At 38.5% G+C, this 64,601-nt stretch overlaps 2 protein-coding genes across 4 annotated transcripts in view; both read left to right on the top strand.

Moving 5' to 3' along the window:
- The first annotated feature begins 12,758 nt into the window (after positions 1-12,758).
- Positions 12,759-44,265, top strand: Znf507 (zinc finger protein 507). 3 transcript variants are annotated; one of them, XM_015496936.2, is made up of 7 exons: positions 12,759-12,794; positions 14,225-14,318; positions 19,758-21,895; positions 23,302-23,419; positions 27,092-27,206; positions 42,379-42,513; positions 42,634-44,265. In XM_015496936.2, the coding sequence occupies exons 3-7, from the start codon at positions 19,760-19,762 to the stop codon at positions 42,998-43,000; spliced, it is 2,871 nt and encodes a 956-aa protein (XP_015352422.1). In that variant the 5' UTR covers positions 12,759-12,794; positions 14,225-14,318; positions 19,758-19,759; the 3' UTR covers positions 43,001-44,265. The 3 variants fall into 3 exon arrangements, with proteins under 3 accessions (XP_015352422.1, XP_015352423.1, XP_048646958.1); XM_015496937.2 differs by lacking the exon at positions 14,225-14,318 and having other exon boundaries at positions 12,766-12,794; XM_048791001.1 differs by lacking the exon at positions 12,759-12,794 and having other exon boundaries at positions 12,896-14,318.
- Positions 44,266-59,919: 15,654 nt separating this feature from the next.
- Positions 59,920-64,601, top strand: part of Dpy19l3 (dpy-19 like C-mannosyltransferase 3) — an 81,012-nt gene continuing 76,330 nt past the window's right edge. The window contains exons 1-2 of the mRNA XM_048791265.1: positions 59,920-60,059; positions 61,812-61,953. Coding sequence (XP_048647222.1) covers positions 61,833-61,953 — 121 coding nt within the window. The 5' untranslated portion in view covers positions 59,920-60,059; positions 61,812-61,832. The remainder of the gene's footprint in view (positions 60,060-61,811; positions 61,954-64,601) is intronic.

Raw genomic sequence — 64,601 nt, 5'->3', positions numbered from 1 at the left:
GGGGGGGGTAGGTAAAGGCCAGGCTGCCATTGGGGGCTTGCTGGAGGCCCTGCCTTCCTCTTGAGGGTTCCTCTGCTCTAATCCAGCCTGAACCCACATCTCTCCCCTGGGCTTCTCATTTTCTCTATTCTCTGACTTTGCACTCATTCTTCTTTCATTTCTATCCATTCTCCTCCTAGTCATCAATTCTCATTTCAATTTCTCTGATCCCTTGTGTTCTGCCTGCCTCTAAGTCCCCTACATGAGGAGGCCCAGAGCCAGCCCTCCAGTTCCTGGTGCCAGTATGTGGCCGGGCTTGCCAGGTACGTGCATGCTGTGTGCACCCCGGATGTACAGAGTGTGAAGAAGCAGCATTGCGGTTAACAGCCCCATCTGCCATCCGCCCTCTACTAGAACTCAGAGGATTCGTCAGAGTTGTCTGTGTTTTGCTTCTTTTTTAAGCCCAAATACCACAATGATGAACAAATTATCTGCCCATGGAACAGCACTGGCTAGCATGCAGAAGAAATGAGGTTTAAAAATCTGGAGATATGCCTTGAATTAGGAAGAAGGCAATGGGTGGGGAGTCCACCAAAAATCTCTCAGAAATGGAACCAGGGTCAGGCAGAAGAAATTGGATATCTGTGTCGAATATCACCCAGAGAAGATGAGGAGCATCAAACACAGAGGAGGAGGCTGGGCATGGTGGAACACGACTATAATCCCAGCAGCTCCGGAGGCTGAGGCGGGAGGATCGCAGGTTCAAACCCAGCCTCAGCAACTTCTCGAGGTTCTAAGCAACCTAGTGAGATCCTATCTCAAAATAGAAAATAAGAAAAGGGCTGGGGATGTGGCCCAGTGGTTAAGTACCCTTGGATTCAATCCCTAGTACCACCACCACCACTACCAACAACAACAACAACCACAAAAAAATACAAAAAACAAAACAAAAAACAGTGGAAAGGAGAGGGAGGCTAAGAAAAGAAGTGAGTATATCTATTGCTTGGCTTAATGTGTTTGTTAGGTTTAATTTGCCTTTCCCATTTTTCTTTTATTAAAACAAATCTCTTGCTATCTTTACAACTCCTTTCAATGACACATCCTTAACAGTGAAGCCCAAATTCTATTTGACAATGCTTAAGAACCTAAATTCTGTCAAACATCTTTCAAAATACTTGTTTACAAGTCACCAATGTGCAGTATTTTATAAGCATACACATTTCCCCTCTCCAAACCCTCCAAGACGGGTTGGTTTTCTCTTGGTATTATTTTGAAATGCTACGGTCCAAAAAAGTAGGAGTATTTCCACACCAAATCAGGGAGTTTTATAAACTTTGTCCACTTTGAAAATAGACACATCATTTTGATTATATGTAGAAGTTATTGAAAAGCTTAAAAATAAACCCATGAACAGTTTATTTGGACTTAAAAGATGCCTTGGCAGATTTCTGGGATGTAGAAATCTTTCTCTGCTTTTCTTTCAGAGACTCTCAAAGAAAAGGCAAAACTGCTAAGCTCTGCCACCACCTGTGAGAGACATTTCCAGAAAAGAAGGTGATATAGAAACTGGGCCTCCCATCTCCAAGCTCAAGCCTCTTCTCTGTGCAGGGGACCCCAGCCATACCTCCTCACTGCTCTGCCCATCTCTGAGAACCTTCCAGCTCTAAAATCCTACTACACTAATTCTGAGACAAACAATGAAAGAACGGGAAAGCAAACATGAAGGACAATGAAAAGAAGAGTTCAGAAAGCTTAAGTCAAGCCTGGGGCCCAGTCAGAGACAGAAAATGATCACACGCCCCCCCCCCTTTTTTTTTCAGGGATTTTACATAGGTAGGAATTAAGAGAGACCTGCCTCAGGTCCCTTCTTCCACCTTCTGTGTTAATCACCTGCAATCATCTCCCACATATAAATAGACACATTTAAAAATACCCCCACCTCATCAGATGATTCAAACTCTGTTTTGAGATGGCATTCTGGAAATCTGAGAGCACCTGAGATGAGAAAGGGGGAAAGGGGACAGATGAGGTCCCTAAATCATGACTGCAGCTGCAAGGAATTGATGTGGCTGCAGAATGATGGCCCATGGGACAGCCAAAAGGTAGGACTAAAGAGACAGAAGAGTTCCTTCGGACAGTACTTGTGGGTCAGGGAAGGAATTCTCTAGAAGGTAAGAACCGAAGAAAACAACTTTTTGATGAGGCATTGGCCTCCTCAGCCTAGACTCAGAGATGAGGCCTGCAGTGATTAACACCCGCAGTCGCCAATCCTAGGTGAGTGTCCCCTGTTGACTACATCCCAGCAGGCTACAAAGGTGGGTTGGGCTGAATTACTACAACCATGGATGCTACTGGGTTTTCAAAGATTTTTATTCCACATTTAAGAGATTTACAGGAAATCTCCAGGCAGTTAAGCTGAGGGGCTGAGCCTGTCTTTCAGCTGGCTGGAAGCCAATCACGTGGAGGGTAGCTTTAATTCCTGGGATATGGAGTCATATAGTCAGGAAGCAGCCCTGACCCCAGTAAGGTCAGTGTCATGGCCAACTACCCTGGGCTCAATTTAGAGACATAACTATGGCAACGACTGTGCCCAATCGGTTATTAGAGGAGATTTATTGACGGATATGCTTGAATAGCAGAGCCATTAATTGCAATCACCAGACAGGACACTTTGTTCATCTCGGGGAACTGAATGCCAAAATGCCCTAACAACTTTAAAATCCCATTTGCTCTTGGGCTTTCTGCTGGCCTCACTGCACCTGCTTCAGCTTCCCAGTCCTGGGAGGGAGAGGAGAAGGGGCTGAGCTTGACATGGCACCAGCTGGAGAAAATGGTAAGGGCTGGGCACTGGGGCACAAGTTATAGGAACCCCATGCAACTCCCATAAGACCCCTCACAAAGGCAAGGGAGACACAAGCAGTCCCAATCCCCCCTGCCCTTTCCGTGGGTTCCATCAACAGAGTAGCAAAACACCTCCTGCCTTCAATCTGCCAGTCCACGCTGGTAACTTTCTCCAAGACGTTCTGGGTCCCCACTTAGCCATCCTGTGCTGGATGTTGCTCACTGCAGATTCTGTTCACTTTATGGTCCCACAAGCCCAGCAAAAGCATCCCTGAATTTCATCCTCCTGGTCTTTCTCAGGGCACATTCCCCTGATCACCCCATTTCTTTAAAACAGAAATTCCCATTTCTTCCCTGCACCTTCGATTCCCTCACTCTGTTCTCATTTCTTCCTAGGAGAGGAATTGCACCATGTATGGTCGGTCTGTTTACCTGCTTGTCTGTCTGTCTGTCTCTCTCTCTCTCTCACTAAATTCTGAGGTCCACAAGAGCCAATTTGGCCTGCCCTTTTTCCCAGTGTATTCCTGGTGCCTGGTATAGCACCCAGCACACAATAAGTACTCAAGAAATATTTGTGTAATGAATGAGTGACTTCAGTTCACTCTGCAGTTATTGCTTACCCAAAACTAAATCATAAATGTCCCCAAAGCAGGGATTCTTCCTACCCTTGTTTTTATCATCAGTACTGCACATACCTTCTGTGCTTTAAGACTTAAACAAGTAAATGAGAAAGATCATGAACTGAAAACCTATTCAGACCTCTGAATAAGTAAAAGGACATATCACACCACTTTTCAAGGAACAGTAACACCTAACACTTCAATTTTGGTTTCTATAGGGGCACTGAACACGTGCTCTCCAGGGTATTCATTCCTAAAACTGACATGACACCCTGTGAGGTGGGGATGTTATTCTCTGTAAGTTAGAGGTGAGCATTTTGGGTTACACAGCTAGAAGTGACAGTGACAGAGCCACAAAACACAACCAGGCAGTCTAGATCCAGAATCTGTGCCTCTGTGCTATACTAGTGCTCTTTACTTTGAAAACTAGGATAACTATAAAAACAATTAGCTACCCCAAAGAGAGTACTTTGAGTATTATGCTCCCTTGAGTTTATTTTTTTTTTAATATTTTTTTTGTTGTTGTAGAGGGACACAATACATTTATTTATTTATTTATTTGGTGCTGAGGATTGAACCCAGTGCCTCACACATGCTGGGCAAGCGCTCTACCACTGAGTCACAACCCCAGCCTTTTGAATTTACTTTTTATCTTTTCACTTAAAGTAGATACAAATTACAAATCTTTGATCCAAATTAAGATGAGCTGAGTACCTGGTGCACAATAATAACAATAGTAATCCCAGTTACTCAGGAAGCTGAGGCAGGAAGATCACAAGTTTGAAATCAGCCTGGGCAATATAGCAAGATCCTATCTCCAAATACATAATTTCAGTGTTAATAGACAGGAAGACTTTTGATTAATGACCTAACTCAAGTAACTGAAATTTTTCATACACAACACTAATGCCCACTTGTGCTAAATATTAATTTAAGGAACAATTTCCTCAGTGGGCCCTAAAACCCACATAAATATAACCCATATTGCCTACCATTGGTTCTATAATTTACATAATTAAATGGAGTGATTTTGCCAGCACAATGATGCATGCCTGTAATTCTAGAGGTTCAGGAAGTGGAGACAGGAGGATCTCAACTTCAAGACCAGCCTCAGCAACTTAGGAAGGCCCTAAGCAACTTAGTGAGGCCCTGTCTCAAAATAAAAAACAAAAGGGCCAGGAAGTAGCTCATTTGTAAAGCACCCAGAATTAAATCTCCAGAACCAAAAACAAAAAGATTGATTTGGCATTGGGTTGATTACTCTGAAGCACTGCAAGAATCTCAGTCACTTATGACAAATTTTATTATAGTGTCATTTATTCATTCATTACTGTTTGTTTATTGATCGGCATCTATTAGTTCTAGACACTATGGTGGCAAAATATAGTGGATGAACTCCCAAAATTCACAGATGCAGTGCAGGGAGGAGATTGACCTTGACCCAATAAGAACAAAGATAAACTACAAAGGGCAAGGCATTAGGAGGTAAAGGGATTTAACCTGGCCACAGAGGTCAGGGAAGGCTATCCTGAGAAAACAGTTAAGACCTGAAGAAAGATAAAGAAATGACCATGTGAAGGGGAGTGGGAAGAGGTGGCATTTAGTGCAGCTGCAAAACCAAAATACACTTTAGGGAAGATGGGCAGGTGTGATGGGGATGAGGCTGGAGCAGCAGCCCAGGACATCAGGATGATCTTGAAGGATGGATAAAGGATGGTCTCTTTTAGAAGCCATTGGAAGATTTATAGGCTCCTTCAGAAAAGGAAAGCTTCAAAGACTATTGCTGTGGTTGGGATAAGTGCCCCCCAAATGGCCCATGTGTTAAAGGCTTGGTCACCCTATGACACTCCGGGGAGGTGGTGGAACCTTTACAAGGTGGGGTCTAGAGGAAGGTAGTCATGTCTTTCGGGTGTGGCCTTGACGGTAATATTGAGACTCCAGTCCCTACTGTCTCTCCCCGCTTCTTGGGTAACCATGGAGTGAACAAGCCTCCTCCAGCACACCTATGCCACCACAGGCACAAAGCAACAGGGCCCAGCAATCGTAGACTGAACCTCTGAGACACTAAGCCCAGATTCACCTTTCTTCTTTTCCAAGCTAATCTCATATGTCCCTGATAATAACAGAAAGCAAAAAGCACAGGGGTCTAACACAACTATTTAGCAGGTGAAATTAGCAGCCTTGTATATTTCAGTTCTGTGCGCTCTACTTGCCTTAGCAGGAAATTGGAAAAATGAACTAAAGAGAGAAAGGGAGGTCAACAGCAGGGGTTGAAATGCAAAGGATTTCCCAGCCCATCTTAAGATAATCAGAAATTTAGATGACAAGGGTGTGCATCCTGCAAGCCATACAGTCAGGCCAGGCTTCACTACCCTCAGCTAACTCTGCACAGTTCTGCAAATGGCCCGGAAACAAACCTCTGAGTTTAATAGCACCAAGGGTCAACTCACAGCCACCCATGGAGATGGGTTCTATTTTACATTGCCTTTACTAAAACAGTTAAAAAAAAACAAACCTATAAGGTAGCTATTATTCTTGTGCTGACACCAACATTATTATGCATCAGTATAGCAGGGTACTAATTTTAATCTGCACAAAAATCACAGAATTTTCATGCTGAGAGGAAACCTTAAACATCATCTGAATATTTGTGCATTTTTTGCAGTATGTTCATAGATGCTTTCATGAATAGTTTATTTCTCGTTAATATGCATGTTGGGAAAGCTCTAAATAAACTGTGTGTTTTTCATGGGCTACACCCACGTGCATTATCTTTCAAGTCCTCATTATTACCACCAAAACCCCAGCAGGACACACACACACACACAAAAAAAAAAACTGTACCCGGATGATGCTGATTGACTTTCAGACGGTAGATAACGGCTGCCTCTGAGTCTGATGGTCAGAACCATAAAGCTGAGAGATTGATTTCATGGAATGTGCTAAAAACATAGGGTAAAGATGAAGTACAATGCCAAAATTTAGTCCACTGATCCCCAAAAGAATTGTGGGGAATAAAAACCAGAAGGAGGGCTGGAGATATAGCTCAGTTTGGTAGAGTGCTTGCCTTACATGCACAAGGCTCTGGGTTCAATCACCAGCACCACACACCAAAAAGAGAAAAAATGTAAGGAGCTAGAACCTGATACTGAGCCCATCTGCATGCTGGCAAGGCAGACCTGCCATCCAGGGACCAAAAGAACTAGGGTCAAATGGGAAAGTCAAGAAGGATATCACATGGCTGGCTGAAAGGTCAGGAGAAAATGAGTGGATTAAGCAAACTGCAAGGTGTTGCCATGTCAGAAGGAAAGTAAAAGATGATAGCTAGAGCCACTTCCAGCTCCTTCCTTCCTTTGATCCATCAGTGTTGCCCTGGCCACCCACCAAGTTCACATGGTCCAAACAGACATTCTGGAATGCATCAGCCTGTTAGCACTCTTATTTCTCAAAATGCAGAGGATATATATCTAAGATTAAACCTGTAGAAACCAACCCCTAGATGTCATTGTTGCTGCTGAAATATCAAATCCTGAGTCTTTGAATTTTTAAATCTGAAGAGATAGCAGTGTTAATCTGAATAAGCCATTTAAATAATGCAAATTTGATTCACTTTCAATGTTTCAAAGCCAAGTCCAAAGTCTTCTGGACTTCTTAACCAAAATGTAACTAAATCTTAGGGTGTTAGCATACATTCAGTTGCCAACAAAATCCGCATTTAAGAAAAATAGGCTGAAAACCCACGTAGTCATATGTGACATTACTAACAAGCTCACATCAAATTCCACGACTCCTAAGCTGATTATAGAGTAGCTTCGTGATGCTGTCCCTCTTCTCCTTTTCTGTGTGTCCTCTGACTTCTGTGCTGGCCTCTGTCATTGGTGCATCGATGTCTGGATCCTTGCAAATGACAGCTTCAGTCAAGGTCGTGCTGAATGAGCCGAGGTGCTTACTGGCCCTCGACTTCACACCCTATTTCCAAATGCTCCATATTCTTTGTTCCAGTGTCCCTCATCTCCATCTTTTCCTTCTACTCCACATCACACCTGTCTCAATCTTTGCAAATATAATAGTATTGCAATATATATAATCACATTGTATACTCTGAGTCAGGTACCCCAGTGCTTCATGTACATGGCATCCTTTAAACTTTCAACAGCCTTTAAGAGTATCACTATTCCCATTTTACGGATGAAGTGAGGCACAGAGAGGTTAAGTAACTCATCCTAAGTCGAACAGCTAGTGAGTGCTAATAGATTTTGAAGTTCAGAGTGAACCAGTCAACAGGCTGGATTCTTGGGCCCTCTCTCAGGCCAACTCCCTGGTCCCTAACAGGCTGTCATTTTTTATTCTTTTTCCCAAGCCCCCAGGCCTCCATGTGATACTCTATCTTTCCAAAAGGAGGCTCTTGAGTGGATTCCCCAATTAAATACCTACCTGGGAGCTTGTCTGCTAAATGAAATCACTTTTTCATTCACTCACCAAGTATTTACTGAATGTAGCTGCATTCTGGACCCTGTTCTAGGCCAAGGGGAATATCAATGAGTAAGACTGACAAGCTCCCTGGGCCTACTGGGAAGATGTTAATGCAGTGATTGCACTGGTAATTAATGACAGCAGAGCTAAGTGCACCAAGATGTGTGAAATAATGCACGTAGGGCCCCTAGCACAGGGCCCTCCACGGAGCTCACTGCCTGTCTCTGCCTGGTCCAGTCCCAGCCTACATGCCCTTCTGGCTGTAGCTCTCTCTGCTCCCCACTCCAAGCCCTCCAGAAGGGTCTCCACTGTCCAGATAGATGCCCTATGTCTACTCTCACTTCACACCTCCATTCTTATTGGTCCGTTTTCTTCCAAGCTGACCCATTCTTGAGCTTTTCTTGGGCTTCTTCCTACCACTGGCTGACCATAGGTGTCTCCCTGCATGTGACCCAAAGGTGTGAGATGAAAGAGAAGGGTGCAAGTGGGGTAGATGACACAGGAGCCTAGTCACCTGTCCATAAACTTCCTTGCACCCCACAGCCCTACTCATACCTGACACTGAAATGCCACTTCCAGCAGGGTCCTCTGGCCTTGTAGCTTGATGGAGCTTATAATGAGGTCCCAAAGGGCATGAATATTGCAGCGAGGACTTTCTGTAGGTACTACATGCATCTCACCTTCTTTTTCTCTTTCTCATTCATGTTTCTTTATCAGTAAAAAAAAAAAAAATCCCAAGAGGTCAAGAACTATACAATGTTCCCTGTGCTTGGTCTCCCACGGTATCTGAGAAACTCAAAGCTGGAAGACCATAGAAGGTCCTCTACCTTCTAAGACTATTTGCTATCTCTTGTTATCTATCCATTTCCTGATACCTTTAAAAGCAAGAAGTGGTACTCTAGTCCCACTGAATGGCTCCTCCTAGTCTATCACCTAAAGACAAGATGTCAAAATAACAAATGACATATTTTTAAGCCACGTGGTTACCCTTTAGGTAGGCTCTCTGGGTTTGATTAGCAGTTACTTCTGCTCTTAGTGTCTTTCTTCATCATCTTCTTCTTCTTTTCATTTTCTTCCTTGGAACTTCTCATCAATAAAGATCACTGCTTTAAGGAAACTGCTTCTTCTCTGGGGAGAATTTAACAGTATCCTATTACAATCAGATTGTCTTTTTCAGAAGCAGGGGGTATTACCTGTCAACAGGGTTTGGGGCATAGCAAATAGCTACCACCCATCTCAGCTGAGCTACTACCTGGATCCTGGGCAGATAAAGTGGCAAAAGAAAAGAGCCCTTTGGAGGCCTCTGAATCTCATTTTCATTCCCCTTGCAGAGAAGAGACTGGTTTTATTGACAAAGACGACTGAAAATTGCCTGAGCGTTCCAATAACCAGTCTGCGTTGAAGCAGAGAGACAGTCTGGCGGAGGCAAGCTCCCTGCTCCATCGCGCAGCTCCGCTGAGCCACGCTTGCTGCAGCACAAGTCTGTGGCATATGCAGACTAGACTGAAAGGAGCCTCCTGTCGTCCCCAAAAGCAGCCCTTCTCCACTTCCACTCCCAGCCTGCTGCTGCATTTCCTGGATCTCAACCATAAATCAACATGCATTCAGGGAATCTCTGCCAGAAACCAAACTCAGACTGATTCAGGGACCTTGGGGTCAAGCCTGGGTTAGCTGGACAAGGCAAATGTCCCACTTCCCACTGGAGTGCTTTGCGGTTTGACTGCACATTCCAGATATGCCACTAGATGTCACCACCATTGATTCTTGTCCTCATGCCCAGGTCCTGAGCATAAGGCAGAGCCCCAAGGCTAGGAGAATTTCAGACTGAATTCTATCGTGACCTTGATTGCAGGGCTATCCAAGCTCCTTTGTGGGCCTTTTCCAAACCAGTTAGTATCTCAGACCCAAAACAACAGGGCTGAAATTTACACAAGACTGATATCTGTTAGAGCAAACCCCACTTCTCACAATCGAGTTTTCTGCTCTTTCTCCTCTTATTCCTTGTCATAGATGGTTGCTGTGTTGCTGTGTATTCTTCTGGTTTATCCGGGCCTTCAATAATAAATAAATTTGTATGTGTGCCTCGTAGCACTAGGGATTTTAGATGTCAATATGCTGCTACAATAACGTAGGTCTGTGGCTTTTAGCAGGGAATGAATGACAGATGGATAATTTATGATGATTCTTGAGACCTGAACTATAATTATGAAGTATTTCTAGGTGTATATTCAGGATGCAAAGTGTACAGAATCCAGAGTTAATGTTAATTTATTGCTGACAGCTGTATATATAATAATATATCATGTCTTTTAATCTTACATTCCTTCTGACTTATATCAAGCAATCTTTTCATTCATTAATAAAATCAGGTCTTGCTATTATTTTTAATAACGAAGTCCCATTTTGAACCCAGAAAACTCCTATAATTAAACTCTGTACTTCTATATATAAGATAGTTGATGCTTTAAAAAAAAGGATAAATGGTATTTCTTGTTTTACAAGCAAGGTGAAAACATCAGAAAGATGGAATCCACCTGCTCACAGTCCCCATGGGAGCTAAATAGCAAAGTCTGGAATAATTTTTGAGTTTATTTTTGCAGCTCACACTACTATGTCCTTTTCTCTTTTAGCAGCCTACCTGTCTCCTCTAACCCTTCCTCCATCTTTCCTTTTTTTTTTTTTAAAGGCAGTATATTTTTTAAAGGTCATGATAAAAATTACTGCTAAAAGAAATACAGGCTACATGTCTCATCCAATTTTCTGTGCTATGCCAAAGACTTACATGATTAATCTTTTCAAAGAAATCTCATCTAATCTTCTTACACTGAAGACAAGGTGTCCTTCATAAGTATGAGGGCTGGAAACAGGTAGCTCTCCCTTAAATTTCAACTGGTTTAGTGACCCATTCAGTTTATGGCGAGTTACCACCTTGCAACTTACTTACTGTGCTATCCTTTGTGTTCCCAAAATTTAAACAGAGCTCTGGTTTAAGTTGTAAAGCAATATGTATTATCAGACTGCCTGGCTACTTTAGGAGATACAGACCCATGATACTTGTAGAAGAAGTGAAACCTTTAACCTTATCAACTAATTAATGGCCCCAAAGTAGAATAATGAGGTGTGTGGAGACAGGGATTCAGTTATCTGGGTCATCTCTCATCTGGAAACAGAATCAGATTCCACTGAATAGGTACAAGATAACCGAGTAAGCAAGTTTCCTATCTGTAACATTAAATCTTACTATGATTGGTTAATTAAATCATGATAAATAATGTTCTGTGGCAGGTGGAAGGTGCTGAGAAGAGTTTAGATGAGACATCCACAAGTTCAATTGAACTACACCTGAATGTCTCTTCATTCCTCTGACTTAAAATTGTTTACTGTGATTTTTTTTTTTTTTTGGAGAGTGCTTTTGCAGGGAAAAAAAAATACTGAGGCTTTTAAAAATTGCCTAGGTTTTTCTATCAGATTCTGCTTCTTATACCTTGCTCCTAATTCTTTTGTTAACATTCCTTTCTGCCTGTAACACTCTGCCTTTTCCAGTTACTTCCCTGGAGTGGAGAATGCCAGCAATAGCTGTACCATGCTGCTGTAACAAATAGCTCCAAAACCTCAGTGACTTGCTTACCCAAGGTTCTTATCATTGATCAGCTATGAGTTCAGCTCATCACCATCACTCTAAGATACAGTCTGACAGAGTGACATTGTCAATTTCCAAACCAGACAGAAAGGAGTACACGGATAATTAAAAGCTCCAGTATAGGGGTGATGCCCCTCACTTCCACATACAGTTCATTAGCCCATACCAGACATAGGTCACACCTTCAAAACAGAAGAGGAACAGCAAGTTCATCTCAGCATGTGCTGGAAGAGAAACAAAGGAAAATAGCCAGTAAATACCAGAAATGATCCCTGGAACTTCAGACAAAGACATATTTACTTTCTTTCATTTGTGGGTTTCCCAACACCCAAATTCAGGTGTATTTGTATCCTGAGATTCAGTAAGTTAAATTATTGACCTATGTAAACAATGACTATAAATTTTATTATTTTGTGTATTTGGGGTCTTCTCCCTATGTACTCACTTGACAGCCCATCCTGCTCATAAAGGCCTCTAAATATATCAGGAAGTATCCAAAAGACATCTCACCAAACAAGTCCAGTCCATTGCTGTGAGCAGAATCTTCGGTTTTACTTCGCCCCCTGTGTCTGTGGCCCATCTGCTGACTCTAGACCCAAGAATTCAGCCTGCATAATTCCTAATCCACCAAAACTGCCTAGTACCCTTGGTGAAGTTGTTATCATGTGAGCAGGGGGACCCCAACAACGCTGTTTACACCATGGTTTTTCTTGAAACAGATCTAAATGACAAATGGTATCATGCCCTCAGAGAGCTAAGGTTGTGTTACTAGGTCAGAGTTTATCAACTGCGATCCTACAACCCTGGAACATTCTCTGAAGCAAATAGATTTCCCCAGGATTGTCCCTCAGCAGGCACACCTGAATTAAAGTCACAGACCTAGCCAGGACCTCTATATTTTAGCCAAGAAGTATAGCCCAACCAGAAGAAACAACACAAATCCACGGTCACAGGGGTGAAAAGAATGTCAATGCCCATGGTGGAATGCGAATTAAGGGGAGGGTGGGGTGATAAAGTTAGCCCACAGTAGATCTAGGCCACGTGGGAAGGCTCCGAAGAGAACACGCGTCGACTTCTAGACCTAGAGAGCTTCTGATAGAGCAGGGCAGGGGACCTGAGAACCGGACCACGCCGGCAGAACCCGCCGCCGTTTCAGAGGCCGCAGCGAACCAGGCGATACCCTCTTTGCGCCCGGATAACCTGGTTGGCNCGCGGAAGCAGCAGCCGCCGCCCGACCGCAGGTACGGCGCCCCGGGGCCGCCCCTCCGCTCGCTGTTAGCGCCGCCGCCGGCCATGTGCATCCTCCCCTCAGGCCTCTACCGGCGTCCGCTTCCTCCTCAGCCGGCTGACACCCTCCCGGTGCTTGCCCCATGGCCCAAATTCCATGTCCCCTTTCTGCCCTCTGTGCCGTCCACAGGAAGGCCTGTGGAGACCCCGGCCTTGCCCTGCAGCTGGGGGTGGGGGAACCTGCCGCTGCCCGCATACGGTCTCCAGCTTGGCGCCCCCAGGCAGGCCTGTCTGAGGCGTTGCTTCCTTCCCTATGCAAATGTAATATCGCTTAAGCCAGCCAGGATGGAGCTAACTACTGTTCTTGCCGCATCTATTGATTACTTTTCTCAACCCCAATCGCCTCAGCCCTTTGGGCACTGCATGGTGTAATAACAGCCCAGTACAGAAACAGCAGTTCTGTCCTTTCGCACTTATCATCCCAATGGAAGGATCTCTCCAGATCATTGGGGAAAGTGTCCACCTTTTAAGACCTGGGGGCATTCGGAGTGCATGGTTTGTGTGGAAGGCCTGGACGATTAATTGGGCAGAGTCTACCCTCCCAACCCGAAGGCTGTCTTTTTAGTTCCTGCTGTGGGCTGTAAATTCGCTATTCATCTACAATGCTCTTATCAGGCAATTACCAGATTTATCACCTCCTTGAGTTTGTACTTTCTTAAGTACTCCACTCTGACTCAGTGAATGGGTTGTGTCATTGATTAAAGGAGAAAGTCTGGCCCTTCATTTTTTTATCACAGTAACTCGTTAAAAATTAACTTAAGAGGAGGCCTGAAAACATGTTTTCTCCCCCAGCAGTGAACTATTTTATTTAAGTATAATCAATAAATTAGTCGCTTTCTAGATGAAACCCATAATCATTCTTTGACTCTTAGGTTCATACCAGCTAGCATAAGAAACAATAGCAAAGAAATGTAGGACCAGGGCAGGAAATGACATTAGAAAGACCTATATAGGTCAAGCCGTTGTGTCATATCTTTTCATGCTGCCATTCTGCCCGCTGTGCTTGTAAAATTTGCGTACTCATCCTTTAGATTGTATTTTTGGTTAAGGTTAAAATAGCAATATGAAACTTATTATTCCATATTGATGTCAGTAAGACCAGCAGTGTGTTGAGTCAGTTACATACAGTCTGAGGTAAAAGGAAATATACAATTAATTGGGAGAAGTTTCCAGAGCTATTTTTTTTCTAACTTCTGAAAATCCTCAAGTCTACTTGTTGAATTATGTAAATTTGCATCACATAATCAGATTGCATGAATATTATTCTAAATTTCTTTTTTGACATGGAGTATTGGAAAATTTTTCACTGCCCAAATTAATCATTACTTTGTTTCACAAAAAAAGAGAAATGTTTGATACTGTATACTTTCATTCTTGGCCACAGCTGGATTTTGAAGATTGATCCAAGGGACTGTATTAATTTCAGAAATTGATTTGAAAGACACTGGCTCTGCCACTTAACAACCATGTAACCTTGGGTAAGTCACTTAAACCTCACTGAGTTTCCATATTTATAAAATTGTATAACACCACCTAGCCTGTCCCAAAGAGTTACGAGGATCAAATACATTAACATGTTTGCAGCCTAGCTGTGAGAGGCTGTTCCTCTTCAGTATGAATAACTTTATGCATTTATGTTCTCACTGAAAGTTGAGAGGAAACTTGTATTAGGGAAAGCATGGTTTTAGAATAAGATTGTCCTGCCTGGATTCCAGATCTTTCTTTCTTTTTCTTTCTCTTTTTTTGGGGGGGGAGAAGGAGTGGTACCAGGGATTGAACCCAGATGTACTTAACCACTGAGCCACATCCTCAGCTCTTTTTTTTAAAATACATATGCTTTTTATTTTGAGATAGGGTCTTGTTAAGTTGCTAAGACTGACTTTGAACTTGCAATCCTCCTGCCTCAGCCTCCCTTGCTGTTGGAATTACAGGCATGTACTGCCATACTCAGCTGTATTCCAGTTCTTCCACTTCTTAAACCATTCGTTACTTTATATCTGTGAGCCTCAGATGTATTACTTTATATCTTTGAAGTTCTTCATCTGCAAAAAAAAAAAAAAAAAGGCTAGTATTACCAGGAAATACATGAGCATCACAAAAAAATCTACATAGGCACTACTCCTTGGACTTGTACCTCAAGGACAAGAATTTCCTCTTAATCATTTTTATAGTCTCCAGCACTATGCTTGGCACATTATAGGTACTCAACAAATCATAGTAAATCTGAATGTTGGTTAATATTAGTTAGACCTTATGTCTTAATTGCAGCTGCCAAATTAGAATATTCTCTCAGGCTAGCTGCCAGCTAAGAATTCTAGACTATGAAATTCATGTACTTGTGATATTTGTACTCAGTTTTTTTTTCAAAGTGGCAATTAATAATTACATTGTGTGAGGAGATTTTAAGTCATATAAATTATAGCTGACATTAGTAAGGTAAACCTATAAAGTTTAAGCAGTTTCCCAGTAACTCTTTATAAGCAGTTTATAGTTCAGGGACATAAAGTCTTTCCAGTTCCACCCTCTTGTTTTATATCTGAATAATCTAAAACCCACAGAGATAGTGACTTGCCTAAAGTCACACAGCTAACTAAGGGCACTATAGAGAAGGGACACATGAGCTTTTGTCCCCTACTTCCTTTTGTCTGGAGCAAAACAAATGTTTTATATTTTTAAATTATGAGACTGAAAAAAATGGGGAATTGGCTTTTATTTCTGTTGCACAATGTTTTTTCTAGTTGGAAAAGGCAAATTCTGAGTGTGAAAGAGAAGACTCTTTATATCATATTGTACTGTTTTTATATATACACAGAAAATTACAGCCTTTTCTCCAGGCCCACATTGTTCAACTTGATTTGACTTGTGATAACTGTACTACTATAACTAAAAGGAACTAATTAGAAACACAAATAAACCAAACAGCAAATTATAAGGAAATAATTTAGCTCTTAACTTTTCTTGGGTAAGACATTAATTCTAAGCTTCTGCCTGAGAATTACTATTGTCAAAGAAAGATTTAAGAGACTCTGTGGAAAAGGTTATAGAACTTTTCTGGTGTGGGATGCAATTTTTGTTTATTTGTAACAGTTTGATATATTTGATCTATTATCATTTCTAATGATTTCAAACAAGCAATGGGTTTTGCTTACGCCTCTAGTATTCTGTCCTCAGAGTGAACCTTCCTATCCAGCCATTTTGATCTTTTTGCTAACCCTTAGATAGCATGCTTATTCTCACTTCTAAAAATATAATAATGTTATGGCTGCCTTTCTTGTCAATCTTATCCTTGTATCAGAAGTATTCCAAGGAAGAAAATGGCAAATTCAAATTAGATTAATGCAAGAAGGGTATATTTACAAAGATACTATTAATAAAAGTGTTGGAATTATGTAGGCAGAGCACAGGGATAGAACAGTTATTGGGAGCCTAGCTGCATCAGAAGGGAGAGGCCCCAGAACCAGAAGCAGAATCTTAAGAGCAGCCTATCTGGAGAGAAGTGGCTATTTTGAGGAACACAGTCCGTCAGGGCAACTTAGAGGCAGGGATCTAGGACAGTGAATATCCTGTTCTCATTCTCCTGTATCCCTTAGATCTGTAAGACTCTCCATTGGCAGAATTCAACCAGAAACTAGAGGTCAGGGAAGACTAATGATTTAATCTCTCCTGGGCGGAATGCAGATTGGAGAGGGGGATACAGGGCAAATGGATGATGTCTTGCACAGTGTCCATCCTTTGGGATCCAGTGTACGTCTTACCTCTTCAAAAAGCCTTTTGCATACCTTCCTAGCCCAGGGGAGCTCTTCTGTCTCTCTTAGGATTTGGCTATTAACTGTTGCCCTCTGTCAGTTTTACTCTGTGTATTATTACTTCATTCAAAAGCTGTTACTTAATTCTTTTCAGCTTTTCAGTGTCTTATGCACTCAGTTTGGTTTAAAACTGTGAGTACTATGAATTTCAAATGTTTCCATTTTTCCTGCTACTTTGTGTTGGGCTTTGCACATAACTTTTTTTTTTTTTTTTTATAACTTTATATTATGAAAAATGTAGACATTCACCCAAGTGGAAAGAATAATATATTGAACTTCTGGGCACTCATCACACAACTTCACTTACAGATGTTATTTTTATTTTGTCTCCACCTTCCCCACCCCTCCACTATCCAGGTAATTTTTTTAGGTTGTGTTTAGTCCATCTCTTAGAGTTCACGGATAGTATTCAAGTGATCCATATTATAGTCATTGTTTTCACTGGGATTGTACATATACTCCTTATTTTCATCTCTCTTATTCCAATAAACTTTACTTTGTTTGATGTGTTCTATATATAGATGGGTAGATATAGATGTGATTGCATGAGTAGTCTAAGTAAAATTTTTGTCAAAATTTGGAGGGTCAGCTTTAAGGTAATGTCCCTTCTGTGTATACTTTATTATGAGCTGTTTTGCCTTTTTTTTTTTTTTTTTAAACAACTTTTGTCTTGATGAGTTTTGACTTGTGTATTAATTTTGCATGTGGACCCAAACTTGTTTCTCAGGTGTTTCCTGATGTATTTTATGTTGTCATATCTGTTTTATAGCTGCCATTACTGTACTTTTCCCCAAATGTATGCAGCATCTAAAATGAGATACTTACATAAATGTTCAGGGAAAATTGGAGCATCTGCTGCAAATTTCCATTAGCTCCTAATGCCTGAGCAGACATAGCTTTAAGTGTTTTGTCAGATTGTTTTGAATTAGACTTGAGATTAGATGAACTCCTCCTTCTCTTTATTTTCCTTTTTTTTTTTTTTCCCCCAAGGATCACACTGAAATATCCATGGGGAACAATTTGCAGTGCTCTGTATCCTTCCTATTATGTTATTAAGTAGAAGTACGGTAACTGAGTCACCTTTGTAACTGTAGGTGTGCGAAGTCTATTGAGCAAACATTCACTTTTAACTTCCAATTATCAATTAGCCTCTGTGGATGTTACATTTCAAGGGAGGAGACCTTTGGTCTACAGTGGTGAGTCATATCTTGTCCAAGATACTGAATGTTTGGGGATTCCTATTATTAAACATATTGTGTAACTGCATGAAACCATTGAACTGAAAAAAATATAGCCTTAAGTTAATGGTCCAAAAAATAAATCAGTGGTCACATGAAGAGCCAAAATTCCCCTTGGCCTAAAAATGTGCATTTCTAAGGCAGTAAAGTGATTTAAGAAGTGGCAAAGGGTTTTTCCAAAGAAACTTTTGTTCCCCCATTGGTCTCCTCTTCAGTGACTTAAGGTTGAGTAGAAATCTAAAAAGACTTGTTTTTTCTACCTGAGAAAGATGAAAAGAAACTTATTCTTTTGAGAGTTGGTTTGGGGAGAGAGTAGCTGAAGGCCCATTGGCCTTTGGGAAGGGGATCACTGTCAGTGTTGTACCCTTGGTGAAATGCACTCCCTGCTGTGAGGCAGATTAGAAGCAATCCCTGAAAAGAAGAAAGCTGATTTCATAGGGCAGAGTATTAGCAAGGAGGGAAGAAGGAATACTAAAGAAGCCAAGAGTAAAATGTTTGCATTTTTGCCTGATGTGGACCTAGATATAGAAAACTGGTATGCCAGAAAGAACAGAAAATAAGAGGGAAAGCTGCAATTGCTGCCAAAGTGGATATGGGCAAACTAGTACTGAAGCTGGTTAGAGGTCTAGAAGGATGGGTTAGGTATGATTCTGGCAAGGGGCTGAAAGACCTTTATATGTTGATTCAGCCATGTGGGGAAGAAGAGCCATGATTCACTAACTAAAATAAGAACTCAAAGTCTGTACTAAAGTTTAAGAATAGCATGGTCTTTGGTCTATAGCTAGTGCCACTAAAAATTTTGCTGGCATTTGTTGTATGTTGTGAGTAAGATTCCAGAATGCACCTAAATGTGGAAAAACAAAACTTGTTGCTGGAAAAAAGCCTAAACTTAAAAATGTGATCCAAGTCAACAAATTAGTCTCACTTTAAGCCAAAGGAAATGTTTGAAATGAAAGTACTGCCAGGAAATATAAAGAGTATTTGAGTCTTAGGCAGAAAAATTTATGAGCATTTTATGTTTAGAGGCTTCCGAGGTCATAGTGCATTATTAAGACCTACAGATAAGCCCTTTGAAGGACTCTGTTCATTTCTGGACCTGAAGCACAACCGGGATATCAACTTTTTCCTTCTCTGATGGCCCTTTCCCTTTCAGGAAAAAGAACATGCATGTGGGTATGAGTAATAGTTGGCCACTAATATAACCTCTAGAAAAAAAACCACAGCATAGTTTGTGGTTTATCTTCAGGATGATAAATCAAAGGAAGTAAAAGAAGGAACTGGGTTATTGCTTTTATTTAGTTTCATTTGCATAGTACTTCTCAAAATTCACTGTGTCTTTTATTACATGATGCTTTTTTTTATAATTTCAAAGATTAAGGAGGGGAAAAATTATGATTTTAGTAAAAAAGTCTGTAGCTGCATTTTGATTTAAGAAATAGTTTTTCAGGAAACATATGACTTAAAAGAGTGACATTTCACAGTAACTTGAGGTGGTTCCACAGGTTCTGAGAATGGCTGTGTTATTTTTGTTTTTGGCATTGTACATAAAGGGACAGAGAACTGATTGGGTCCAACTTGATGTCAAAGGCAAACATGATGAAGAAAAAAGGAAATAAAGGTTATTAAAGTTATTTCCAGAGAAATATGTAAAGGATGGCAAGATCTTCATCATCAAATTTGGTGGGAGGTTACATTCCAAAGTGGAATTCTAAGCATTTTAACTCTGTGTTGGGGACAGCTAGTTACATTGATGTGGAACTCCCACCTTAGAAAATATTTAGATTACCTTAGACACCAAAATTGACATGTATCTCCTGAATTACATACCTGTAATTATCCTGTACCTGGTATTTCTTGTATGTTATCCTTCTAGATATGGAAGACAGCAGCAGTATTGCCATGTTGGTGCCAGATACAGGGGAACAAGAAACTATATTGACGGCTGAAGGTATCATCACTCCTTCATTAGAAATCGATGAGCAAAGAAAAGCTAAAGCAGATCCATTAATTCATGTTATACAGAAGTTAAGCAAGATAGTGGAGCATGAAAAGTCACAAAAATGTCTTCTGATTGGGAAAAAACGCTCACGTTCAAATACTACAGCACGCTGTCTTGAAACCCAAGAACTTTGTGAAATTCCAGCAAAAGTAACCCAGTCACCTGCTGCTGACATTAGAAAGGCTGAGATGTCTCAAGCAAATTTCACACCTGACTCTCTTGCCCAGAATGATGGGAAGGCAATGTCTTACCAGTGTAGCCTTTGTAAGTTTCTGTCATCCTCTTTTTCTGTGTTAAAAGACCATATCAAGCAGCATGGTCAGCAGAATGAAGTGATATTAATGTGCTCAGAGTGCCATATTACATCCAAAAGCCAAGAGGAGCTTGAAGCTCACGTGGTAAATGACCATGAAAATGAAGCCAATAGTCACATCCAGTCCAAAGCCCAACAGTGCATAAGCCCCTCCAACTCCTCATGTCCAAGAACCACTGAAAGAAATAATGAAACCATTCCTGACATCCCAATAAACGTGGATAGTTCGCAAACTCATACTGTACAAACTTCATCCGTGACTGAAATGGGTAGGAGGAAATGGTATGCATATGAACAATATGGCATGTATCGATGCTTGTTTTGTAGTTATACTTGTGGCCAGCAGAGAATGTTGAAAACACATGCTTGGAAACATGCAGGGGAAGTTGACTGCTCCTATCCAATCTTTGAAAATGAAAATGAGCCTCTCGGCTTGCTGGATTCTTCAGTATCTGCTGCACCAGGTGGGGTTGATGCAGTAGTCATTGCTATTGGAGACAGTGAACTGAGTATCCACAATGGACCATCAGTACAAGTGCAAATTTGCAGCTCAGAGCCGTTGTCGTCATCTTCATCTCCTTTAGAACATAGTGCAGAAGGGGGCGTAGACCTAAGTCAGTCAGTTACCCTTGACCCTAATGAGGAAGAAATGCTAGAGGTGATCTCTGATTCAGAGGAGAATCTGATTGCTGATAGCCTACTTTCATCGGCACAGAAAATCATCAGCAGTAGCCCAAATAAGAAAGGTCATGTTAATGTGATAGTGGAGCGTTTACCAAGTGCAGAAGAAACACTTTCACAGAAACATTTCCTCATGAATACTGAAATTGAAGAAGGGAAAAACTTGAACCCAACAGAAACCCAGACTGGCTGTGGAGAAACTGATGACATTTATCATGCTGACAAATGTACTGTTGACATTGGGGGGTTGATCATAGGCTGGAGCAATCCAGAAAAGAAAGACAGTGAGTTAATAAGTAAAGGCTTAGCTACTGATGAAAATGCCCCACCTGGCCGAAGAAGGACAAATTCTGAGTCCCTTAGACTACATTCATTAGCTGCAGAAGCCCTTGTCACAATGCCTATACGAGCTGTAGAACTAACAAGAGCCAATCTTGGACATTATGGGGATATAAACCTCTTAGATCCAGATACTGGACAAAAGCAAGTAGATAATCCATTGGCAGCATATTCAAAAATTATGTCACCGCTTAAAAACTCTTCAGATGGCTTAACTAGTTTTAACCAAAGCAACTCTACCTTGGTAGCACTTCCAGAGGGTAGACAGGAATTGTCAGATGGACAAGTTAAGACAGGCATCAGCATGTCCCTACTTACTGTAATTGAAAAATTGAGAGAAAGGACAGATCAAAATGCTTCAGATGATGACATTTTGAAAGAGTTGCAGGACAATGCCCAGTGCCAACCCAACAGTGATACAAGTTTGTTGGGAACCAATGTGGTAGAATATATCCCTAATGCTGAACGGCCTTACCGTTGTCGCCTATGTCACTATACAAGTGGTAACAAGGGTTACATCAAGCAGCATCTACGAGTTCATCGACAGAGACAGCCATATCAGTGTCCTATTTGTGAGCACATAGCTGACAACAGCAAAGATTTGGAGAGCCACATGATCAACCACTGTAAAACAAGAATATACCAATGTAAACAATGTGAAGAATCCTTTCATTATAAGGTAAGCCTTGGTTAGTGAAATCTTTCAGAGGATTTTAGAATTTTAGAGTGAGGAAGGAACTTTCTTAATTTAGTCCAGCCACCTCATCTTATAGAAAAGGAAAATGAGTTCTAGAAAAGTTTAATAATTTGCCCCAGGGATCCCAGCTAAATAGTATTAAAGTTGGGACTGAAATCCAGGCCTTCATAGTTTCCACTCCAGAATTCGTTCCCCATTTTACTGCCTCCTTAATAGTCGTTATATTTACTACTTCAGTGTTTTAATGTGCATATCTTTTTAAAGTGTTGATTTTCATTTGCAAGGGAATGTATATACAGTGGATTGACGTCATGTACACATTTGACTTACTTAACCCCAGAAAAATGTGTATTTCTCATTTTACATGGCCCCCAAATGCAAGTCAGTCATATTAGCTGCTATACAATGAACAATGATTTATATCATTGCAAAAGGGAAAATGGGCTGTATTAGACTTACTAAAAGAGAGTCTGGTAGAAATAAAGTCACATACTCTACGTTTAATGGGCAGTTTAAGGAATTTTCAAGGGTTATTTATGCTGCCTGATTTTCATCTTATTGTTGACCTTAAATGAAACAGCTAGTATGAAATGCTCCTCATTCTTTTGTAAAGAAAACGTGCATCCGTTGAATCAATCATTGGTTTAGAACTTCTTCAATCTCTGAAAATTTGGTAAAAATTTAAAATATATCTTAATTGGCTAACTGAAGGTAGACTTTTCCTGTCAGATCACCCAGAGTTGGTGGTTAAAAGAAAGGTATTCAAGAATAAAAATGTTGAGAGATCCAGCTGCTTGAATTACCCTTATGAAATTCCAAGGAGAATATCCAAGTAGACTATAAAGGCAAGTTCTGGAAGTTTTTTTTTTTTTTTTTTTTTTGCTGCTGCCGTACTCTTGATTTGTAGAGTAGAAATAGAAGAGGATATCATTGGAGGAACAGTTCTAATTAGGTCCTTTCATGCATCTGCTTGATGTTTAAAGACAGAAATTAGCATAAAGTTTAGTGGTTACTGACTGAATTAATTTTTGTAGAAGTGTTGCATTATCCTGAGCACTCTGCTCCTGCCAGCTCTGGGCCTACCAGTATGTGTATATGTTATGCTATGCATAAACACCTCTTAAGAAGTGGTAACTTCCTTTTTGCAGAGAGTATAAAAAGAGGAGCTGCCTTTGTGATGAGATTGTGACCCTTCTGATGAATTTCTTTCTATAAATTGTGAAATGTGTCAATCAAATGGTCATTTAGCAGATTTTATTTAAAAATATTGGTAATATGTTCTCAGTAGGAGGCCATGAAAGCAATTAGCTGCTTCTTCCACAGCCTCCTAGTAATTGGATGTGTATTTTTATTGAAAACTTACATATTAATTTCTCTCAACTTTTTAGAGTCAGCTGAGGAATCATGAGAGAGAACAGCACAGCCTTCCAGACACCTTGTCAATAGCAGCTTCTAATGAGCCAAGAATTTCCAGTGATACAACTGATGGAAAATGTGTTCAGGAAGGTATCTGTGCATTTTTAAATACAGGCTGCAATGACTAGTATATGCAGTAAAAAATACCCGTACTTGTCACATAGGTTATTTTCAGGACTAAAGCATATATTATCCTCTGTTTTTATACTGTGGATGTGAGTGATTGTTACCTTTGCTCCTAAGAAAATTTCATGCACTAAATGCAGTAAATTATTACTAGATCCTGGGTAAGTAGGGCTAGATTAGTAAGGACTCAACTTAAACTGTGCAGGTAGATATTTCAATTAAAATTTATGCTCTCCAGTAAAAGCCAAGCTATAGCATAGACCCTCAGAAGGTGACATCAGCAAGCCAGAGAAACTGCAGCATAGAAAGAAGCCTCTCCCTCTCCCAGCACCAGTTGACCTACAGCAAACATAACTTTTGCAGATGGTAGGCCCCCACCTCAAACTTTAACTGAGGCTTCCTGCTGTGATCTTATTCTTCTCTAAGTATACTGCCAGATTTCATCTGCATTATTTAAAAACACACACAAACGTTATGTACTAGTTAGGTACCAGTCAGCCAAGTTTCTGGTAATAGGAATATTAGAATCAAAAGATTTAATTAGAGTTCCATGAAAAGGCGGATGCCACATCCGGAGAATTAGGGATAAAGTGTAATAAGCTGTACTTCCTTGCATCCGCTCACTTAAATTGATATACTTTAAATGTCTCGAGTGTGGTACATAGTGTTTATGGGAAATAAAACATATTGGGGTGACTTTCCTTTTTAGATTTCCTAAGAATTAAAGTTAGAAACAACTGCAGAGTGAAATGTTTTACCATAATGTTTCATTAAATTATACCCCAGAAAGCATAACTGATTCTACAATGTTTCTGAAAGAACTGATTTTGACACCACTGTAGTACCAAAATTCTCTTGTCAAACAGATGTCATCCCTGTAAAACTCTCCAAAACAAAAGGAGTTTATGACATGGCATCTGTTTCTGCAATAGATGGCTGAGCTAAAACAGTTTTGTTTCCTTTTTATAAAATAGCCCTAAATGCCTCCTTTTATTTTAATTCATTATGTTTCCATATCGCCTATAAAGGAGACATTAAAACATTTAGAAATGATTGGACCATAAATCCCTAATGAAGAAATGACTCAGTAGCGTCACCTGCAGTTAAATACCAGTGCTAGAATACGTATTCCAGCAACAAAAATTTAAATCTGAATGGGTACATAGATTAAAGTCACTATTTTAATAAAAAAGATAAAACATTGGTTCAAAATTAAAATAACCGTAAGTTTACAGTATTAGCATCTGCCCACCATATTCCATCTCACAACTTCTTTTCTTTGTGGGTTATACTTTTTCTTAGAGTTAAATGTATCAATTTTTAATTGGTTACCATTCTTTCCTACCCCTGCAAACTTCCTTGGCTATTCTTTGTCATAGTAGTATAAAACAGTGCAGGTTGCCAATAGCTTCCTGCATACTTCCACCTGGATAGGTACTTTATTAATTCAATATTAGCTATTTTGAAATCTGGTTGACAGATGACAGAACAACTTTTCAAGTCATATTTTGTTAAAACTTCTTTAACCACTTAGTCAATTTATTAAACAAGAGAGGAGATGTATGTCTCCTTTGATCCCCAGTCTGCCCATTATTATACCACCGATACCTCTGGACATAACTTTCAACACATAGGTCCAGTGTAATTGTACTTCAGGCATTCCTTCATCCAGAAGGCATGGCATGCCCCTCAAGAGTAGTGCCAGGTGCTGGATATACAATGACGGGCATCTTTGCCCTTGAGGAATCCAGCCCAGTGAAGAAGTCAGAAGTGGACTGATGGGTATATCTTCAAAATCCATCAGTGGCCCTGTGAAGCAAAGCACTTTGGCATGGTGTTTATTCTTGAAATTCAGTTAAATTGACCTTTCTCAGAAACCCACAATTTGCCAATCCATGGGTATTCAGTGCAAACCAAACGGGTAGATCCTTACCCTCAAAGAATCTACAGTTCAGTAACAAGGCAGATACTACCCAGAGAAGCAAGTAAATGTACATACTTTGGTGAAGGAAAAATACATGACTTACTAAACCATGCATGAGATTCTAGTATTTCTGTTTTGTAGATAAGAAAACTTGAGACCTCAAGAGGTGAAATAATTTACCTATAATCATACTGGTAGTAAGTGGCAGAGCAAGGACTAAGCCCAAGTTTTTGAACTTTAAATCCAATCTTCTTTTTCATTGGAAACATTTGCTTGAAGTAGCACAGGCTCTCATTCTGTGCTATATTAAGTTTTTCCATCTGTCAGTTTTATTAGTTGTCATTGATCTGTAATATTTTTCACACAAAACCATTATCCAATATTTCACACTTCATTTTTTCAAGTTTTTTTTTTAAACTATATTTGGAACAGTGCCATTTATAATCAAGTCCAAGTTTTTAACCTACCAATTAAGAGCAATACTTAGATTATAATTATGATTAGTACATGTATTAATGTTATAGATTTATACCAGGAAATTAGGATATTTTGTTCTGCCTGGCAGTATTTATTAGGCAAAGAAAATTTCAATTTTAAAAAGTTTAAATGTAACATAAGGATTTTTTTTGTTAAAATTTCAGTGCAGGTTTTCTTTTGTACCACGAAGTTTGCTCTTACACCCTGTTACTTGTGTTTTACCTAAGCTTTCTTCCTGCCAAGGGACACATAGCTCTTCCTGCTCTGCCTGATTCTTGAGCTTAAATGCTTGCTTTGTTCCTGAATATAAAGCATTCTGAGTAGGAATAGCCTGTGGATTTTATGCTGACAGTGAATAAATAAAGCATCAGATATCTTCAGGAAACAGTTTCATTTGATCAAGTTATTCAACTTGTATTTTCACACTTAAATTACTCAGCCCTATTGTTGCAGAATGAGTTAGTAATATGGTCTGTTTTCATTGGATCCATATTTCCTGCATTTCAGAGAACTTGCGTATTTATAGTCTTTGTCCCTGTAAAGTGTCAGTTTACTAAATGTAATTATTCTACGTTAATAGAGCCCCTCAAAATATGCAGTTGCTTTTCTTCTTATGTTGAATTGATAGCTGACAGTTAGCTGTAACCTGTAAATGCACAGGGTGAGAAAACTTATATAGTCCAGGCTAGCCCCAAACTTTCATTCCTCTCCTGCCTTAGCCTCTCAAGTAGCTGGGATTATAGGCTTGCGCCACCACACCCAGCTTAGGCTTTTTATATTGAGTTTGCTATATATGACTTGTGGTTAAAGTTTATAATATTGGATTATAATAAATTACAGCTGATTTTCAAACCAGTGTTTCCTTAGGATACTGTATCCAGTGCTGATTAGACTTAACACCTCTCTGATCAAAGTGGATCTCTGATTAATATAACTGCTATACAGCCAGCAGGGCAGCTGGAAGCAAGTTCAGTATACTTTAGAATTTTTATAAGGTTTTGCAGAAACCAGCCTTATCTATGTGTACAGATCAGATGATGATCAGTTTATATCTGCTGATAGTCTAGGTACAGCACAATCTATAAAGCCACTTCAAACTTGTTAAACAGTAAGAAAACCTTGATTAAAATAATAGTACTCTCTGGTGTATAAATATTCATTTACAACGGAATGTAAATGCTGTCATTTGAATCTTATTAAAACCTATCTCTGAAACTCTGAAATACCTTGTCTAGGGAGTAAGTCTTCAACCCAGAAACAGTATAGATGTGATGTGTGCGATTATACAAGTACAACATACGTTGGTGTCAGAAACCACAGACGAATTCATAACTCTGACAAGCCGTACAGGTAAGTGTGATGATCCTGGAATTTCAATGTTTATATTAAAATTTTGTATAGTAAATAAGTAAAATAGAAATAATTAATCCTTAATATTTAAAAGTAAAATTCACTGCAAAAGCGTAATTAACTGTCCTATATAATAATTTAATTTTATTGATTTTTCATAAAAACTAATTACACCTTGTATTTAGAGAAAATATAAGCATTCTCAGGATTCTGATAAACAGAAATCATTATTTCTTAAATAAACTTTGCTTTTTGAGAATAAACTGTTGTTTGCATATAATAAAGGTACAGGCGTGGGCTAGAAGTATAGCTCCGTGGTTGAGTGCTTGCCTAGCATGTACAACGCCCTGGGTTCAATACTCAGTACTGCAAAATAAATACGTGAAGATACAGATGTTTTACAGAGTTTCTCCAAGTGTCCAAATGTGGTTTGTTTTACCTGAAGCTACAGTGTAATGTAAGATTCCTACATCAGAACTTAACCAAATTCTGTGACTGATAGTTCTAGGCCATAGTTTAACCATTCATCAAAACATTTTTTCAGGTTTCAACTCTTTTCCCAAGTTTAATAGATATGACACAAATGAGTGTGGAAAAGTTGCTCTGTTAATCTACATGAAAACCTGACAGACTATGCCATAAAATGTCATTATTTGGGCCTATAGCAAGGAGTTCTCTATATATATGGTGGGGTTTTTGTTGTTGTTTTTGGTTGTTTTGATACCGGGGTGTTCTGCCACTGAGCCCCTTTAATTTTTTTTTTTTTTTTTTTTTTTTTTTTGAGTACCAGAGATTGAACCCAGAATCCCAGGGACACTTAACCATTGAGCCACATCCCCAGTTCTTTTTATTTTTTATTTTGAGAAAGGGTCTTACTAAGTTGCTTAGGTCTTACTAAGTTGCTTAGTGGAAGGTATTTGATCTTGACCTCAGCATCTTTGTTTTCATTTGTAGTATTTTCAAAATTACAGTTCCTAAGAAAGATTTTTTTTCCAGGCATAATGAAGGCCATTATTAATGGTAACTCAGTGTCCTAAATTCGTAAGGTATGATAAGTGGAAGTGAACATATTTCATTTATGATTCATACTGGGAGAACATCACAGAAACTAGAGATACTAGTATTTTCTGATATAAAGAGAAAGCTCTGCCTTAATGTTCTGTGTCTTTGTTCTCAAATGCAATGATGTACCATGCCAAATTCACATGATTTGGGCAGAGATAGTCTCTGGGTCTAGAAGTAGACTGTTCATTTATTCACTCAGAAACATTGAACAAATATTTTGTTCCAGGAACTGTGCTAGGCTCTGAGACTGTATTCATAAGAGAAGAGACATCATCTTTGTTATCATGGAGCTTGTAGACAAACACTTCTCTCAAGTACAGGTTAATCCAAAAGTCCAGGGCTAGGAGTAAAGCTCAGTGGAAGAGCACATGCCTAGCACCACACACAAAAAAAGATCTAAAACTTTTTGAGTGCTAGCATGATGCCACAAGTAGAAATTCCACATGTGACCACATACAGTGAATTAAAGCCAAAACACAGGTGCACAAAGAAGAGTACGGGGTAGAGTTACCTTCTGGCTGTATGTATAATGTATATATGAAACAGATGAATTTTTTGATTAGAAATGGATCTCATCTCCAAGATACCTCATTATCATATGCAAATATTCTAAAACTGAAAGAATATAAAATCTGAAAGACTTCTAGTCACAAGCATTTCAAGTAAGGTACACTCAACCTGTATATAATGATAAATTTTTTTTTCAGTTGGTTCCTTATTGGGAACTTATGGATTTTAATGATAAATTTACAAAAGAGACTCATAATAATTGATTTCTGACTCTATGCAGCATTTTGTGTTGACCTAAATTGATGAGTCTTATAAGACTCATTTTGGTAGCTGTTGGGGTCTTAAGGATGTTTTCTTATGTTCTTAAAATAGTCATAGGCTCATGGGATTGGTTGCAGTTATCCTTAGATCTTCCTACCAGTGGACAACATCCTATGAGAACCTTCTTCATGTAGCATCTCATTATCTATAACCTTGTGACTCCTTTTAACCTTCTTTAAACTCTTTAAATATGTATCCTCCTCTGTCGTAATGGGATTTGTAGTCTGCAGAGCATTATAAATTAACGTGTTCTATTCCAGTATGTTTCTAGGACTTTCTTTTCACTTTCATATAGTTTGCCATGAGCTGAGCCTTAATCTAAAGGTCACAGTAGTTTTCCTATCTTATTTCCTACCTACTTCATTCAGTTTTGTTGCCTGGTTCACTTACGATCAGAGTTTGGGTTGGTTTTCTCAGAGTCCATACTCTAAGCGTTTCTGGTGCCTACATTTTGTTCATAAGAAGCAGTGGTGAATTTCTTACACAGCAAAATGCCTTGTTGCACAACTAGTCTTTTTCCAGGGCACAAAAGCTTCTTCATGTATTGATATGTGCCCATTGTGTAATAGATATCTGCAGTGGCGACACCTGTTTCTTCCTCTTGCCTTGCTTTTTATGTTGCCTTTCTAGTCCTTCACTCAATCTATTTGTGTAATCTGGACAATACAAGCTTTATGTGCTAAGAATCCTGGCTATGGGGACAGAGAGTCCTGGGTGAGCAAGCTCACTTAGGGGATCTGTAACCTTGAGCGAACTGTGCCCCCTCTCTTTGCTTGGTTTTGTCATTTATAAAATGAAGATAATTGAGGTGGTGAAGAGTCTATGGAATGCCATAATAAGTGCTACACATAATAAGCAGCCAGGAAACAGTACTTGCCTAATAGTCACTGGCCCAGGTTTGTCTTTATCCCTTCCCAGTGATTCATTGGTAACTAAAAAAGAAAGAAAATGCTGACTTGTCTTATCATTTGGGAAACAAAGAATCCTATTCCTGGGTAGTCAGGCATAGCTTATTTTAAAATAGAAGTGTTATGCCCAGGTGGAAACACTGTCACTGCTGAGGTCCCCGTGCTGTCTGACTGCTTCAGAGACAATCCAGTGTCATGGGAAGTACTGATGCTTAAAAGACCCAGGCCTGAACCACAAACTTCCTGTACCCTCCCAGTGACCTTGGGAATGTTATTTCAGTCTTATGCCCCATATGAAACTGGGGAGAATGCTGCCTGGCACATAAGGCTTTGCAAGGATTGAATGAGATTATATTCATAAAGCCCCAGAATGTTTTCTGTTATGTTGAAGGGACTGGTTCTTCCTGTTCATGAAGTCATGAGATCATCTCAAACCATTCTGTGTAAGGACTGGGAAAGATTAAAATGACATCATCCTATCCCAATCTCTGCAAGACTCAGCTAACTTTGTGTTTATTCTGTGTTAACCACACACCAATTGTAGTAATACCTGATATAACAGTGGCCCCCAAATTTTTCTGAAAGAAAATTTCAGAATTTTCAAACAATAGATTGTTTTTGGTTTAATATTGCAGTACTAGAATCCCCTGCTTTCCATTTACATCCCCTAATACTACTTTTGTGGAGAATAAAATCTTTTCCTGTGGTTACCAAGTTGTTTTCTAACCATATACCATTTAACCCATTTTCCTTTATCAACATAATTATATTGATATTTAGGTTCCAAAACACTCTTCGGGGTAAAACTTGACATAGAGGGTGGACTTTGCACTAAATCATTCAGCATACTGCCTGACACATAATAGTTACTCAGTAAATGCTTGCTGATATGTGCCTCAGGTTATCTCATGTATAAAATTGCTTTGGTTCTATAAACTTACTGTAAAATTTATTATTGAAAATAAATATTTCATGGTATAAAAGAGTTGCCCAAATATATACACGTACACACACAGATACATATATATATATATATATATATATATATATGTCAAATCATTTTGGTTTTGTTACATTTTGGTACCAGGGATTGAACCCAGAGGTACTTTACCACTGAGCCATATCTCTATCCCTATTTGTTTTTTGTTTTGAGACAGAGTCTCACTAAGTTACTTAGGGCCTCCCTACATTACAGAGGCTGGCCTCAAACTTGTGGTCCTACTGCCTCAGCCTCCCAAGTTGCTAGGATTATAGGCAGGTACCACCACTTCCAGCTCAAATTATTTTAATACGGGTCCAATTTTGATACACTGTCCAAAAATACCCAATTTCCCCTAAATGTTTTTTTGTTTATATTAGGAGCCTAACAAAGTCCAAACACCAAGTTTGGTTGCTAAATCTCTTAAGAGTGTCTGTCTGTCTCTCTCTTTCTCTCTCTCTCTCTCTCAGCATAGAAAATAAATTGAGTGTAATAAGACAAACCCTGTTGCAAGATTTCTTTTGAAATCTTTGTGTGTATGTTCAAATCCTATGAGTTGCCCCATACTTGTAAAACACTCAACTTCTTTTTTCTTCGATACCCCTCACAGCAACTGTTCCTAATTTGACCAGCTCTAGAGACTCACCAAGTAAAGTCCCAGGCTTGGGAAATAGGATTATTTTAACCAGCATCCTGGAGTTTGGGGACTTATTAGCAATGGAGAAAGCCTGTAGAAAAATTCAGACCCAAGTTTTTTACCCAAGTTGTAAGAAATCTAGTTATGGTTTAGATATTAGGTAACCCCCAAAAGCTCATGTGTGAGACAATGCATGAGGCTTAGAGATGAAATGATTGGGTTATGAAAGCATTAACCCTATCAGTGAATTAATCCCCTGATAGGGATTAATTGAGTTGTGACTGAATGTAGAGTGTGGCTGGAGAGGGTGTGTCCCTGGGGGAGTGCCGTTGGAGTATATATTTTATATCTGGTGAGTGGAGTCTCTCTATTGCTTCTTGGTGGCCATGTCCTCCGGGCTGACCTGCTTTCTTCTGCCACACTATTCAGCCTTTATGTTCTGTCTCACTTCAGGCCCCAAGGAATGGAGCCCGCTATCTATGGTCTGAGACCGCTGAAACTGTGAGCCCCAAAATAAACTTTTTCTCCTCTAATTTTTCTTGTCAGGTCTTTTGGTCACAGCAATGAAAAAGCTGATTAAAACAAACCTTGACTTTCTACATTGGCTTTCTTTAAGCTGCCAAAATACAGTTTTTCTGCATGGGGAAGAGATCATCTTTATACAGATGGTTGGAATATTATTGATTAACATGGATATTCTGTTGGTTCTGGCATTCCAAAGCTTTGCTCCAGCAGTGGCCTTATTGACAGGCTACCAGGACTACCAAGCTAAGCTGCCAGGGTGTTCTTTCTTCTTCTCATGTCAGATATATGACTTTGCCTTGATAGACTTGAATAATTAAGTACCAAACAGCTCTATCATGAGCATTTGGCAGCTCTACCAAAGGATCAAAACAAAATTGTGACAGGTGATATCATGGTAAATGTACCCATGCTGCTGCTTACTTTTGATGATTTTGTTTTACTTTGGGTTTCCCTACACACACAGTGCACAGGGTGGGCTAGGAAAAAGTAAGTTATCTAAATGGAAATGTGGATGTTGCTGGACTGTTGGACACAGTGGTTAGAAATGGTTTATTAGACATATTTTCTATTTTAAAATATGTTTTCTGTCATTTTTCCTTTCCCTGGGTACTACATGTATCTTGGTCACAACGGAATAGAGTCAGCTTTTCCCTTTCCAACTCAGTAAAACACATGATTGTAAAATTTGCATCTTCATGAAAGAAGGTAGACAGTAAGGAGGATTTCAGAAAACAAGTATGGTAAAGTATATAAGTCAGGATGATGATGTAATAATGGTTTTCTCTAATTTTTTATGCTAATAAAATTTGGGTTGCTCCCTGGGATTGTATAGGAGAAGTGAGGAGGGAATGGAAAATGAGAAATTTTAACTAAAGGAAGCATATTCTTTAAAAAAGGAGGATTGCAGCTGGGCATGGTGGCACATGCTTGTAATCTCAGCAACTTGAGAGGCTAAGACAGGGGGATCAAAAGTCCCAGACCAGCCCCAGCAATTTAGCAGGATCCTCAGCAACTTAATGAGACCCTGTCTCAAAATAAAAAAAATTAAAAGAACTGGGGATGTGGCTCACTGGTTAAGCCCCTCTGGGTTCAAAAAAATAAAATGGTTAAAAGGGAGTATAAATGAATTTAGGCCACCTTATGCAACTTTGTAATATCCTTTCTTATTTAATCAGTTGAAAATCACTTTAGTGTTTGATGTTATCAATTGATTCTCAATTTTCCTTCCATACTTAGATTAGATCCAGACATGAATGTTCACCATTGTTAGTGTTCCTTCAGAATAGCCTTCTTTTTTTTTTTTAATTTTAAAATACTTTTTTAGTTGTAGGTAGACCTTTATTTTACTTACTTATTTTTTATGTAGTCCTGAGGATCGAACCCAGTGTCTCACATGTGCTAGGCAAGCACTCTACCACTGAGCCACAACCCAGCCCCCAGAATAGCCTGAAAGGAAGGTATTCATGAAATTAGGGCTTATTTGTCAAGCACACACTTTATCCCTTTCTTCTCCCTTTAAAAAAGATTTTAAGGACTTATTCATATTAAAGGATATTGATTAGTCACATCAGCAACATTTAACCACGTCACAAAAGAGCATTTCTGGTAGTGAATTTTAACTATTCTCAAAATCTTGAAGAACGCTGTACTTGTTCTTCATAAACTTCTAAAAGAAACTTGAGCATTTACTGCTAAAATGTGTGGTTCACTGCTTACATAAATATCCATTATTAATTAAATATACATATTTCATTATACCTGGTTTCTCCCTGACATAGTAAATGCTAACAAATAAAAGGCTTAAAAAAGTCTGTCCAGCAGTCCAGGAATGCGGAGGCCATCAAGGTTTAGGGCACATAGGGAGTCTCAAAAGTACATTGGTAATGTTCTGTTTCTTAACTGTGAATGTGCACTTCTTTGTTTTCTTTTCAAGAATTTTATGAGAGAAATAGACTTTATTCTAAAGAATAATCAACAATGTTTTTAGTTTGATGTACAAGGTATTTATTATAGCATTATTTAGAATGCAAAAAGGATTTTTTAAATTTTAGCTGTGTAATGAGTAAAATGGTTAATTAATGATGCTTTAGGATGGAACATTATATTCCCATTGAAAATGCATAATTTTAATGAGAAAATACTCAGCATTAGCAAAACAGGATTGAAAATCTATAGTGTAATCCCACTTTACATCAGATCTACATTTAAAAAAACAAGGGAATTATACAAGTAGTATTTTAGAATTTATCTTTGTACTTGCCTGTATATTTCATTTGAGTATAAGGGATATAGGTCATATCATCAGAAAAGGTTTTAAATAAACACAGCATTTGCTGACCAGTTAAGCAGGACAAAAATTGACTCAGCAATTTAAACTAATAAACAGAGAGCTCCCATTTCAGACAGCAGACTAGGTAACCTGAAGCACTCCATACAAAGATAACCACAATGCTAGATGAATATTAAAAACCTTTTCACATTCTATCACGGAAATTGAGAAACTGCACAAGTAAAAATTAAAAGAAAAGCAGGTTCTCTGTAAGCCTGTTAACTTGGTTGAATCTCAAAAATACTGAGCTAAGCAGGTCACCAAAGAATACATAAAATATTCTCTTTACACTCAAAGACGTGAAAACAAATAGGAGTTCAGAGATAACAGAGAGGTAAAACTGAGAGAAGACAAGCAAATCATAAAATTAAAAATTTAGAAAGTCAGTGCCTCAATTGGGGAAGAAGGTTTATGAGATCTTGGGGGAAACAAATAAAGAACTCCTGCAGTGGTGGTAATGTTCCCCTTTAACAGGTGTTGTGTATAGTATTTATTATTTTCTGAACTGCATATACACCTTAAACCACTCTTTTTACAATGTGTTTCATAATAAAACATTTTTTTTCAATTGTGTATTCAAATTAAACCAAACTCTATGGGAGAAGTGAAGAAGTGGAGTTAAGTATGAAGATTTTGTAGGTAATTCACTTTCTTGTTATTTTGAATGAGTGATAAATGCATGCAAATATGAACTTCAGAATGAGCTTGCCTAGTCTCTTAAAATTAGTATTGTAATGTTGAGGTTCTGGATTAATTTAGGAAGAATTAAGAACTTTACCCAATTATGGGCTTTTTCATCTCTCAAGTCATATATTCTGTACCTAAGTAGTGTTTTAAAGCTTTCTTTATGTATACTATCTTATAAATTTCTTGTTTTGTCTGAGTATATGTATATACACACATATATGTATAGTTTATACAATAGTGTGGGACCATAAATATGACCATGCAAGTTGAAACCATGCAAAGTAATTCTAATAATTAATAGGGAAATTATAATTGTTCTATGACCTTTTTTCTTATTGTCAATTATTATAAATATAGTGTGAAATATATTTTAATACATTGTACCTTAGTCCATTCAGGCTGCTGTAACAAAATACCTTAGACCCTGTAATTTATAAATGAAAATTTATTTCTTATGTTCCGGATTCTGGGAAATCCAAGATCAAGGGACCAGCCTATTTGATGTCTGATAAGGGATTGTGCTCTTCTTCAGTGATGGTGCCTTACTGAATCCTCACATGGTGTAATGGGGCCAAAAAAGCTCCCTCAGCCTCTTTTATAAAGGCACTACTCTCATAATAAGGGCTCCACTCTCATAACCTCGTCACTTCCCAAAGGCCTCATCTCTTTAATATCATCACCTTGACAGTTTAGGTTTCAAAATGTGAATTTGGGAGACCATATAGATGTAGTCCATAGCATACTGTAATTTAAAATTTAGATTTATTCAGAAGGTTTTTTTGGTTTTTTTTTTTGTTTGTTTGTTTTTAATCTCTTTATAAAAAAAAACTTGCCAAGGCTGGTGTGGTGGTGCACACATGTAATCCCAGCAACTCGGGAAGTTGAGGCAGGAGGATTGCAAGTTCAAAACCAGCCTCATCAACTTAGCAAGGCTCTAAAGCAACTTAGTAAAACCCTGTCTCAAAATTTTAAAATTAAAAGGACTGGGAATGTGGCCAGTAGTTAAGCACCCCTGGATTCAATTCTCAGTACAAAAGAAACTTACCAAGAATAGTTTGAACAGGGCTTGCATTCTTCCTTGATACAGGGAAGTGAGCATCTTTTCTATTCTGTGGCAGATTGTCAGCTGTCCTTTGTAAGTCTGGATCCACTTTAGACATTTTATCCTTTGCTCTTCAGCTCTTCTCCAAGAGCTTCTTCCATGTGGAATATCTTGACAACATCACTTCCTCTGGCAACCATATTCTTTATTTATGCCATTAAGGTCACCTTCTATTTTATCCTCTTGCTGTACATCCAGGGTTTCTTCCATGGCCACAGTGTCAGCCTTCCTATTGGTCAATTATTTGTTCTATAATTCCATTGACATTTCTTTCTAATTTTGCTTCCAACATTATTCTTTCAGGTTTTTTCCTGCACTTCCATTTTTTTCCCACCAATTCCCTCTTTTTGAGTATCCATTTTTTAAAAGTGGGTATATATGGGTATATCACTGGGAGACAAAGACACAACACAAACTGTATGTTTTGCTGACTGTGAGGGAACTGACTAGAAGCATAGTGACCAATTTGGACAGTCTTTGAAAGGAACAAATTGACTGTTCACTGACGATGCTGCAGTTGTGTTGAAGTCATGAACTGAAAGCTACCAATGAAGTTACTGCTATACAGTTAGTCATTTAGCATATCTGTACCAGTTAGTAACTGAAATTTGAACAATTCTGGTGGGGGACTGGTAACATTTAACTAAACCATAGTAACTGTTTTTTGCTTGTAATAGAGTCTTGGTGGATAGAATTCTGTCAGTTCCACTCAATGATAGGATACAAGGCATCTGTTAAATATGTTATTATGGAAAGTTTAAGTCATACTAGGGAATGGAATATTAATAAAACAGTAGGCTTGCATGATCCCAATTTTATAAAAATTCTATATGTATTTTAAGATATTAGAAAATATGTTAAAAGATAATATTGGTTTTATCTATTGATAAAATTGTGAGTGACTTTTATTTTCTGTGTTTTTTCCTGGATATTTCTAATTTTCTACAATCAATTTTTTTTGGGGGGAGGGCGTTGCGTAACAGGGATTTAACTCAGGGGCACTTGACACCCAGCCCTATTTTTTGTATTTTAGAAACAGAGTCTCACTGAGTTGCTTAGCACCTTGCTTTTGCTCAGGCTGGCTTCAAACTCAATGATTCTCCTGTCTCAGCCTCATAAGCAGCTGGGATTATATGCATGCACCACCACATGATCAATTTTTGAAATCAGAAAAAAATATCACTACAAAATGAAAGTAGTTCACTGGCCCCCAAGTCTAGGTTTCTAATATCATTCACTAGTTAAAAACTAAAGAAATGATAATCCTGTGCATCTTGTAGCACCAGCAAGTAACAAAGTACTAAACCAACAAAATGACAGAGTCAGCAGGACAGAGGGACTAATGGAAAGTGGTCAAAGCTGGAATGATGTTAGCAATGAACTGAATTCTGTCCAACAGTGTAAGTAATTATTCATGTGCCCATATTGATAGAAATAATGATTGAACAAATAAATAAGTGGGTGAGAAGAGACAAATCACTAGTGCAGGAGAATTCCAAATAATTTTTATAGATACTCTGTCCTCAGAGAGGCGGCTAATACTCCCCTCGTAAAGTAGGGGCTTCAAATGGTCACTTCCTTCCAAAGTGTACACTGTGGAAAGAGTCACTTACTGAGAAACCTGACCTCGGCCAGGTGATTGAGGTCAGCATCCACAATGATAAATCACATTGATAGTATGAGTTGATGACAGTGGCACTTCACCACTCTGGTGCTTCTCCCAAGAACCCATAACCCCAGGTTCACTGAAAAAACATTAGACAACCCCAAATGAGAGGCAATTTAAAAAATGACTGGTGTTCCTCACATTTGTCAAGGTCAATTGAAACTAGGCAAGTCTGAGGAGAACTGTTCCAGTCTAGAAGGTCCTAAAGAGACAGGATGACTCAATGTGAAATACTGGATGGGATTCTGGAACAGAAAAAGGATATTTAGGTAAAAGTTCAGGAAATCTGAATAAAGTATGGACATCAGTTAATACTATATCAACACTGTTCCTTATTTATGGCAGGTATAACACACGAATGTAACATGTTAACAATAGGGGGAACTCAGTATTCCTGTAAATCTGTAACTATTCTAAAATTAGAAGTTTATTTCTAAGAAAAGTTACTTAAATACCTCATCATCCTTATTTTTTAAATAAGTTTTGGTAACATTAGAGATGTTCTATAAGATAAATTTTTAATATTTTTTGACCCAGTTTTCTCAAAGTATGAAATTCTGGTTGTATAAGTCTGACTTTTCACTCAAGAGATCCTTTGCTGTACACAGAATTCTGGGGCTCATTATGGATAAAAGTTTTCTGCTGAGGTTTCTGGGCAGTAGTCTGTGTGAGGACACAAGTATTCCTAAAAAACAAGATTTGATGTATATTTCCCTTTTGTATAACATAACAAAAAGGTATTTATATTATAAGTTGCCGTATTCAACATGTATCGAAGCATTGTAGTTAGTGGAGATACTAGCTGGAAATACATAGCATCTCTTGCCCATTGTCACCTGGGTGCCAAGCCCCAGTGGCTCAGGGCAATCACTCTTTTCAAGGGACTGATCCGGAGCCACTTAAGTGGGAGATTGTGAGCACATGGTAGTACACACTACAGTGTGACAGTAAAACAATAGATACAGACACAATATTCAGTGGTTGAGCAGTGGAGGGGATACCATGCCGGCCCTTTTATAAACATATTAGTAAAAACAGATTAGCTGGGCTTTGTTAAAATATGATGCATCTAATTAGGGTTACTTTTTTTGTGTGTAGCCAGTGAGTTGGTGACAGTCTTATGCTAGCTATAGAATCTTTTTTTTTTTTTTTTAGCTACAGAATCTTAAAGGCTTAGAATACAAACTATAAATTTTTAAAGAGAATAGGCTAATGATTTTTTTAAAGTATTTTTGAAAAGGAACATTTTAAAACATTTTACTACATTTTGAAGAAATAAAACATTGTAGATAAAACTAAGACCTTGCTGGGCACGGTGGCACATGCCTGTAATCCCAGTGGTTTGGGAGGCTAAGTTCAGTCTCAGCAACTTAGTGAGGCTCTTAAGCAACTTAGCAAGACCCTGTCTCTAAATAAAATATAAAATGGGCTTTGATGTGCCTCAGGGGTTGAGTGTTCCTGGGTTCAATTTCAGTCCCCACTACCAAAAAATAAAAATCTCGTTTTCTTTCTTCTTCATCTATTCTTTTCTTCACCCCTTCTTTCCTAGGGTAACCCATTTTCCTGATGTTGGTATGTGTCATTTCCAGGCATTTTTAAATAACTGTGTGTGTATGTGTGTGTGTGTATGTGTTTGTGTGTGTGTGTGTGTTCAGCATATAAACATGTATATACATAAATTTACAGGTTATACATACATACTGGGTTTTTTTAAACAATATATTTAAATTGTGCACCACACAAAAATTTTTTTTTTCTCTTCACTGATTATTATTGGCATTGGTTCATGGTGAAAAGTATAAATCTCGTTCTTTTGACTTTAACGACTTTCTAATGTTGCATTATATGAAGAAAAACCAATTGATTTCTGTGGCCCTGTGCAGGAACTGATTATGGGTTATGTCCTTTTTTCCCACTCTGTTCACTGCTACAGTAGTCATTCTTGTATGTGTATCCTTGTAAACAGGTGCAAGAATGTCTCTAGGGTAGATAACTAAGAATTTATGGGGTTACAGGTATGTCGTTCTCTTGATCAATTGTGCATTTCCACATCTATGAAGAATCTTATCAGACTTACTCATCTTTGCCAGTTCCTCACTAATAGGGAAATTGCATTACTTTTTTTTTTTTCTTTAGAGATTGAACCCAGGGGTGCTTACCACTGAGCTACATCCCCAGCCTTTTTATTTTTTAATTTTGTGACAGGGTCTCACTATGTTGGCCGGACTATTCTCAAATTTGCAATCCTTCTAGCTTAGACTCCCAAATTGCTGGGATTATAAGCATGTGCCACCACATCCAGCTGAAAGGTCTGTCAAGAATTAACCTAGGGCTGTGGTTGTGGCTCAGTGGCAGAGCGCTTACCTAGCATGTGTGAGGCACTGGGTTCAATCCTTAGCACCACATAAAAATGAACAGATAAAATAAAGGCATTCTGTCAATCTACGACTACCAAAAAATAAAAAATAAACCTAAAGTGGTATTTTGTAAAGTCAAAGTCTGATGACCCTGGATCCAATCCTCAGAACATGTTAATATAGAAATATTGCTGCATTCCATCATAAAGTTAAATTAGAGGTGGTGGGTTAGAATAAGATTATATTCCTTCCCCATATTTAATGGTTTCATTTTACTCTTATGCCTTTAGATTTGTTGACCGTGTCTCTTATTGGTTTAGGGAAGAGTTCAATTGAGTTATCTGATTTGATTTTCTAATTATATTTTAAGAGAAATGTTTCTGAAAAACTACATTTGTGGTTTCCTAAAAAGATAAACAGTTTTGCCAGGCACAGGCTGAGGCAGGAGGATCTCAAGTTCAAAGCCAGCCTCGGCAAAAATTGAGGTGCTAAGCAAGTCAGTGAGACCCTGTCTCTAAATAAGATACAAAATAGGGCTGGGGATGTGGCTCAGTGGTTGAGTGCCCTTGAGTTTAAGCCCCAATACCCCTGCCCCCCCAAAAAACGATAAGCAGTGTTATAATACAGTCTTGCAATTAAGCCCTCAGGTATTTACCCATATGATGAAAACTTTTATCCACATAAAACCTGCATATGAATGTTCATAGCAGTTTTCATAATTGCAAAAAAATTGGAAGCAACTGAGATGTCTTTCAGGAGGTGGATGAATAAGGAAACTATGGTACATCCAAACAATATCTGTTATTATCAGTAAACAAGGACTACCAATCCACTAAAAGATGTGAAAAACATTAATTGTGTATTGTTGTGATTCCAATTATATGGCATTATGGAAAAGGCAGAACTGTGGAGACAATAAAAAGATCAGTGGTTGCCTATAATTGAGGGGCAGGAAGGATAGCTCAATGTCTATAGAACATGGGGATTTCAAGGACAGTGGAACTAGCATAACACTGTCATGGTGTCAAAACAGAATTATACAGTACAAACTGAGAACCCTAGTATAAATTGTGAATTAGATCTAATATTTTTTTTAAATGTGTTGATATTGGTTCATCAGTTTTAACAAATATACCACACTACTAATGCAAGATATTAAGACAATTATGTTTATGAAATCTAAATTGTTGAAACTTTTTCATGACTACTTCCATTTTCTGTGGATCTGCGAAGTTCATGTTGTAAGTCATTTGGTTTCCTTTTGGCTTTCTTGATTAAGAAATAGAGTGGTATAGCCAGGTACGGTGGCACATGCCCATAATCCTAGCAACTTGGGAAGCTGAGGAGGAAGTTTGAAGACAGCATAGTCAACTTAGCAAGATCCTGTGTCAAGATTAAAAAAAAAAAAAAAAAATTTTTTTTTTTTCCCCTAAAAGGACTGGGGTAAGCCAGGCATTGTGGCACACACCTGTAATCCTAGCAGCTCAGGAGGCTGAGGCAGGAGGATTGAGAGTTCTGAGCCAGCCTTAGCAAAAATGAGGTGCTAAGTAACTCAGTGAGACCCTGTCTCTAAATAAAATACAAAATAGGGCTGGAGATGTGGCTCAGTAATCAAGTGCCCTAGAGTTCAATCCCCCACTACCAAAAAAAAAAGGACTGAGGATATAGCTCAGTGGTAAAGTGTCCCTAGGTTCAATCCCCTGTATCACCCCCACATACACACAAAGTAGTAATATAGTGGTATAAAATGTTAATTTTGTTTTCTTTATGTATGTTGTTAAATAATATGGAGTCAAGATTTTATATGTTACTGTTAGAAATATTTTCAAGATCATATAATAACTGAAATAATCCAAGATGTCTTGATTCCTGTAAGTTCTCTATAAAATGCCTCTTTCATTTATTGACTCTAGAATATCATTCTTATGACCGAATCCCATATCTCTTAGAACTAGTCATCTGAGATTCCATGAAATATGATATATCTAGTAAAACTGCAGAAGGATTATAATCATTATTAGAGATCATTCTAAATTTTAAATAACATCATGGGAGTGTTCTGATTTTTCTCTTATCTGTCTTTCAGATGTTCTCTATGTGGGTATGTGTGCAGCCATCCTCCGTCTTTGAAGTCTCATATGTGGAAGCATGCAAGTGACCAAAATTACAACTATGAACAAGTAAACAAGGCTATTAATGATGCAATTTCACAAAGTGGCAGGTATTTGATTCTACCCCCTCCCTTTATTACTGTATATGAATTAAAGTTAGAATTAAAACTACTAGTCCTACAGTATAGGTAGCCCACTCAAGGTCTGGTGTGTTTTGTTTTGTTTTGAAGAGTTCTGGGGAAATCCTCTGGAAAAACTCTATTAAACAGCAGTGAAGAGAGAGCCGATCCTGTCACTGGAAGTTCAGAAAATTTGGTGTCATCCTCCGAGCTGATTTCCCAAGCACCCAGTGAAGTCATAGATCCCAATGAGAATGAGAAACTGAGCCCTACGAATAATACCTCATATAGTTTAGAAAAGAACTCCAGTCTAGCCCCTCCTGGAATGGAGTATTGCGTTTTGCTCTTCTGTTGTTGCATTTGTGGTTTTGAATCAACCAGCAAAGAAAATCTCTTGGATCATATGAAAGAGCATGAGGGTGAAATTGTAAACATCATCCTAAATAAAGACCACAGCACAGCTGTAAACACAAATTAGCTGGAATAGTTAACCACAGTTTCACCTTTGTGCTGTCAGATAACTAACCTACTAGATGCAGAAAAACTAGTTGGTGTGAGAGGAAATGACAGGTGTGACTTTGGAACCAAACTTGTGATGTAATAAAATGAATTCCAAATGGATAAACAGTAATATTTAAATATTTTGAGTGAGGGGAAGTGGGTTGAGGAGGAACAAAGATGTAATCGGTATTAATCCTCTGTCACCCCTTCTTAGTGTTGAGTGTATTTATTATTAAAAGCTTATTATAGTTTAGACATACATGCAAGCAAACGTTAAGAAAGGGCTTTTCAGGAACTCTTCTAAAACTTGTTATAAAAGTGTCACAGTCTTAGCAGAGCTTAACTTTCTTGTGTTTACTTTTGACATGCGAGCTCTGGAATCGCTGGGTCTCTTGTGAGAATGGCACATAGCTTCTAGAGGGGTTTTTTTCAGAGTCTACAAGGAAGCAGATAGAGGGCTTTGAAATGATCCACTTAAATCTTCCCCTGGATTTATCATATACTCAATAAGAATTTATCATATACTCAATGTGGAATACGTTCCTTTATTCCCAAAAACAAAAGAAAGACCTCTAAACCAAATCAGGATTATAAATAGACATTTAAGAAGTAAATTGTTGTCTTAAATTTACAGTGAGTTTTTGGTAGGAATAGGAAGAAATGGGTTCATTCCAACCAGACTCAAATCAATCTCAAGTTCACAGAACTGGTGACTAGTTGAGCACAGCAGGGCACTTCTCACAGGTTCCTTTCAGAGTGTCTGGAAGAACACAGCATACGTTTGATAGTTAAATAGGCTTTCTGATCCTCAGTGCTAAGTGAGGATTCCTTGTTATTTGAATGAGTCTCTAAAAGCAGCAACAGAGTATGGAAAAATTACATCAGGCCTTAGCAATAGTTTGAACACTAAGATAAAAATGAAGTTGAGGGAGAAAATTCAGAGGACTCTTAAACTTAGTACTACTGTTGAGATTTTCCTTTCTGAAGTTTATTAATTTAGTTATATTTTTAGCAGAAGAGAAATAACCAAATGTGACCAAAATATAGTAAAAATTCAAGTTGTTTGTAAAAATTTTAATTAGCAAACAGAATTTGGCAATTCTATAGGGTTTCTAAGAAATTCTGTTTAGAGTGTGATGTGGAAAACTAAGTAAATGTGCTGTCGCAGTAAAACTTGCCGTCAAATACACATAAGTTTCTCATTAATTACATATTTTGTATTATAATTGTTTCAGTGGGTGAGAAAAAACAGGGTGTTTTGTTTTTGTAGTTCTGATCACTTATTTATACATTATTTTTTTGTTAAATTCTGCCTCCAGTCAAAAGGCAGGTGCACCATTCAGTGCGCCATCTTCACGGTGCTATATCAGATGAACATTCTGAATATCCATTTCTAACATTTAGAGTTGAGGTTGTGACTCTGATAAACTTAGAACACCAAAAGCAAGAGTTTCATGAATGGAATACTATATAGGCAAAGTTTTCAGAAAGAATTTTGCTCCCAAAGTCCAGGTATAAATAAAATGAATTAATATTTTTAAGATAGCATTAGGAACTATGTAAGTGGGGCCAGCCATCTTGAAACACTGTCTAATTTGTTTTTATTTTTCTCATTTTGATGATGATATTTAAACATACAGTTGGCTGTAACTTTGCAGCTCTTTGATTTAGGTAGCTTTAATTTATTTGTGAAAGTTAATTCATTTCTGATATATGCTTTTTGAAAAGATAAAATGAATTTATATATACTAAACTATATTTCCCAAATCCACTATACATGGATTTAAATAAATGCATTTTCTCCTATTTCAGAATTGAACCATATAGAAAAGTAACAATCTTAGAAGAATTTTCCTTGGGTTTACTTTTCCATATCCTTTGGAAAATACTAATAACGCCCCCCCCCCCAAAAAAAAAAATCCCAAAATTTCAAGTGTGACTTTTTAAATTGCCTTTCTTAATTTTCTTAAACCACTTCCTTTGATTGTTACTTAAATATTCCATTTGAAATCATGAATTTAATTCCCTACCCCTTAGGGAAAAGTTAACCCAGAAGTTCAGCCCCCTTAAACTTTCACCTGATTCTGGCTTTCAATTGTCCATAAAAACTTTCTCTTGGCCTACAGGAGGAAAAAAATGTACCAAGAATATTTTAAATCTTCCCAATATTATTTTGTGGAAAGGCTTAAAACTGTTTCTGCCAAGAACAATTGAGTTTTCTAAAAGTAATAATGAAGATTAAATATGCAATTATAATTGTAGAAAAGAGTTATTAAAATAATGAATAGGGAATCCCTTTATAGGAATAATTACTTATTGCTACTAGACATTTTGTCATATAGAGTTCATACTGTTTGTTTTCTGCTCTGAACACTTAACAGTTCTAAGATTTGATAGTGAAAATAGTTTTAAAAGAAACTAAATTCAGCAAAGGTGAGAATCAGGGAGATAATGCATTCTGATTATTATAAATAACACTTTTCAGGGCTCTAATGTTTTCTCCCTTTCTTTAATAATCCAGAGTGTGGTTGGTGTCCCCAGTGTTCCAACAGTACTGTGCTTATATTCCTCTTGATCTGTAGACTTAAGTTCTGTGGCCAGACAGTGTGTGTGTGACACTGACTGAAGCCTTTGATTTAGATCTTTCATCTTCTTCAGGGTAGCTGTTGATGGCTTTATAATGATTTTCTGTTTTTTTCTCACAAAGCAAATGGTGGGCATCCATGTTTACATTGTATCTTCCTGTAGCGTACTTGGCTTGGCAAAGACAAGCAGGCTTCTCTATGAGACTTATATTTTTAGTTTTCATAGACACTTATTTAATCTTTTTTTATTGTACAGCAAGGTGCTCTAAGTAATATTCTATAAAATATATTTAATAGAAATTTGAGTTTGATATTCATGGACATGAATACATGTATTTTTTTAAGAAATAAGTATTGTGTAACACTATGGCATTGCTTCTATAGCCAAAGTATAAAAGTTTCTGGAACACTGACATGTAAAGACTACAGTTAATTCTGACACTGTATCTTATTAAAAATAGGATGATTTGCATTTTGTAAAATTATCCTGCACATTGAGCTGCATGCCTTAAAGCTGAAACTCTAGGATTGTGTTCATGGTAGAACAGTTTATCTGTTCAGAACAGTGAAGCAAGGTCTATAGCGCTTCTTTAACTACCTTTGGAAATACTGTACAATGTTAGAATAATTTATTTTGCTTTACAGGAGTTTGTCATGTATTGACTTTAATATTGTATTTTGGTAATAAATTTTTTGTTAAAAACACTTGCCTTTAAGTTTTATTAACTATACATGATGTCTGTTCTTATCTTAGAAATGTTGATTTGATTAGATAGCTATATTTAAATAATTAAAAGATTCCCAAAGGTAAGGCTTATGATCACCCTCTAGTAACTTTTTAAACTATTGCTGACTTGTATTAAACTGTTAAACAAAAATAATTGAAAAAGCATTTGGCTTCTGAAATCATTTTTAAAATTCAGTCTAAGTTTGGAGCTTTTCCCCTTGCTAAGTAGGTCTTAATTTTGTCTTCCAAATCACACACTTATGTTTCCAATTCTGCTGTGGTCAAAGTTCTGAAGACTAGTCATACTTAGGATGGTTGGCATTGTTTACTGAAAGCCAGAGATCACAGCAATGAGTTCTCACTTGTCATCATTCCATGGTCTAATGTCTCATGTCTTTTGACATCTGGTTTGTTGCATTGCTAAGTGATGCTAACATCATCTGACTGCATTATTAGTTTAGTTATCAGTTTGTGCTTTAGAATCCTGGGCCACCTCAGCTTGAAGTGACTGACACCACATATTTCGTCCCAGTAGCTTTAATCCCTGGTCCTGTACTCCCTGGAGCAATATAATCATATCCCCTATCTTTCAAAATCCAAATCCCAACACTGTGTCACTAAACTGTAAATTAGTTGTAGAATTCCTATCTTGGAAAATTTAGAACATAATGGTCCAATTTGGTACCCATACCCAATGTGACTATTGATCACTTGAAATATAACTATAATGCTCCAATAGTTGCAAAAGAAATATATCTAAATAGTTTTTTTATATTGATTACATGTTAAAATAAAATTTTTAATATATTGGGTTAAATAAAAATTTCAGGGCTGGGGTTGTGGCTCAGTGGTAGAGTGCTCACCTAGCCGTTTGAGGCACTGGGTTCAATCCTCAGTACCACATAAAAATAAATAAATAAAAAGTCATGTGTCCATCTACAACTAAAGAAAAATATTTTTTAAAAAAAAGTTAATTTCACCTATTTTTATTTTATAAATGTAGCTACTAGAAAAATTTAAATTACATATGACTCACATTATATTTCTCTTGGATAGTGCTAGTTTAGAAGAAAAATTGGCAAACTATGGCCCTTACTTTAAATTTAGGCTGCCACCTGTTTTTGTAAATGAATGTTTTCTTAGAACAGCCACACCCACTTTTTTTTTTTTTTTTTTTTTCCCTTTTGGAATGGGGATTGAACTCAGGGGCACTCATCCACTGAGTCACATCCCCAAGCCCTATTTTGTATTTTAATTTAGAGACAGGGTCTCACTGAGTTGGTTAGTACCTAACTGTTGCTGAGGCTGGCTTTAAATTCATGATGCTCCTGCCTCATCTTCCTTGAGCTTCTGGGATTATAGGCATGCACCACCATACCCAATTCACAACCACTTTTTTACATGTCATGTGGCTGTTTTCAAGGAACAATTCAGCACTATTTGTTAGTGGCAAAGACGGTATGACCCACAAAGTCCAAATTATTTACCATCAGGAAGTTCGTTGAACTACAGAACAATGGTATAACCTGTGCTTTAAAACTACCTGAAAGAAAAGACTTTTTTTATTAAAAAGTGCTAGAGTTTACACCTGGAATGTCCCCCAAAACTCATATGTTGAAGGCTTGGTCCCCAAAGCAATAATGTCCAGAGGTGGGGCTTTTGAAAAATGATTGGATGATGAGAATCCTGACCTCATCAGAGGATTAACCACTTGATGAATTAGTAACTTCAGTGGACTATTGGGAGGTAATGGAAACTGAAGGCAGAGGGGCATGGTTGGAGGAAGCAGTTCATTTGGGGTATGCCCTTGGAGACTATATCTTTGGTCCCTTCCTCTCTGCTTCCCAGCTGCCTTGAGCTGAGTGGTTTTCCTCTGCCACACCTTTCATCCATGATGTTCTGCCTCATCTCAGGCCCAGAGCAATGGAGCCAGCCAACCATAGACTGAAACCATGAACCAAAATAAATCTTTCCTTCTACAAGTGGTTTGTGTCAGGTATTTTGGTAACCATGGATGGAAAGCCAACACAAAGAAAGCTTTTTTAGAGAAATGTTTTAGAACTATATTGTTTCTTCTGTCATTCTTATCATCTACCTCTTCTTCCTCAGTCTTATGCATGTTTTATGACTTGAACCTGTCTCACTATTTTGTCATCTCTAATATTTAAACCTAAATACAACTTGTTTAAAGTAACACGCATTATTAAATATAAATTAATGCCACCATGGAAAGTACTGCTTTCCTCCTGATGACCTTATCATGTCTGTGTTAGCTCTGACTGTTTCACACTTGCAAACAGTTGGGCACTGCTTGAATAACCATGGGACAAGATGACCACAGTAACCAATCCACTCAACTGGGGTGACTATTGACTTGAATTATCCAGGATATAATGAAAAGAATCTAAAGATAACACTCTTTATATTGAATAGCATGTCTGACTCTAAAGCCAAATTCATAGATGGAGAGGGGGGTGTAGCTGGCTTTGATGTAGAGCTGTTGATTAAACTGGCAGAGCTACGAAAAAGTCACAGTACTCTCCTACATAGATTTCTTCCAGATCAATCAGCAAAGATGTAAAATGAGAACATATTTGGCCCTGTAAATTCTTAAGAGAAGTCTCTGTTCTTAATTGGTGCCATATGAAAATCTTACTTAGGTAATGTGTTTTGGTGTGTATCTCAGAATCCAAATGCTTAAACCACTTCCAGAATCATATATGCAGAAAAGCCCAGTTTGCCTGTTTTAGGGAATTATAGACCTCATTTTATGTAATTGCATAATATAGTGGTGTATTAATAAATCTATCTAGTTTTATCATTTGAGCCAGGAAGTGTTTATAAAATTATGCCAGCTTTATTCTTTTTATTAATTTACAGATACTTTTTTTTCCCAGTAATAGGTAACCACTGTTTAAATTTTTTGCCTTACAAAAGAGTATAGATCTTCCTTTAAATTAAAAACCCTTAATTTAACTGGGTGTGGTAGTATATGCCTGTAATCCCAGCAGCTTGGGAGGCTGAGGCAGGAGAATCACGAATTCAAAATCAGCCTCAGCAAATTAGCAAGGCCCTAAACAACTCAGCAAGACCGTGTCTCCAAATAAAATACAAAAAAGAGCTGGGGGTGTGGCTCAGTGGTTAAGTGCCCCTGGGTTCAATTCCCAGCACCAAGGGGAAAAAAAAAAAAAAGAAAGAAAGAAAAAAAAACCCTTAATTTTAGGCTTCTAATATAAATTCTTACTGCCATATATTGAAATTGTCAGATGTTGGTATTTTTGTGTTCCAAACTTTACCAGATTTATACCAGGTGTTTCACTGGATCCACATAATAAAGGTTCCATTCTTTAATAGTTTGCAAAATTGAATGTAAGACAGGTACTTTCAGGCAATGCTGAGGTACATGGAGGTCTTTGTTTCAAAAAGACTCTACATATTATGTAGATGGAATTTTATTTACACAAATCAGAAAATGAGCTGGACACAGTGGTGCAAGCCTGTAATCCCACTGACTTGAGACACTGAGGTAGGAAGGATCACAAGTCTGAGGCAGCCTGGGAAACTTAGTGAGAACATGTGTCAAAAGGTCTGGGGATGTAGCTCAGTGGTAGAGCATGCCTGCATGCAGTATCCAGTATCCAGTATCATGAAAACAAAAATCAGAAAATGATAACTCCTTGCCCATGAACTTGGCCCCGACCATTTCATCTTTCTCATTTCTCATCTTTGGCCTTTGTAAAAGGCAAAATGAAAAGTATTTATAATGATCCATGTCATGGCCACTGGCATCAGTAATGATCAAATATGGTTTTTAAAACTAGTAATAATAGAGCTGAGGTGTAACTCAATGGTAGAGTACATACCTAATATGCATGAGGCCCTGGGTTCCATCTCCCGCACCAAAATTAAAGTTAGTAAGAAAGTATGTTATCTTAAATGTGTAAACTATAGAGACCTGAAAAGATCCTCAAAAAAATAAAACCCGTTATTCTTTCTTCAGGTCCTTTTTGTTTTATTATCACTACAGTGCAGTTCTCCAAATTTGTGTGTTTTTTCCCCTACTTGTCATTTTATTAATTATAGTATCGGTATTTCCAAAATAACGTGGCTACATTTTACTGAAATAGGCACATCAATCCACATCTTGCTCTTTTTGTTTACATCTACAGTCCTATTTAAATTCAGTATATCCAACCACAAAAGGTGTTAGAAAATTCTATTTCAGGCTTATGAGAACAAGTACAACAGAATGTGATTCAAATCTTAAGCTGTATTTATTTCGGCTCCTCTACAGCTAACATTCTACAGAGAGTTACACTGAAATAATTAAGCAATTGTAGGAAACTAGTTGCAAGGTTATCTTCACTTTCTAGACTTTCTCTGTAGGAAGTGGGAGAACACGGTTGGTGAGGTAGTGCCCCCCTACAATGATGATCTGATGCTGGAGTCCAGCAGAGTACCACCACATGGGTGAAGCCTCCACATCTATGCCCACCTGGAGCAACTCTGTGTTGAGCCTGCAAATGCTGATAAAGCATCCAGTGCAGTCTCTTGACAGTTTTGTTTTCTTTGTAATAGCAGAGGGAGGAAGCATGAATCTTCCTAATGGGAAAGCAGTCACCATGTCCTATCTGAAGCAAGGGGAAGACAAACCAGCTATCCAGCCCTCCAAGAGCTCCAGAATATGTGTATTGTTAGCTCATCTGGTTTGGAGTATTCTTGGAGAAGTGTGAAATGGCCTGTCCCAGGTCGTGCAGGGCTGTCACACAGGAGTCAGTCTTCTAGCCATTTCACAAGGACTCTGGTGCAGAGAAGTCCTAACCCTGAAGTGGATTCACAAGCCAATCCAGGTGCCAGCTCCTTTGTGCTGGGTGCTCTCCTGCAGACCTGGGATGTAGCTCTCCTAGTTCTACTGATTTGCCACTATTTGTGATCAAGTAGGAAACTGACAAAAGTTAAAAAAAAAAAAAACAGCATTTTTAGCCATAATCCATAGATGTCACCATTAAAAGACTAAATGGAGTAAAAGCTTAGTGGCCATATTTCCAGTCATGCTACACTTTCCAAATATATTTTAAAAAATATGGAAGTGAAACATAAAGGGCAGTATATACAAGTAAATCAAAATCCTAAAACGGTTAACATTTATTTCCTGCAAAGAGAAGTGCTAGAATTCATGTGTAGCTGCATCCATGCCTGTTATTAAATAACCTAAGGGTTTTTGAAATTCAAGGAAACACCAAATCTTGCCTGCACAGTAATTTGCATTTACATAGCACCTTTCAGCTGATTTACTCAAAAACTTAAAACATCTCTTACTGAGTTTCTAAATGTCCATGAGAGAGCTCTTCTAGTAAAACCCATCCAATAGGATTCAATTTCCAGTAGCGGTGGGGCTAATGAAGTCTAGGGCTGAAGTTCAGCTCAGAACACAAGCTGGAGACCTTGTTTTTGATCCCTAGCATGGAGAAAGAAGGAAAAAAGAAATTTCTCCTTTTCCATGAAGTAGTCGGGGGAACACTTAACTAAGGAATCTTCATTCAGCACCAAATCAGCTGAATAGATATATTTTGGTTTTGGATCCATTACTGATACTCTTAAATGAATTATTCTGATTCTGCTTCTCAGTCCTAAATTCTACATGCTAGCATCTTTATTTTTATGCTGCTTATGCTTCAAGGTTTATGATCATCAAAGAAGCCAGACACATTTGACCTTCACCTTCCAAAAAGAAAGAAGTTCCCACTTGAGTTGTAGCAGATGCAGCCAGTTATTCCACAACATCCATTCTTCTCTTTCATCATGGTAGACTGTTTAGTTGAACACCTAGCAGCCCGGCTAGACTGTATTTCCCACTCTTCTTTGTAGCTGCATGAGCCATGTGACTAAATCATGGCCAATCAGATATGAATAGTGATACATGAAACATCTGGATTATGCACTTAAAATTAAGGAGAGTTCCCTTCCCTTCACTTCTTTCACTTTTCTGCTGGCTGTCATGTGAATGTGGTGAACTAACACTGATGATGATATCAAATGTGGTCCAGAACTGAAGTGCAACAAGAAAAAAAAGAAATCAATTAAGAAATGTGCAATGAACTTGAATAGACATTTCCCTAAAGAAGATATACAGGTGGCCAATATGCATATAAAAATGCTAAACATCACAATCAGGGAAATGCAAATCAAAACTACAATGAAACTGGGCATGAAGAAGTGTAGTGTGGTAGTGCATGCCTATAATCAGCAGCGCAGGAGATTTGCAAGTTTAAAGCCAGCCTTAGAAACTTAGCTAGGCCCTCAGTAACTTGGGGAGAATCTGTCTCTAAATACATCACCAAAGGGGGGAAAAAAAGGACAGGGCTGGGTTTAATTAATTAAAGGTTTAAAAAGAGGGGGCAAGGATGTGGTTTAATGGTAAAGTGGTACCCCAAGCTCAATCTATGGTCACACACACACACACACACAAAAAATCCTTTAAACTATAGTGAGATACTATTCTGCACCCATTGGGATGACTATTATCAAAAAATCAGTGTTGTAAGGATATGGAAACATTGGAACCCTTGTACACTGTTTATGGGAATGTAAAATGGTACAGCCACTGTGGATAAGTGGCAGTTATTAGTATGGCAGTTACTCAAAAAGTTAAAAAGAGAAATACCATGTGATCCAGCAATTCCATTTGGGGGCATATACCCAAAAGAATTGGAAGCAAGTTCTCAAGGAGATAATTGTATGCCCAGGTTCATAAGCAATCTAGGTGTCCATCAATGGATGAATGATAAGCAAAATATGGTATATTCATACAATGGAATATTATTCAGCTCAAAAAGGAAAGAAATTTTGCAGTATGCTACAACATACCTGAACCTTAAAGAAGACATAATGCTGAGTGAAATAAGCAAGTCACAAAAACAAAATGTTTGCTTCCACTTATTGGAGGTAATTTAGAGGAGTCAAATTCATAGATACAGTAGAATGGTGGTTGCCAGGCACTGAGTGAAGGTGAAATGGGGAGTATTGTGAGTCAACCTAAAATTTCAGTCTCACAAGACATAAAGTTACAGAGCTGTATAATGGTGATAATTGCACAACATTATGAATGTTTTAATACCATTGAACTGTATACTTAAAAATGGGTAAGATGGAGCCAAGTGCAGAGGCACATGCCTGTAATCCCCGTGACTCTGGGGCGGGGTGAGGCAGGAGGATTGCAAGGTTGAGGCTAGCCTCAACAACTTAGACCGTGTCTCAAAATTTAAAAATTAAAAAAAAGCTGAAGATGTAGCTCAATGGTAAAGCACTCCCAGGTTCCATCCGCAGTGCAAAAAAAGTAAGTTTTATAACAATTAAAAAAAAATTTATGTGATTATCTGGTTACAAGGATTCTGGGTCCCTAACACTGCAGCACTGGACTTTGTGCATAACAGATAGACAAATAATTGCCTTGACAAATAAGCTATTGGCTTTTGAGTTATTGTTTCAGAAATGGCATCTATATCCTAGTCAATGCCAAACCTTCAGTATTATTTCTAGACTGTCCCTCCTCCCATCTATGCATAGAGAAATCCATTAAAGAGAAAAGCATTCTGCTAGGATTCTCATCACAAAACCTAGACTATATCAATATTTCAACTGGTTGTTTTTTTCATTATCACCCTCCTAAGGAGGCTTTTCTAGACATTTTTTTCCTAATCAGGTCCCTCTCCATGAAATTTTACTACCACAGATGTAAAGTAGGTATGTTTAGGTACTGTGTGACATTAAAAAAGTAAGTTGTTTGTTTTGTTTTGTTTTTTTTCAATTCCCAAGAAATAATGTTCTCCCCACTGGGATGAGTATCACCATTGAGAATGTATGCTCTTGTATAAATGGGCTGGTTGAGGTAGTTATAGGGAGAGAACTTCATTTCCTGATATTTTGACTGGAAATTCAAAGAAGTCATCAAAAAGATTGTGATTATAAAACTTTAATAGGAGGCCAATTTTGTGACTTCCATCCATGAAGGTCAGTCATTAAAAATAGTGAATCCACCCAGTATAGTCTCCACACAGTTGTTGGGCTAGTTTGAGTCCTAGAATCTTTCAGGCCTGCCTGGAGAGGAGCAACCCAACTTGGGAATTCTTCTAATGCATAGGGAGCCCTTCAGACTAGCTCACCACAATCATGGATGGACTCAGGAAGGGGGAACACTTGATAGGTGTTAGTAAAATCCACCCCAGCACTAGATTAGCCATGACTTCACACGGGATAAAATGTCTGAATTTGAGAGTGTTAGAAACACGCTTTTCTGGCTCAAAGTTATACTTTCTTAACAGAAAATCCAAAAAGTCCCAAGCTTCACAATACGCCTTGGCGTCTGTTACTAGGAAAAAAATCTGTTTCTGGGATTTTTAGACACCTGTATATACACCTGTTGTTAAGGGAGTGACATTAGAGAAGTCCAAAGAAAGAAACTGGAAGGACCAGCTGAGGCCACTGATTCTTGGACTTGAACAGCTAACATTTAGGAATCATCAGATTTGGCAAAAAGCTTATGTGATAAAGCATCATCATCTGCTTTAGTTGAATAGCTTGACTATTCATGTCCTTGTTCAAAAATATATAACGGTTATTCTAGCCATGAAAATGAAAAAAGCGTAGGTGGTAACCATGGAAATGAAAAAAAGTACAAGAAAGTAGAGGTAAGAAGAATAGCAGGTGTTAAGGAAGAAAATGAAACAAAACTGATCGTGTTTAAATACTTTGGTAACTTTAATTTTGCTTAATAGAATCCTTAAGTAAGTCTGCACCTCTGCCAGTCCATCTATGAATTTTGCTATTTTAAACCACTTCAGATTTAATTAATACAGTGTTGATCAAAAGAAGAGAAAAATACTATTCCAAAATGCTTTTCTGAAGACTGTCACAAGAAAAGGAGCTATATATGGACAAGTATTAGAAAGGAGAGAAGAAGGAATCTAGCATAACATTAATTCCTGTGTGACTGGAATGATCTGTGAGCACCAAAAAAGCTGATCCCTATGACTTGGCCTGGGTCCCTTGAGAACCAAGTGTCCAAACGAGGCTCAGAAGAATGCCATCAACACAACCCACCTCTGTGGTCTCTGACATGAGTTGTATACAAGGAGTGTATAAAATAAGGCAATGGGATGCAGATAGAAGATATTGGGATTTCCATTTGTAGTGACACAGTTAAATGTGTGAGGAGAGAGAGACCATAAACAAAGTCCATTGACAAGTAAAAAAAACAATTTTTTAAAAAGAGGCATAAGAGTTGCTTTCCCAAATATCAAAATGCATTCTATCAAGAAACAGTAATTAAAAACATGTGAGACTATTGTAAGACTAGTTCCTTGTTTTAATCATTGAAGCATAATAATTTATACATAGGTCATTCACATATAGGAACTTAGTATATTGTAAAAATAATTCAAATCAGTATACTAAGGATGCTGAACTAATGAACTGTTCAATTAGAAAAAGGATTATGTCAGCTCTATCTCACTATTAAAAAGATAGAATATTTTAAAATACTAGAAGAAAGTATAAAAATTTAGTTTTAATATGAGGAATGTTTTTGTAAGCATGATGGAAAAACCTAGAACTATAAAGGAAAGACGGTAAATTAAACCATATAAAAATGGAAGATCCCTGTAGAGTAAAATACACCAAAAGAGATACACAATAATGAAAAAAATACCTGCAATGAATATGACAAAAGGTTAATATATATCCGTAATCTACAAATAATCCCTTCACATCACGACTAAATAGATGAATTGGCCAACAAACACAGAAAGACAAATCAGAAAAAGGAACAAAAAAAATGCCAATAAATGCCTGTTATCATTGCCTTCAGCCCACCAATACATACATATAAATTAATGATATACCATCACCTAAGATTGGCAAAGATTAAAGATACCCATTGTTGGCAAGGGCATACAGAAATGAGCACTGTAATACACGTTATTGGCAATAAAAAAAAAGTAATAGAATTTTTAACCTTTTTGGAGTGTAGTTTGCCAATTTTTAACACAATTTAGAATATGAGCTCTAGCAATTCTATTTCTAGAAACATTTCCTAAAGAATTACATATGTATAAGAGTGTTCTTACTGTACTGCTTATAAAAGCTCAAAATCAGAAACAATGCAAATGTCCCATTAGGTGAGAAGAAATTAAATTAAAACACATCCACAGAAGTGATTATTACTCTGTTGGCTAACTACTGTTGCATAACAAAATTACCCCAAAACTTAGTGGTATAAAACAACAGTACACATTTATTATCCTGTTTCTGTGGTAGATATTTGAATAACACAGGCAGTTCTGACTGGGGGAGGGGGTCTTCTGATGTCAGCAAAAGGGTGACCTGGAGCTGGCTGATCATCTTCCAAGATGGCTCACTCACTCCATGGATGGCTAGTTTGGTGGCTAACAGCCAGTTGCAGCCCACATGGCTTTCTCTACAGGCTATTGGAGTGTGCTCAAAAGACAGTGATTGGTATCCTCCCTAAGTAAGTAATCCAAGAGAGGCTAAAGCTGAAACTGGAAGGTCTTTTATAACTTAGCCTCAGAAGTCCCAAGCTATGATTCATTGAGACAGGACTACACAAGGGTATGAATACCAGGCAGCAAGGATCATTTAAGTTGACATCTAAAGTTGCCAGGTAAAATGAGTGCAAGAATCATTTATATAAAGTCATGAGCAAAACTTTGAAAAATTTATATGAAGATGAAGACAAACGAATGGAGCCTGATTGTGACAGTCCTTGCAAACTTTGTTATAAGCCAACAAGGGATATCTATTTTTGTATGACCACTCATTAGATGGAGGGTGGATTGAAAGAACAAGGACAAGGAACAGGAATGGAGGTAAGGAAATAAAAATTTTACTGAAATGATCCAGGTAAGAAATGGTAGACTTAGGTGGTGGCAACAGAAATGAAGTGGGAAAGTTCTCAGATATTTAGGAGATAGGCAACACAGGAGTCCGTATTTGATTGGATAATACAGATTACACAACAGGGAGGAGTCAAGGCTGGTTTCTATGTTTTGTATGTGAGCAGTTAAGTGAACAAGGCACAAAGAAGAAAACCCAGGCTTTTTAAAAAGTTTAACGTTTGCACATGTTAAGTTTGAGGTGTTTGCATATACAAATGTCCAACAGGCAGTGGACATATGGGACTTGAACATCAGGAAATATATCTAGACATTTAAAAAATCGTGTTTTTTTTATCAGAAGATCAGTAAATATTGGAGCCACGCCCCCCCCCCACCAAAAAAATATTTTTAAGAGGAAAGAATGCACAAGAGACTGAAAAAGAATACCAGAAAGGTAAATGAAGGAACACCTGACAGTCTATTGTTGCAGAAAGCAGGAATGATCAAGAGTGTTCATACTTCTAAGTCAAGCAACTTAACACTGAACATCATACACCAGAAAAGAAAGACATCAACAGGAGAGCTCTCACCCTTGGTCCCAAGGCATGACACTTCTATGGGAGGGATGTGATGAACAGTATTAATGTTTTCTGGTGCAGTGCTTCTCAAAGTATGATATATAATCACCTGGAGATCATATTAAAATACAGCTTCTGATTTAATACCTCTTGGGCAGGGCCTGAGATCTTGAATTTCTAAGGTCCCAGGTGATGGCCATGCTGCCAATCCAGACCATATTTTGAGTAGCAAGGTTCTGGTGTGGTTCTCGAAGTAAAAATCATCTGGAGAACTTCAAATCAGACTAGTGGGTGGCAACTCTTACTGAGACTAATTCAATAGGTATGGAGGACCTCATAATGTGCATTTCTTACAAGTTCCCAGGTGATGGTGCTAGTGATGCAGCAGGCCCCCATACCACACTTAACAATTGCAAAACTCAACTATTGCTCAACAGAGCAGAAAAAACCTAGGACTTCCAAACACAGTGCAAACAATCAGTATACTCGTGTACTACTGCAGTCAGTCTTATCCATTCCAGAGCTTATGCCTTTTAGGGTCCCTCCCTAACTCCTTGCTCATACGGGGGGGGGGGGGGATCCTACTTCTTATTAAAGTCTTAAAGCTTTATCTTGCTTAGTAAAACCATTTCATAATATTAAAATAAACGTGGCTGATAAGTAGTACTTCCTTGCTATTTCACAAGTCACATTTTCCCCCAGAATGAGACAACTTAAAATTAAAAAAAAAAAAAAAAACTTACTGAGTACAATAAGGGAAAATGCTAATTAAAGAGGAATCAATACACATATGTACTTAACAAATATTTTATGTAAGGAATCAATATTAAAAATTATAAATATGCAGTTCCTGCCCTCAAGTCCATAGGAGAGAGAACCCAACAACCATTAAGAAATACAACAAATACCATCTGAAAAAAAAGTTGGCATCATTTTTATTAAAGCAACGCAGCAAATATCTCGACCATTCACGGAGTGTGCTTGTTATTAATAGCAATGGAAACAAAAAGGAGAAAAATATCGAAGAGGCAGGGGTTACTAGAAAAGGTTTCCTGGATGCAGTAATTTCGTGTTGGAATTAGGCATTAGATGGATGAGCCGCCTTTTCACAGGTGAAGGTCCCAAATGGCAGTTCATCATCAAAATTCAATCAACATCTATTTTGAGTATGTGCTAAGTAAAAGGTTTTACCTACGGGTTTTCGCAATGTAATTACTAAAGATATCTATCTAGGTATAAGCACAGTAGGTCCCCTCAAAAAAAGACTTAAAATCCAGTTTGGTGATGGAATAACATACCAGATTCAACACTGCAGGACCATATTCTGGAAGAAAAAACTGACAAAACAGTGCCCGGGACACCAACACTACAGAAGCATCGTAGGAGATGCAAAAGCTTTTCCGCGGGTACTCTCACTGGCAGTCAGTAACTAACATCCAAGCCCAAATCAGCAGAAATCGGAGGGTTGGGGCGTCAGGACCCAGGGAGGGGCGCGGCAGTCCTTGCAACGTGGGAAGCCGGGACTTGTCCAAGTGACCTGACTGCTCAATCCGTCATACCTTCCCTTACGAACATCGCATCCAGCAGGACATGGGCACAGGAGGGTACAGGTAGGAAGAAAGTTTTGGGGGGGTTGTTTTGTTTTGTTTTAAATAGCCCACTCCGCAAACCCAGCCTTGGTGGCTCCCAGGCCCAAACGGGCCCAAGTGGGGCTCTCAATCGTCGGACCTGGAGCGACCCTTCCTCAGAGCGACCGAATCCCTCCTCCCCTCAACCGCACCTCTCGCTCCAGCCCCGGGTGACGGACGTCGGCATGCGCGAACTAATTTCTACCACCCGCTGACCGCGGGGCTTGTCCCGCAGCTCCGCTGGCAGGCTCTTCCCAGGGCTGCCAACAGGCTGGGCGGGACCAGCAAGCGGAAGCTCGCCTCTTCCTTCCGGCCGGCGCCGCACGAGACGGGGCGTGGCGGCGCAGGAGGGGGTGGAGCCTCCCGTTAACAGGCAGCTTCCGGGACCTATGGGTGCAGCCGTGGCGGACCGGCCTCCCCGGCGCGCCCCTTTCCCGGGGCTGCCAACGCCCCCCGGCCCCCTATTCCACCGTGTTGCACAAAGCTCCGCTGCTGCCCAGTCCTTCCTGTCCCTGCCGCGCGCTGCGGTCCGTAGTGAGGCCCCGCCTCCGCGGCCCTCGGCGCCGCCTAGCCTGGCCCGCTTCCTACCCCACCGGAGCTGCGCGTGAGGACGGCTGAGACCGCAGGTCTGTGGCTGCGTGTCGGGCCGCGAGGGAACACGCGGGCGCCAGGCTTTCGCGGAGGGCCCCAGAGGTCTCGCGGGGCGGGCTGGTGCCTGCTGCGCCCTGCCTGGTGGCGTCTCGCGGAACCCGCGGCGACGGCCCAAAGGCTCTCGGGCGGCCCCGCCCCGTCGCGAGCGCAGTCGGGGAGGCGCGGCCGTGGCACTTGGGGCGTCCGGAGGGGACCGAGCACGCGAATGTCGGGCGGAAATGCGGGGTCAGGGGCAGAAACTCCGGAGAGAGCAACTTTGCGGAGCTACCTCTCCGCAGTTGGCCGCGCGGGCGGAGGGAGGGCGTGGGCTCGATTCTCCGCGACCACTCGCCGTCCTGGTGAGCTGGAGCAAAGCGCCTGAACTTCAGCAGCCGGCCTCTCCCTGGTTGTCTCTCAGATGGGGACGCCAGGTGATGTTGGGGTGTGGTGCGCAGGTAAGCGGAACACAGAGCCCTGCCGCGCCCAGAGGATGCGCACTGCTGTACTAGTCATTCCCACTAATAAAGAATTGCTAGCAGATCCTTTTTGCATACGTTTAAAATGGCATTCTGTTTCGTTTGCTGGAGGAACTTTTGTTTCACAGTAAGTGAAACTACCGCAGTCTAGACACATAATTAGCTCTCTTAGTATTTGTAGACTCTCTGACTTAATATATTAGAATGTGTACACTGTTGTCTTTAAAACTCCTCTCCACCTTAGAGAGGGCATGGTTCTAGGATTAGGCCATCTGGGGGAATAAGCTCATTTCTGGCTGTAGGACATTGCTGTACTCCTTTCTCACTGCTCCAGCTTCAGTCTCCCGTGCTTGAAGGCAAAGAACTTAAGTCTGTTTTCCTTCTCACGGTTTTTTGAATGAATGAATTGTATCCTATTGGTTGGATTGTTACATAGAGTAAGCTGTTTGCCTTTAGGATTTAATAAACTGTTGAAACAATCATGTCAGGCTACTGATCATATTAATAAGTAATTAGCAAAATGCTACTCATTGTTCAGAGGAGTGAAGTAAGATGTTCTGGGGGCCTGGAACCAGCTTACTCACTGCCACCACACCCCCGCCTCCCACTTGCAGCTTCCAAACTAGGCTGCTGCTCCCTGCCTTAACACCCACTGTTGCTCCCCGGGATAGCAGCTGCCCTGATTGGTACACCCCCGCTGTCATCACCACTGAGGCATAAATCTTCCAGCATGAATTGTTGTAAAGAACACAGGTGTTAAAATTCAGAGACAGAAAAAAAAAAAAAAACTCTCAGTTTTTAAAAATCTGGCTGACAACAGTTTACTATTAAATCTCTCCCACGTGGTCAGTTCTGTGGGAGATACTGAAAATCTATTGCCTGTGGAACTGTAGAATATAACCTGAAACTCTGTGACTGTGTAACAAATTGTATGCTTAAGTGCCATATATCTGGGAAGAAAAATATCAGCCCACTTGAAGCATCCAAGAAGGCTTCCTGGAAGGTCATGGGCAGGGGTGTAGCTCACCTGTAATCCTAATTTCTGGCAGTACCTGTTGGAGAACAAGCACTTCATAGACTTGAGTTAAATATTTCATATTGTATCTTGAGTGTAGCTTTGAAAACTGATTGAGATTTGGATGAGAAAATGGAAGGGCCTACTAAACAAGGGACAACAGCCCAGGTTGTCACTTAAGCACACATGAGCATGGGGTGTGTTCGGGAGAGGGGACTGGCATATAGATGGGCCATTTATTTCTATGTTTTTTGTAGAAGTGACTGGAAGAACAATGCATGCATGTCTTTGACATCATGATGTACATCCGGCAAAGAAAAGAGGTAAAAACCACAGAAGTTTCTGAGGATTTTCCAGCACAAAAAGAAAATGTGAAGTTGGAAAATAAATTGTCTTCTGGTAGGTGATTTAAATTAAAGCAGTGTTTGGGATTGCTTTTATATGTGCATATTAAAATTTCACTCTAATAGGGTAAAAACTAGGTGAGACTTAACTATTGAGGAACCTTGTTCTAGCACCCCTAATAGTCTGACTGCTATTAGATTATATTGGTTTTACAGTTATAATTAGATGAAAGAACTTTGATTAGAATTCTTCATGTGTTGTGTATTCATTAATTTGTGGTTATGCCAGTCTGATTCTATGACTCTAGAGTAGTACTTTACCCATCATCCAGATTTTAGTTTATTCCTATTTTTCTGGTTTGTGAATGCTATTTACCATAAGCAGCCTACCTTGAATGAGTTTCTCATTTCATTAAAGTATTGAAAGATGAATGAATCGCTTCTCGGCCTTTTGGCTAAGATCAAGTGAAAGATGAATGAAAATATTTTGTATTCTTTATTCACAGTTGAATTCCTGAAATTGATCATTTTTGGAGAGGGGGACAGGAAGAGTGATCAGAACTTGATAAAGTGTTCACATAATACAGAAGATTCACTAAGCAACACATCAGATAGCATTAATTGCCAACTTTTTGCCTTCCGAGTTGCCTTTCTAACTAAGAATGATCAGAATTTTAAAAGCAAACATGAAAAATTCCAAGCCTATTGACCATTTTGAATATCTGACAATTTATATTCTTTGCAGCCATGTCAATTCTTACCAGAGTTAGTATGCATTTGAGAAAGCAGTTTGGTAAAATAAATGTGTATTGGGAGGTCTTGTCACTCAGCTCAGCTGTTTATATCTAATGCATTTTAGACAATACAGAATAGTTGACCTTATGCAATGCAAATTCTAATTTGTTTATTTGTTTTACATTTAAACACAACTTTGAGGATTGTTTTTTTTACTAAAGCAATATTTATTCACATCAGGAAAAAAAAAAAAAACTGAAAACTAAAGAAAAATGGAAAAGGAAAAAACACTCCCCCAAACTCACCCATCCCAAGTCTACCATGGATGACCTGTTTAGCTTGTTCTTGGAATATGTATACCAATAAGCATTCATATTTACTTTTACAAAATTGAGACCCACATGCTGTTTTGAAAGTTGCTATTTTTCCTTATTATGTTATGAACATGTAAGTCAGACAATAAATTTTTAAAATTTATTTATTTATTTGTGGTACTAGGGATCAAACCAAGAAGTGCTTTACCACTGAGCTACATCCCCAGCAATTTTTGTTTTTGGGGGGGTTTTTTGTTTGTTTTTTTGTTTTGTTTTTTTTGAGACAGGGTCTCACTAAGTTACTGAGGCTGGCCTCAAACTTGCAATCCTCATGTCTCAGCTGCTCGAATCACTAGAATTATAGGCATAATTTTAAAACATCATAGTGTATAATATTCCATTATGTAGCTGTACTTGTTGGTGAATATTATGATGGCTTTTTTAACTTTCTACTAATAAAAACAGAATTATGATAAATATCCTTTCTACTAATACAAATAGAATTATTATAAATATTTATTTAAAACTTTAATTATTTCCTTGGGGTAAATGCCTAGTCTTGGAATTCCTGGTCAAATGGTTTGCTCAATTAGTAGCTTTAATTCTTCTTGCCATATTGCATTTCAGAAAGGTACTAGTTCTTCTACCAGCAGTGTTTGAAAATGTCAACTTTTTAAAAAATACCCTTTCCAAACAAGAGTATTAACATTTGTAAGCTACCACATTGCCATTGTATTGTTTGCTTTTGGTTTTGGTACCAGGGATTGAACCCAGGAGCATGAGGCTGGCTGAGGGCCCTGATTCAACCACTGAGCCACATTCCCAACACTTTTTAGTTTGTTTATTTGTTTGTTTTTTAATTTTTTATCTTGAGACAGGGTCTCACTAAATTACTTTAGATTTGCAATCCTCCTGCCTCAGCCTCCTGAGCCACTGGGATTAGACACATGCACCACCCTGTATGGCTTAGCGGAGAGTTTTAAAAAGTATAGCTCATTGTTTTGATTTGCATTTCTTTAACACTAATAAATTTGAATGAATTTGAACATCTTTTCTTCAGTCTGTTACATTTATTGGCCATTTTTTTCTTTTGTGCATCTGTTTCCTACTAAAATATTAATCATTTTTATTATCCCGAAAGTATCCAGTATTAAGGACATTTAAACTCTCTTAAATGTGCTATATTTTTTCTGTTTTATATATCTCCTTTAAGTTAGGAGGTTATTTTTCCTTTTTTTTTTTTTTAATTGTAAGTAATCAAGTTTTTTGCAAGGTTTTAATGTAGAAACTACAAATTATAAGTAGATCATCTAGAAGATTATTCACATCCTATACTTATAACCTATTTATTCCTCCATTTAGCAGACTTTATATGTGAACTCTAGCTATTCACCTATGCCAGGCACAGATCTTAGGCATTATAAATGAATAAAACAGTGTGTATGATAAACTCATATTCTAGTTGGAAAAATGAACTATTAGATATAGTGGGGTTAAAAAATTAGAATGAAAATAAGCCAGGCACAGTGGTGCATGCCTATGGTCCCAGCTACTTGCGAGGCTGAGGCAAAAGGATCAATTCAGGCCAGGAATTTGAGACCAGCCTGGTCAACATAGTAAGACCCCGTATTAAAAAAAAAAAAAAAAAAAAAAA

This window comes from Marmota marmota, unplaced genomic scaffold, assembly GCF_001458135.2.
Source record: "Marmota marmota marmota unplaced genomic scaffold, marMar, whole genome shotgun sequence".
Taxonomy (NCBI): domain Eukaryota; kingdom Metazoa; phylum Chordata; class Mammalia; order Rodentia; family Sciuridae; genus Marmota; species Marmota marmota.
This window is presented reverse-complemented; position numbering and strand designations above follow the sequence as displayed.

What these genes read in the sequence shown, in the direction of transcription:
- Znf507 (XM_015496936.2), top strand. Translation starts at nt 19,760, where the DNA reads ATGGAAGACAGCAGCAGTATTGCCATGTTGGTGCCAGATACAGGGGAA. An exon ending in AAGAATCCTTTCATTATAAG is followed by an intron (nt 21,896 to 23,301) that starts GTAAGCCTTGGT and finishes TCAACTTTTTAG; the next exon opens with AGTCAGCTGAGGAATCATGA. An exon ending in GCAATTTCACAAAGTGGCAG is followed by an intron (nt 42,514 to 42,633) that starts GTATTTGATTCT and finishes TTTGTTTTGAAG; the next exon opens with AGTTCTGGGGAAATCCTCTG.